Raw genomic sequence first — 60,948 nt, forward strand, 5'->3', positions numbered from 1 at the left:
TTGACTGGAACAAGTAAAATGACTTCTGTAATAATTCCAATATTAATTTGTGAACAACTTCTCAAAGTCCTTCTTAATAAGCCATTCACAGGATCCACACATTTTTCCACTTGCTTGAATATATTTTCAGCTCTCGGCTCATTGGCATGATCAAAGCTTTTTCATACATCATTAAATCGCAAGTGCTTCTATATGTCCTGAGAGCAATACAGCTTTACAACCATAATCTTCACATTCAGTTTATATTTCTCTCATGTCCTAAGGCTTTATTACAAGAGAATGTTATTTGATTCATTAGACACTGTTGATGTCATTGTAAGTCACAAAATACACACAGTTTGAAGCTCTTACAATTGAACTCATATCTTGAAATGTCTTTATTTTGCAATACTTTTAAATGTTTTGCTGTGTGTAGCATTTGGTCCTCCGGAGAGGCAGATTGGTCTTGGCTGCGCCGGCTGGTGGAGAGCACACGCACCTGGGCTGCGTTAGCTAATTATCCCAGGTGCTTAAAGGTGGGCTGCTCTCCACAGTTCGGGGCCGACACCAGGAGCTCACACCGAGAGCGCAGTAATGATTTTCATTTCGTTTCATTTTGGTTGGTTCAAAGCAGGAAGGATAAAGGAAAAGAAAGTATTCCTCACCTGGGATGCTGGAGGAGCTGGACCTGGCCGGGAAGGCGGGCCAGCTACAGGCGGCACACTGGAAAGTGGTCATTTTACTTTCTTTTGTCTTTGTTATTTTAGCTTGTTGGTTTTGCCTGGAACCCGTGAGGGGGAAGGATGAAGATGGTGTTAACTTTCCATTAAAAAAAATTATAATAGAGGGCTGAAAGGCAATGCCAATTTTGCCAATGATTTGAAATTATTTTCTAAATTAATGTGCATAGAAGAAAGTTATTTGCCATGAGCTATTTGTTTCATTTTTGCCCCTGTTATTTTCATAATATCCTCAGGAAAAAATTTAGAGTAGACATATGTTCTAGTGTCTGACATAATGTACATTGTAATGCAACTGGCTACTGCTGACAGATGCATTTACATATAGAGTGTAATTACTTCAAACCACTTGGTGGATGCTGGAAACCAGTAAGAAGTATAATCACCTAGTGGTGCCCACAGAATTTTGCTGGCTCTGAAAAGACAGACACTTAAAAAACACACTGGGTGTGTAGATTTGGTTCCGTGAATCTCCTTGCCTGAACACCACCCTGGACCGAGACTTCTCAGCCTGTAGAGTAGCATGAGTTAAGGAAAAACAAGGATCTTGTCCCGTATTTTAGGTGCCTACTGGAGGAGCAGGGTTTAGAGTCTGAGATTAAATTTAGAAAACAACTTAACATTTGTACTGGGCTTTACAACATCTTTTTAAGGAAAAAAGAAAAGGCATTTATGGCTTGTGACATCAAAGTGGAAGAGGACTTTGATATTTTAAAGAGAGGTCTGTCATTTGTAGTGTAATCCACAGGAATATGGGCATTTGCAGGCAGTGTGCTGTAGTTCAGTGGGAATCTGTTTCAAACACAGATGGAACTAAACCAAAACCTGTCTGTCTCATGGCTCCTGACTGATACAACAGGAAATACAGCAGCACTATACAGCTTTTGTATTTTGCTGAGCAGCAGATTAAAAGATCATCACTGCATCATCATGGATCAATGTATCAAACATTGATACAGCACAGACATGAAGAGAGTTTAGTTTCTTGTTTATAATGCACTGTGAAGTCCAGCTGATTGTTTGTTGCTGTTTTAGACAAAAATGTCTCGATATGTTCCACAAATAACATGGCCGTCAGCCCATAAAAACAGCTAAATCTGTAAAATAAATAAATACATAAATAAGAAGGATTATGATTAAAGAACTACTTCAGCTGAAACTGTGCCCTTTCCTGAAATTGAAAAAAGCTGGGAGGGTGGGAATGAGATGTTCTCTACAAGATGCCAGCCCCAGAACGTTAATGGCAGGCTTAGAGTTCAATAAAAAGGACATTTAAGAAACTGCAGAGTTCTGGAACAAAGTTTTATGGACAGAGCAAACAAGTATTAACTTGTACCAAAGTGACAGAAAGAGAAAAGTGGAGAAAGAAAGAAACTGTATGATCCAAAGCACCTTGAATCTGTAAAACATGGCGATGGTAGTGTTATGGCTTGGATATGTATGGCTGTCACTGGAACTGGCTCAGTTCTCTTTATTGATGTTTTGACTGCTGCCAACAGCAGCAGGATGAATTCTGATGAATACAGTAAACATCTTATCTATTCAGTCCAGCAAATTGCATCTAAACCCATTGCATATTGTTTCAACTTGCAGTGGGACAATGACCTCAAACATACTGCTAAAGCAACCAAGGAGTTTTTTAGGCCCAAAAGGTGAAATAAACTGGCCAAGTCAATCACCTGACCTGAATCCATCTGAACCTGCGTTTCACTTGCTGAAGTCAAGACTGAAGGCAAAATGTCCCTGGAACAAACAAGAATGAAAGATGGCTGTAGTACAGACCTGCCTGAGCATCACCAGGGAAGCTACCTAGCGCCTGGTGATGCCTGTGGGTCGTAGACTTCACACAGTTATTGGGCCTCATTCACACATTCTTAATTTTTTCTTGCTTTTGTTCTTAATAGAGGTTCCTATGAAAAACCAATGTGAGATTCATGAAACATGCACAGACCTTTTGTGAATCCCAGATTTTGAAATCAAAAGCTAGTGAAAAATTTGAGGTTATTCCGATAAGTTAGTTAATGTAGTTAAAATCAATAGCATATTATCAGACCTGGGTCAAATGCATATTTGTTTTGCATTCAAATACTTTGCTAAGCTTTGCTGATCTTGTCTGTGTATCGGAACCAATTAAATACTCTCAAAAAGTGTCATTGGTAGGCTCAATTACACCAGTCAAGATCAACAGAGCACAGAAAAAGTATTTGAATCCAAAACAAATACATATTTGACCCAGGTCTACATATTATATTAATCATATATTTCCCAAAGTGGGAAAACAACTTAAAGAAATCACCCAGTATGGATGTAAATACCCTCAAATTTAAGCTGAAAATCTACACTTTAACCTTGTATTCATTGTTTCATTTCAAATCCAATGTGTTGGAGTACAGAGCCAAAGCAATAAAAATTGTGTCACTGTCCAAATACTTACGGACTGCACTGTACGTCTGTGTATATATTCAATGAAACAAATTTCCATGTAAGAATCGTGAGCAGTAATTCAGGACCCACGTGCATCCCATGTGGCCCGTCACTTTGAACGTAAATATAAGCTCTTTACACCTTGAAGGGGATTCCCAGCTCACCCAGCAGGACACTGCCACATTGTCCCAGATATTTCATATGTCACATTTTCAGACAGTTTTCATACTACTTATATCACATTTCACATTTCCAAAAAAAAAAAAAACAGATTTCACTGGAATACTCAACTTTAACAACTCATTAGTTAACAAAGAATTAAAAGTCAGTGCTGCTGAGATAACAGTTTGCACGGACAATGACCAGTGAAAAATTCAGAACCTGGGTCGTGTCAATAACACTTGCTAACAGTGGATCTGTTAAAAGTCTGCTGGGGCTTTTGCTTGATTGAAGCCAGAGAGTCAGTCCCTTGTGGTATGTGAGCTTACTGAATGTCTTCTTGTATGACTTGCACAACCAGTGCTGGTCCTGAACGCAGATGTGGACTAGCTGTTGGTTGAATGCGGGAATTACAACTGCATCAACGCCAAATTGCAGTCAGTGAAGTGGCACCTGCATTATTGATTAGTACCTCCATAAAGCGTTCCCGCTGTGGAGTCATCCAATGATTTGCAGGCATGACCATATGGCAAGACCTCCAGCATCGTTCAGAAATGTACAACAGGTGCAAAATGACAGAATAAAAGCATCCAGATTCATGTCAGGCCCATGTTGATTTTTTTTCTCACTAATGGTAATCTGGTTTAAGAATCACACATCTGTGTATATCAGGATACCGTCTGAAGAGTCCACATGCTTTGGTAAAGATAGCATTGTGTTCAGAATGGGTATGTTTCCCACCTCTGAATGTTTAAATGTACATTGGATTCTCCCCCCACCCAAATAAACTCCCTTGGTATTGGATCAGAGTATTTACTAACAATGAGCATCACAAATATCATGTATGTCACACTGTAACAAGGTGGCCTGAGCATCACAAATATCATGTATGTCACACTGTAACAAGGTGGCCTGATATTACAATTAAAAACTTTCTAATACTTTGAAAGTAAGATCTTAAAGCAAGTCTCCATTGTGATTTCTAAACATACTCTCAACTGGAAGTCACAAAGAATTGGGCATATGCCCAGAAGATTTTCTTTGAGATTTGGATGCACAGACTTCTGCTCCAGCTGATTTCTTGAATTTATTGTTCAAGTAGAACCTGCTGAGATGGACAAAGGTGGGAGAGTCCATCGTAAATATAATGAAGACATCTTTCACTTTAATCATGAAGGGGGCTACATCTGCTGTTCAACAGCATTTAAAATGAGATCAGTCTTAAAACTTCCTCCTTTGAATCAATCATTCAGCACGCAGATGTGTTCTTTCTGGTCTCTGTTGAGAGAACAGACTAATTCAAAAAGAAATGCCATCAAACGGCTCCATGTGTTTCCCCACAGTGATGGATAAAGGCAGGGTTCCATATGTCATGTGCAATGCTGAGGAACCATCCAAGCCTGCATATGTCAGGTGGAGATTCAAGAATCCTCTTTCCCAAAAATATCCCACAGAAATCTGCGGCAACAATTCCATTATTTTATAAATGTAAAAATGTCCTACTGGGATGGGCTTAGTCACTATGCACACAGGTGCTTTCATTTAAAGTGGAACTAGCAAAGATGAAAATCTGATGACATATGCTTTACCAAGCAGCTTCTCACTACAATATGCAAGCAATATGCAATTTGTTTTGTAGTTTTAAAGGCTTGAAATTTACTTGTCATCAACCTTGGTACATAAATTTCCACCATGTTCACTGGGAAACAAAAAATTCTGCCACTTGTTCTGCATGAGGAAATCTATAATTTGACAAAACACTTATGCATTTGAGATTATTAGGTTTTTCGTAGATGCTGATTTACTAAACCAGGACTAATGAAGGGGCAGAAAGGCATATCTGGCTTAGTCACAGGCCTCAGCTGCAAAACGAGAGTTCATATTTCAGACCCGGCTCGAAAGGACAGTCAGACTGTTAATCTGAGATTCATTGGCCAAAAGGGCAATTGGTTTGCACCAGAGTTTAAGGCCAGGAAGATGGGTGCAGGCTTCAAAGGGAAATTTCTGTACTTATGATTTAGCTGTTCTTAACATTTATATTTTTTTTAAAACTCCCATGTCTTTGCTCCTTCATCTATATATACACTTCTACTTTTCTTTTGATCCACACTGCTGCTCTGTGTGCTGTTCCTCAGTGCTGCTCTGATCACTCCTGGTTCTGTATTTCGCCACAATACACAGAGGAAGTTCAGCAGCAGGAGGCAGTGATAAGGAGATGTTCTCTTCTCCTCCTCAGTGCTGGAGTGAAGTCTGACATGTTGGCAGGATGCAAAGCCAGTTGGGGGTACTCGTGTGGGAGGAGTGTTCGGCTGGTACCGGGTTATTTTTCCTCTGGTTTCAAACTGGTTCTTATCAAATCTGAGAGTTTCATCAGAGTGGGAGAATAGGGGAGTTTTGCAACATTTGAGAAGAACATTCCTGCTTTCAGATTTGCTTTTATTTGATTTAAAGTGTTATATTTAAGTGAGTGTTTGTGTGCATGTCTGTCAGTTTTACCAACCTTCTTAATGAAAAATTGTTCTTCACAGCAAATTGAATAAAAGGTGTTTTTTTAACAGATGTCATTTAAGATGTCAGTACAATGAAAACAAAATGAACAGCCTAATATATGTATAAATGAAAAACTTGACTTTATTTTATGGTCTAGGTCAACTAGTGTGAAGTTAAAATTTCTCCAACAGAGTGCCGAAAAATGTGTATTGTACATTGCAGGTTACCATCATCTGAACAAAAAGAGACAACTCTAAAAGAGAAACTAAGGACTACAGGCCCTGCTGATTGCAGTGTTTGTTTTATTTGATAATATATTGTCTTCACTATCAGTTTCTCAATATAGTGCCCTCCAAAATTATTCACACCATTTCGTAAATATGAACAAAAAGGCTATATATAATTAACAATACAGGTTACAAGCTCACAGTACACCAATACCATAGGTTTGGCATGGGCAGGCATCTTACGTTGAAAATGACTCATACCTATAGTGAAATATGGTGGATTGTTTTTTTTTCTTATATTTTCATATTTTATAATCATTTTTGTTATCAAACGCTGTCCCCTTAACCAGGAAGAGAAAGGAGACATTACATACAATTCAATATGTCTGTGCTTGTAAACTAGTAGCATTGTCTGCTGCCATATTTCATACTGTGATCATGTTACAGGGATTATGATGAAGATAGTGGTGGTGGATCTTTCATGTTATGTGGTTGTTTCAAACTACAGGCTCTGGGGCTCGTGGTAATGGAATGGAATCATGAACTCCAGAAAGTACCACAACACGTAGGCCGAAAACCTGGTATCCTCCCAACAGGAAGCTCAAACTTGGCTGCAAATTAATCTTTCAGAGAGCCAGTGATCCTATGGTTACTTACTAAAGTCAGTGATCAGTGATCCTATGCTTTCTCACAAAAGTCACCACAAAATGCCATCACAGTCTTCAGACTTGAACTTGCTCATAAATTTGTAGTTTGATTTAAGAAGGCAGTACACAAATGCAGTATTTTTATGATCATGAAAGATTCCTTATGTAGGAAGAGGGAAAGATACCTCCAGATATATTCATGGGTTGCATAAAACACTGTAGAAGATGACTCAGTAGTGTTATCTTTGTTAAGGGAGGGTATACACAGTACTTAAAACTGAATAATTGCGACATATCTTTCTGGAAAAAATACTGCTTGTGAAGCAAAGTCTTCGCAGTAATCTTCTTCATAATTACATTAGTATAAAGTATAATTTAATTTATATATTTTTCAAAATATGCTACTGCTTACTATGTGCACTGTTACTGTTTTGCAGCCTGTTTTCATAATCTTTATCAAGGAATGTTCATTTTGGAGGGCACTGTTTTTTGTGAGAAAGCAGTCCACAATGTTACTGCATTCACATGTACTGGCAATCATTGTGGCTTAACATTTAACATATGCAACATATACCAGTCATAAACTAAGAGGTATGTGATGTGTGTATATCTTCTTTTTGAAGTACCCCAACAGGGTGGAATGTCACTGATGGTGACCATGCAACCAGCCTTGTTGGAAAAAAAAGCAGGACAGAACATTGGACCAGAACACCCCACCCCCATCCCAGCACAAACACACACATATACACAAATCAACGAGTATGTAAAATTTTCACCTCAGATTTATCATGCGCACTGTTTTTGGAGCATCCTACACCACATAATGTTCATAATAATTGCATTACTTTTATTTCGAAGGCATCAGTCAAACCCTGTGATTTTGCTAAATTTGCATTGTTGTCTATACAATACAGAACCATTGCCCTGGCCAGCCAGGCAGTGCAGGAGGGCTGCAGAGGGCCAGTTAAACTGGGGAGGAAATGGTTTGGATTTCAAATGAGTGAGAGTTTGTTTGTATTCCCACGCTGTGTGTATTTTTGCCATTTCCACTTGTGAAGTGTTCCTCTGTGTAGAAATGGCGAGAGCTCAGACGGCAGCCCTGGTGCCCTGTGTTCTGTGTCTGGTTGGGTTCTCGAACACAAAACCCAGTACAATGCATCTGCCCTGCCAAACTAAGGGGTACATGTCTGAAAACAACAAATGGCTGTCAAATCTATATTTAGCTATTTATTTCAGTAATGAAACTCTTATTAACAGACATAGAGATGACAGACGGATTCATTCATTCATTCATTCATTCTCTCTCCCTCTCTTTCTCTATCTCTCCCTCTTTCTCTGTCTCTCTCTCTCTCTCTCACACACACACACACACACACAAATATGCAAATCCAGACTCACACATGCACACAAACATTTGCAGATGAGCTCATTCACACACACACAAACACACGCACACACACATATACACAGTTCAGCAGAGCACAGCAGACAAAAAACACCAAATTGCAACCAACAGCTACTGTACCTCTTTAAAACAGGAGCAGCTAGACATGCGTGCGAATGGTGTTTTGTGGTATACAATTTTTCATGTATTTATGTCTTCTTATCAAAGCATGCTGAGAGAAAGCAGCCTCCTGAAATTGAGGAATTAACCCAGAAGTTCCAAGTGCACATCGGCAGTGCCTTTGAATGCCAGTCCCCCACTGTATAATTTAGGCTGAGTTATATGTGCTCTTCTCCTCAGGGCCAGTATTTATCCAAGGGCATTCCTGACCTGTCAGTGCCACTGTTGGTATTCCTGAAGATGAGACCAGGCAGATACACAGCCTTATCAGAAAAATCTCTAGCTCCCTGACTCTGTAACGCATCATCATAAAACACTGCAGAACACGAGATGCTCCTGCGTAGCACACCCTGTGCTGAATAACCGTGATCAGAACTAACCGCAAGCCTGAAGGCTAGAAAGCGGAGTGATGTCATCGAGTCCAGCTGACCTTGTATGAAGATGAAGTGCGATACATTGTATCATTAATCATCGACAAACAGGCTGATTACTGCATGTATGGCAGGAGTGGGGACTCTCCCCTGTCAGGTGAGAAGGTGCAGAGGCAGTAGGGGTGTGTGTGTGGGGGGTGGGGGGGAGGGTTCACCACAGATCATAGCTACACCATCATACTGCCCTGGACAATTCCTATGATGGGAGAAAAGGGATGTTGGAAGGGTCAAAGGTCAATAACTATGTAGTCATTCAGAATGACCTGCGAGAACAGGAAAATAAAACATATTTATTGCAACTATGCAATATAAACAATGTATAAATATGAAAAAATGTATGATAATATATTCATATTCATACATACAGTGTATATATATATATATATATATATATATATATATATGATAAGCATCTGAGCTTAATTTGTCCAAAAAAAGGGTAAAAATATAGCCATATTCACAAAGAAATCAGCTTAAAGGACTGATGGAACACGGCCTATTTCATTTGATTCCATTCAATAAAGGTTTACGGGGTATAACCTGATTGAATAATCAACAATGTATATACAGTTAAGTATATGTGTGTGTGTTTGTTTGTGTGCATGTAGGTGTGCGTGCGTGATTGTACAATATGTGCCGCTGTGTGCTGTGTTTGCACATGAGTATGTACGTGTGTGTGTGTGTCTGCCTGGCAACACCATGCACTCTGCTCTTGTGAAAGCTCTCTCTGGAGGAGGCATCAGTGGGGGCTCAGTGATAACAAAGATGCAACACAGCCCCTTCCTCCCCATCCACTGCTCCTGACCTGCTCCAATTAACTGCATTTATATACACCAACTCTTAGCCCCTTCACACACACTCCCTCCCAGGGTCAGATTGCAGCCTCCCCCACCCAATTGACTCACCTGATCTCTGCTGATTAAACTGCCCTGCAAACAAATTAGGTGGAGAGAGGTCAGGCTTACCCTAGTCTGTCCAGGCCAGGCCTGTAGAAGAGCAAATTGAGGGTCAGGCATTTGGGCTAGGTGGCCTTCGGAGACATTCAATTTCAATTATTCCTGAGGAACCAAAGAACTACTGTTAACTCCCCAATTCTGAGAACCCCCCCCCCTTTCCCCCATCACACACATACATGTATCTTGACTCATTCCCAGTTCCTAAACATCACAACCCATTGCCTTGACAACTTTTCCCACACATTAAACGCAGGAGCCTTCCTCTCCCTGAAGTACTGTACTGCTGATAATCTGCAGAGGTTTGTGTCAGATGAGCAGTTTGTTTAACGGTTTGTTTTCCACTCAGACTCTGTGAACCTGCTGAGCCTGCTCCTGAAATGTGCGCCCCCGCCTCTCTGTTTAACCTCTGTATGTTGGCGGTAGACAGGAATAAAGTCACAGGAAACATGTGATCTATCAACAACCACAGAAATGACAGTTTATACACAAAGTAATGGGGATCAGCAACACAAGAGAGGTGGCAGTTTGAGGGGGAGAGCAAGCCACTACCTTGGGATTTCAGCAGGAAATGTCTTAATATACTATAGCTGAATTATAAATCAGCCTTGCCTATGGCCTGGGTGCTGTAAACAGCATGCTCATTTTAGCCTTAATCTCCAGATTGGCTCATGTGTCCGTGATTACAGTTTTACGAATATGTGGTCTCTTGTCCTTTGCTGATGTCCATTCAGAGCATTTCTGTCCAGTTGGGAAGGTAGGACAGAGTCTTTGTTTCAGAAGGTCAAATTCCCATCCATGGAATAACTAAGCATTCACAGGACAATTGGCCATCTATGGGTAAATTGAACATGTAAGAGTGAACACCAACCTCTTCAGTCTCCCCAAAACTTTTTGTTACACCTTTACTGGCTGTAAGTGTTAACTATAACCTGTAGTTACTACTGTTATAATACTATTTAAATGCACTTATGTGCTTCATTTTGTAAGCCATTCGGGATAAGAACATCTAAGGATATCATCTAATGCTATGGCCCTTATTTCATGATTTTGACTTGGGTGAAATAGAAGTTAACTGCAATGGGGTGAAATAAGTAGATTAAATAGATTTTCAAGTACCTCATACTTCAATCTCATTAGGCTACTATTCTCCATTGGGTTTCCTGCTCAGTTCTGCTGCCAACCTCTGGCTCCTCCATTGTGGCTCCTGCCCACTTGTGCTACCCTTTGTAAGAGCTTCCTAATTAGAAGCAGCCTTCTTTGGGAGCTCACGGCTTCACTACCGCTGTGCTTGTTATTGGGTTCAGCCATTAAAGCCTTTTCCTGGGCTCTCTTAGAACTTAACCTTGTTAACACTCACATAGCACACCGGAGTGCTACAGAAGAGTAATCAGGCAGGTATAATCCAGTAACTTGCGACTTTAGAAAAGGAGGTTAGTTGTTTCCCCTGATCACTCTTTATACCGTCTTCCATTCACTCTATCCTTCACACCACCCCAGTCTTCTTTCAATTAGCTGCATGTTCAACTGCGAAAGGGTAGAAGAATGTTTAAATTGCACTGGTTCAGAAGTACATGGCCCCATAAGACATCCTCATTGTGGTCCACTGCTTAGCACTGTTTCCTCACTACTGTTCGCAAGCCAACACTGTGTCCTTTCTGCTCTTCACAGCTCAACACTGTATCCTCAGTAATAGCCACAGCCTACCATGGCTACTCTCCATAGCCAGGCAGTGCATTCTCGCTGAGGTCCACTGCAAGCACTGTATTTTGTAATAGCCCAGGATTGTGCAAGCACTGTATTTTGTTATAGGCCAGGGTTGTTTCCTCATTGCAGTCCACAGCCTAGCTTCCCATTTAGGCCTCTAGTTCTTCACTGTTAGCCAGCTAGAGAAATGTCCCCTCAGTGAGATAGACCCAGTCATATTTCAGGAGGTGAATTTATGCTCTGGCAGTTGTATTACCCTAGTGATTAGGTGTCATTTCATATTGGAAAATGACCTCGCTGTTCCTCAAAAAAGAGACCACTAATAAATAAACTTTTTCAATTGCCATTCGAAAAACAGGCTAGTACATCTCTGCTTGAAATGGGCATTTTCAAAATGTGTGTTGTATGGCTGTCACTGATGTAACTGAATGAATAAACCTGCAACCCTTTGAACAAAAAGACGAAAACAAATCATCTATATCTTGATCCCTTTTGGAAAAATTGTCACATTGTTGTGCCCCATCATCTAGCTAGGAAGCAAGTTAGCTAGATATCCCAGTCAGCTTGCTAGCAACTCTGGGTAGCCTGACCTCTCAGCAACATATTGTCATAGTAAAAAATCCTGAACATAACAGTGTTGCTATGTGAGGATATTTCATTGTTCACATTCTCAGTGGTGGAATGTCCATGCACCAAATTGATGGCATTGAATCATATTACTGTGTGCCATGCCAAAGAAAGCCATATTTCTTCTGTGGACATCAATCATAGAGACTCAAGTTAGCAACATAAATTATCCACAGCCCATCACTGTGCCCTCACTTCTGTCCACAGACTAACTTTACCCTCATATGTCTCATATGGAGTGAGAGAGAATATTGCTCCGCCTAGCACTTTTCTCATAGCTGGGCTGCATAATCACAACAGGATTTCTTTTCCCAGTCAAATTAAAGGTGATGAAATTGCCCTTTTTTATCTATATATTATAAATTAAAAGTGTGTTTTAATCCTAAGAGCATATTTCAGCTATTGCTATCTTTCCCAGCTGCATTATCTCTGCCATTCAAAGTAAGTTTGGCTGGAGGTGGCTTAATTTGGCTCGTGACTATTATTGCGGAATATCTTTAGGACAGGAGCTGGATGGGAGAAATGTGAAGGACATCCTCTGGGTCAGGCTGTCTGCCTCTGCCAGAGCTGACAAGGGGGACAACCGACACGCATGGTCACCCCCCTCCCACGGCTCACGTCAATCCTCCCCCCACTCCCCCCCACCACCTCTCATGTGAAAGAGCCGGATCGGCAAAAAGAATCCTTCTCTGTGTCCTGGGATTAGGATCAGGTGTGTGTTCAGGAGAAGGAAGAAGAAAGAAATTCAGGGCGGAGTCTTTATCTGCTGTAGCTCTAAAAGCCTGCAGACTTGGGGGAGTGGGGGTTGGGGGGCAGAGGGATGGATTAAGTATGCATTCCCTGTGGTGGGAATGTTCCGGAAAGCCCCGCTGTGTAGAACCAAGTAGAGGCGCTCTTATTTTTGGGGCACAGCAGACCCTTCCCAGACTCCTGCCCAGCACGTCAAGCGGGTCCTTTGTCTGCACAGGATGGGGGGGCAGGGGTAGGCGGATTACTGGGGGGCAACACAGCCAAGGCATTGCCCCACTGAATAGGTCAATCGGTCTGGAGTAAGTAATAATGTATCATAGCAATGTCCCATATCTGTCTCATTTACACAGACCTCCACCAAACACACACACACACACACACACACGTGCAAGTAAACATGCCATGAAGATTTTGGCTGGACAGTTACTTGCTTTAGAGAACAATGGTGTTTATAGAGATGTATATGACTTCTGTGTGTGTGTTGTGTTTTATGAACTTTCATCCCCCTTCACATACCATAAAGAACATATGTCAATAAACACAAAGGCAATGTAAGCAGGGCCAGCCATAGAACTGACCGCATCAGTGAAGAGAATATGACACATCTTTAGTGACATAAACAAAGGACACAGAAAGACAGGCTCGTGATTTGATATTAATTTTGGGCTGATATAGTATCTGTCGCAGGTGTGGTGTAGGCCCGGTTCTGTGCTGACACCCTAGCAGGGGGGAACAGCGCCCATCACCACTTCTCATCCCCGACAATGGGCCTCTCAGGCAGGCTCTGAAAGGGGGAGGTTGTGTGGTGCATGGCAGGGGGTGGGGGGCTGTCATGAAAAGTCAAGTCATTCATCTTTCCCCTCAAACACTGACCTTGCCCTGACCTGAACAGGTATCCAGTTTACCTGGCCACAACAAGGTTAGGGTGTGGGAGTGGAGGAATTGTGGGATTCTAATTTGTTATATTTCGGTGTGTTTCTGGGCTCATGTGATCCTTGCAAATTCAGGTTTTCCTTGTATTAAGAGATTTCAGATCACAGCACTCCTTCTTCCCTTCAATGGCTAAATATGGTACTATTTCAGAAGAGATATGACAGCTCCTGCCAGTCTCATAAAATAAAACTACTCAGTCCTGGAATGGAGGGCCTTGGTCCTGGAGGGCCACAGTTTGTACGAGGCTTCACAACCTTGGTCCTGGAGGGCCACAGTTTGTACAAGGCTACACTGATCCTGGAGGGCCACGAAGACTGAAGGATTTTTTTGCCTTGGTCCTAGATGGATGCAGTGGTGGAAAGGCTGTAAGTGCCTGTAGGCTGTCATTCCAACCAATGACATGATTTAAACAATGATTTGACAGCAGGATCAGTTTCGTTTCCATCCTTGGATCTGAAAACATTAAGCCACTATTTTGTATTTTCCTATTTTAAAGCAGCCATATTTATAAGCCGAGTCTCACAATCTTGGCACTGATAGGTTGATGTTTGACCATAGGGGCACAGGGGTGAAATCAAACTGACAGAATAAAATTTTTGGAGGCTGGGACCAATATGCTATGAGTAATAAGGAGCAGGAAAAGTTCAGTAATTCTGAACACACCATAGTTCCAGGTATCATAGCCTACTGGGCAAAATTCATTGCACTGAAACGAAAATGTCAAGTACAAATATGATGAAAATAATAATTTAAAACAAACACATTTATTCTTTTCAAAAGGAACATTTGGTGATTTCTTTTTTTTTTGTGGTTTTAATGATGGAGAATTCCCACATACACCTGTCCCTCCCAGGTCTTCAAAGGCTGCAGGTGACAGGGCCTTTGTACTCTCAGCTTCTCACATTACCCTTTCAACTCCCAGAAGCCTCCAACATCAAAGGGACACTTTAAATGGCCTGTCACTACTAACTTCCGCATGCTGGCAGCCTACAGAAAACTATGGGCCCAACATCCAGACTGCAGTCATATATGTACATTCAAACACTTAAAAGCCTCCACTGCATTCACCCCAATGAGTGGGCATGAAATGCTATGGATCATGGCTTACCAATGCTATTGAAAAGGGGCTTATGTTTGAGATAGACAGAGAGAGAGAGTGAGAAAGAAAGAGAGAGATGTGACAATGAATCCATCTTTCAGCGCTATGTCTGTTAATGAGAGTTTTATTACTGAAATCAATAGCTAGATATAGTGTGTGTGAGATGAAACGTATAATAAAATGTTTCACACACACAAAAAAAACTTTTGAACATTTGTGGGCAAAGACACACACACACACACAATCATGTATAAATGTTATTTTCCAACTGAATAATTGCCTACAGAAGGAATACAGCAAAAAAAAAAAAAAAAAAATTAAACTGGTAAAATTGTGGAAGAATCATATTTGAAACAACAGAAATTGGTTCTCCCTGGATAGATGAGTTCATGAGTTCTCAGAGGAGATAGTTAGGAAATAGGCCTTTACTGCAGGTGTTATGAAGATGAGCTCTACTCTCTTACACATGTGTCTGAACTGTCACTGTTCAAGGATAGTTTGCGAACTGTTTCAAAGATTTACAGGTTGTAAGTAATAAAAAGTTAGACAACTTTGTAATTTGTTGCAGCTGAAAAAGGAATGGGAAAAGCTCCCCCGATGTTGCCGAATCTCAGACTCTTCACTTTACTCCTTAAGAAAATATTAAAACACATAAATATGCTTCAAGCGGTGAACATGACACAGCAGCATCGGCACTCTCCAGCCAAAAGTCTGATAAGTGACCGCATTGACCTCTGACATCACACGCTGTAAATCTAAACTACAACGCGACAGTGAGAATGTAACAGTATGGTTACATAGGAGAGAAGGTATCTCCCACCCTTTCCATGTCCAAGTGTTCAGAACAAGAGCTATCCAAAAACCTACCACAAAAAATAAAAGAGGGCCAGCTACTCAGAAAACAGAACAATCATGGGCAACAGTGTGAACACTGATCGGGGCAACAGTGCAGAGCAGTGGTCAGGGCAACAGTGTTTTGTTTCGCTTTCTGAGTAGCAAGGAGTTAAAAACATTAAAAAGCTGGGCAAAATAGAAATGCTGAATCCAGGAATGGTTATTAAAAGTATTGAATTTATGTAATAAAAACATAGTTTATCATGTTGATATGACACATAAAATGGAATTAAAAGGGAAAGCTGGACTGCAGGAAAAACTTAACGAGAGAAGTCATTAGTCATAGCATCATGTGAGATATCTCAGATATGCTGTAACATTATTGCAAATCACCACTAACATTTACAGATGTAATAATAACCACTCCTTGCATAATAAATCACATTCCGTCTTAAATTTCCAGTGATTCAGAGTTGTGGTGGTATCATTCTTAGTTAAAGGCAGGAAAATTAACAGTACAAGCCTTATCAAACAGCTTGAGCAGGCTATATAAACACTATGAAACCTGAGGAGAGATTCAAGAGGACTTTTTCATTCACATAAGGAATTTCTGATTACAGAGGAGGTTTGCAATATTAATGAATAATTTACTGAAATGTATTATGTTATAAAAAATATGAATCATTGTTCTACAGAAAATAAAAAATGAGCCCCCTGCAGTTATTGAAACGATTATTATGGAGGTCAACTATTATGTCGGTGATGCACAAATAATTTGTTCAGTGGGTTGATTAATTGATTGATTTATTAATTTATTATGTAGCAAAGTTAACCCTATTGCACTGACTGATCTATGAGCCCTCTGGGTTTTTAGAGATCTTCAGAGAGTGTTAGTGGTTCAGCTACACTTCCCTTCTTAACTGTAAAAGACAGAGATTGTGAAAGGTGCCATATAAAACCAATCTGTCATCATCATCGGAGTGATGTCATCAAACTGTGCTTGTTCCTTTATGATCATTGTCACTCATGGATAATTAATGTGTATGACTGGTGAGCTGTTCCAGTCACCGGAGGGCCAGATCACACCATCACAGGAATGTGGTTCAGGGGAGAAGTCTGCGTTCCTCTCCCAGGTCGGTTGTGGGGGCCGGTAAGAGCAAATATAATTTTATAGAAACAACTTAGCCAAGTTGGAGGACTGATGCAAAAAAAAGGTTAATGTTTACCAGCCTGGCCTCAAAGTCAGGCAAGGGACATTTTCAAGATCCAAAAAAAATAAATAAATAAACAAAGTATCATGTTTGAAAGCTGTATTTTCTATTCTGTCCAGTATGATTTCCCAACTACTTGTGCGGCAGCCAGATCACCAAAGTACATTGTGTCTGCTTCATCCTTAATTTGTTTCAGTTTTGTACGGCTTTTTAAGGGAAAGGGAAGGGGAAAGGAAAGAGCATAAAAAAGCTTTTAATGGTTTACACATATCCATCATAAGGGTTAGCTTTGAGTTTGACTCCTTGACATTTTAAAAGGCGGAATTTGATTTCCAAAAAAATAATAATTCATGTTTCTCTTTTTTCCATGTCCAGTGTGAGGCCCCGGGCCAGGGCTCTGAAATTCAGGTCTATGCCTGGGGCTGCTAACCCTTTTCTGCACATGCCCACGGAAAATAAAGAGCGGGAGGAGAAGTGTGAAAAGTGGTCAAGGCATACTCGCTACTTGTAATCTGAAATGCTCGATTTGCTCGAGCAACTCACTGTGATTCATTAGTGTCATCATTTCAAAAATAAATTGCGTAATACTATTTTACAAACTTTTAATGTGTGGCCAATTTACTTTCTTTAGAAGAGAGCTGTTGACCACGAGATTGGCTTACTCATGTGTTGGATACTACTAAGACTTTACATTTTTAAGATGAATTTACCAGACATGTTCAGGCCTGAGATGGCAGTGTGTCCAACCACATGTTGTAGATTTTATAGCAACAGTGTGGAGCAATGAACCAGACAAAAATGTGGAGCAGTGGTCAGAGCAACAGCCTGGAACAGTTGTCAGAGTAACAGTGTAGAGTAGTGGTAAGAGCAGCAGTTTGACAGGTCAGTGCAGTGGTCCTAACCCACTTCAACCCCTCTAATAATCCACCAGAGGGTCCTGGACCACAGTTTGGAAATGACTGACATTGCTGTTTCTCCGTGGTGGTTTCAGCTCAACATGACAAAACATGAGGCTAGGCAAGGTTCAGGTTACACCCAAAGCAGGTGCACAGGGACAGGTCTCTTATTATACTCCTACCCGGGCTCCAGGGGCATCATTCCAGTGGGTAAACACCCCTAACACTCCAAGAAGTCATAGAGATGTCATAGGGGGAAAGTATTTATTTTATTAATTCTAATTGTTGTAGTACAACAAAAAGTTTCCTTTTTGTCCAGCTCCATCAAAATACAATGACTCCCACCCACCCATAGAAGCACTGGCATGAAATAAAATGCAGGATTTGCCAGTCCTTTCATTTTCTTCCATGTTGCATTACACAAGCCACTGTTTTTTTGGAAACAAGTATTTGTGATGAATGAATAAAGCACACACAATATTTCAGCACTGGGCTTGACTGCTTTTGGGGAGAATATTGAAAGAAAATAATTTTCCCCCCTAAAAAACATTCACATCTGGACACCTAAAGCAAACAAAGGCGAGGCTGAGTTTTCTCTGACATCAGATACAGCATTCACCTCATAGATATTCTTTCCAGAGACAGTAGAAACTAAGTGGGTGCAACAGATATTCAGCCACTGAGGGAGGAGTATTTAAATGCCACATTATATACACAAATGATGAAATGTGTGGCCACCAGTGATAAGGTACCCAGCAAGCAGATAACATTCTCATATTTCTCCATAAAAAGACCAGCTGTACATCCCTGCTAGGGAATCCACATTGTGACTATCTCAAGCTAGAACAATTTTAGCCATGATTCAGCCCAGATAATAACTGTGGGTATAATTATTGAGGTCTATGCGCAATGAAATGGAACTCTGGCTTTAGAGGTCAGATCCTGTAGTGTATCAGATACTTGTATATTAACGTAATTTCTCTTGCAGGCTTCTACAAACATCTCGTCAGAACATATTCACCAGACTTGCACAGAATGTCCGATTTTATGGGGAAGAGCTTATAAGATTGACTGCCTACACAGTCAAAATGAAAACCTTTAATGACCATTTATCTATACAGTAGACAAAGTGGCATACTGACAGATACATGAAAATACTCAACTGCAAAATGAGCTGAGAAACAATGTTTTTCATTGGTGGAACAAACAACTGCAAGGGAACAAGGGAAATGTCTTACAGAAAAAATGAAAATGTTGGACAATGGTCCTGCATAACTAGTTCCATGTTGAACCAATTCCCCTGATGTAGACAGGCTTTCTCATCATGGCAGGCCCCATTATAAAAATTGAAATTAATCACAGCGTTGTAAGATGTCATAGTTTGTGTACTGGAATTGGGTGAGATAGGCAAGAGATGGCTAACTATCCACCTAGAACTGTAACTGATATGTATTCAATTTGATTGAATTGATCAGTTTTAAAATGAGATATTGTTGGAAATAATTGACTCCTACACCACCAGTGATTTTATTTACCTTGTCTTTTCCATGTCTGTTTGTGGCAAAGTTGCTAGTCAGGTAACATGCTTGCTATAGCCATAAATGTGATTGAAAATGCCTGATCTGCACAAGGGTCAGAGGACTCCCTGACAGAGGAGAGTACAGTTGTGCAATATCATATTCTTAGGCTATATTTCATATTTTACACTTTCATTATTCTAATGCATTTTCAGCTAAAACAAAAATAATGCTAGATAGTTATCCACCTACCATGCTCCCACCCTCCCCATTGCCCACTCCGCACACCCCCACCATACATAGACGTAGTGATGGATATGATTTTTACCATGTCATATTTTACCTGTGTTTAGGTGCCCAAATATTTTGGCAGCTGTTTAGCTACCAGGTAGCTGCACCAACAATACAACAGTGAGTGAGAGCCGAGGAAGTCAAAAAACATGGCTCTTTCTACAGTCCACTGTTTGTTTGGGAGCACCATGTGGCTTGGAAACTGTCACCGCATCCTGGGGTGGTGACATACTTTGACTCACCGATTTCAAAATTTGTGTGGTATGTCAACTTCAACGCCCACTATTCCCACAGGAAAATCATGACCAACTAACGCTGGACAACAAATCTACTTGCAGTAGATTCACTTACAGTTTTGATGTAAATATTATCTATATAAGAAATTGTTACATTTACATATATCATCAAGAAATATGCTCTTCAAGTTTTAAAAACACAAAACCTGGAATTTAGATCAAGCCCTCCCGATGTCATCCCGATGAGGAAAAATGCAAAATGCGTTCCCCAGACATCATGACAAAACAAAATACAAACTAAATCTGGAATTACTGATTTCACCTTTCCCTTAAAAATTTCTAGGATTAGAAATGAGAAAAACTAGGACTCTGTTAGTATGTGGTACCAGCAGAATTTGTCCTGGAGACCCTGGGGGGTTGGGTAAATTCTCAATGCAGTTTTATACTTGAAGTGAGAAAACTGGTGAAGTGATCCAATATTACGCTTTTGGACTACTGTGTGGAAACACTTTTACATTATATTACTTCACCTAATGCGTTAACTTCTGTTATTGCTGCAGAAAACTGTGCCTTGAACTGGTATGAAATTAGGCAATGAATATGATCAAGTTCTACAGCTAGACACAAATATATCAACTAATAAGGCAAAAGCATTTAGTTTACACATTAGATAGGAAGTCTTCTGGCCAGGTCACATACCACTCCCCAGGTATGACCACTTTTCTGCGAGGATGAGGTCACATGGATGTACTAGGGCTCATTCATTGTCTCACTCTTAGGATCATCGGTCAGATCCAAGTAAAGATTGCCTCAGGTTGGGAGTATAGGTAGTGATGGTATAACTATCTGCAATCTCCTAGTAAACGTTCGTCACTAATTTCATTTTAGAAATGTTGCGATCCCATCAAGTAGTACTATCCTCGTGAAGGAGGCTATATTTTTAGCCTTTTTTCAGGAGATAAAATTTTTAAGACAAAGATTTTTTACTTTTTAAGACAAGCCATCTCTAAGCCATAATTATTATTATATCCTAATAATATTATATCCTAATTTTGGGCATACAATATAGCTCATTACCTGTGCTGCCAGTCCTTTTGGGTGCACACACGCTATATAACAATATATTACTAAATATTATACATGCTAAATGTTCAGTACATATTACATCATATTAGTAAGATTTATTTGAAGACTTTGTAGCTAGTGACACTTCTTCATCCAGAAGTCCCTATCAGGAGACCACCAGGCCACATGAGTGAGATTTATTACAGAATAATATATTTATAAAAAAAGGGAAAGTTGACTATGCCAGTCGGCTCATAGGAGAAACATTTTTATGCCACCCAGGACTGGCCAGCTGTAATCAAATTGAGAGGTTGTATGGCAGAGAAACAATTCCCAGACACTGCTGTGTAGGCGCATGAGTGGGGTGTAATCAATAATGATGCTTTCCATCTTATCTGCAGCAGTATTTCTAAAAAAGCTGCATCTAGCTTGAGGATTTTGTCCCAGATTATATATAAACTTTTCTTCAGATAGTATTTTTGTAGTTATTATTCATCAAAATTATTGTCTTTTCCTTCACTCCCCCTAAATAAAAACTAAATAAAATCAATACCCTGGCAACAAAAACAAAGCCAGGGTATTTATTTTATGGTTATATTCTGCACTAGCAGAATATAACCATAAAAATGTGCTTATAACAAAATAAACATAAACAGAGTTGCAAGGTTTGGGGTTTGGATGGCTTTGGATGAAAGGTTACACAGAATTACAGCACGAAAACTGCGAATTCTGTGAGGTGAGGAGGTTCATTTCCATTAAATTGCTCAATGATGGAAGAAGCTGGGCATCCAAAGACACAGAGATGTACAAGCTTACCACTTCACAGGCAAAACCAGTTCAAAACAATTAAATCCTTTCGTGCTGTTGAAGCACAAATGTGATTGGCCAACAGATGCAGCAACATCACACTTCAAACCTGGAACTGAATTACCCTGCCCCATCATCCACACATGTCCAGAGAACCCATAGACAGCAATCCCAAACTCAATTGCATTAAAATACCTGCTGTCAGCAGATGCTCTTCTTCGGAGGGACTTACAAATTGTTGCATAGAAATAGGAAAAAAGCAACTGTAATTACAGAAAAAGAAACTTAACATACATATGTAGTATTAAATGAAGTGCCCCAACTGTACTTGAAAGGGTCTCGTGGAATCTCTTACAAGACCTAGGCAGTTCAGCCAGAAGATATTCACCAGTTATGAAGAATACAGCAGAGTTCCTCCAATCAGATGCTCAAGGCCTTTTTGGGAGGTCTGTGGATTCGCTGTGTGGGCAAGCTGCTGCTTCACCTCACCATCCAGGGGCTGGAGGCTCGCAGGTTTTATGGCGCAAAGGGGTTGCTTAGCAGCATTGTTTAATAACAGTAAAATAAAAAAAGACGGAAAATAAACATATATTCTGGCAGCGTCTTCAAGCCTAGTTGTAAAAAGAAACTGCCCATTACACTTGATTTTTTTAAAGCCATTTAAAATTTCATAAAGTAGCTGTTTTTTTTCATTCTGACTTCCAGACATTATTCTTTTTCCATCTCAGCAGCAGATTAGAGGCAAGGTGCCAAATCAGACTGTACATTTAACTGCTCTTCAATCGCAACCATATCCTCAGCCACACATGGAAGGCCTAGCTGTCATTGCAGCCTATGGTGCCATCTGGACCACACTGTAGTGGCCAAGCCCAGCCTTCGAGTCAGGAAGCAACGAGAACAAACCAGATAACCATAAAGAACACATGACTCCATTCAACAGGCTATTAATCAGCAAACAAAAAGTACCATATAAAAGTATTCATAAGTTCACCATAAGGTACTGACTGCATGCCATAGACTGTATATTTGATCTTGGGCTTGACCCCAGAGCAGTTAGAATGAACAAAAGGCAGGTGTCTAACCACACAAAAATAGTGTGGCTGCAAGTTAGTGAAAGAAACAACAGCCTGACCAGTACGAATGACCACAAAGTGACCACAAGGCATTGAGTCTGTGGTTCTGCATTAGGTGGCTCTCAGTCCAAAGCAATAGCAGATTCAGAGGTGCAGGTGATTCAGAGGCGAGTGTATGCTCATCTGTGCTCTCCCTCCTGAATTTATGGAGAAACACTGTGACAATGAAATACCATCAAATTCCATTGCACATCCAAAATAAATGAGAGAAATGTTGTGGAGGGTACAGTCAACATGCCTCCTGCCTGAAGATTTCAAACATGTCACCCTGGTTGGTGGAAAATTCAGGCCTAGAGTGAGCCAGTACAATGTAAGGGGTGGTTTACCACACCTTTGAGTCTCGGATGGTCCCCAAGCTTTGCTAAATGGCACACATTCACCTGGACTGATTTTCACTCCCCAGTAGGGGTGATGGGGTTTTGCAGGTCGGAGGGAGGGGAAAGTAAATGATATCTTGGCACTTGTGCGTATTTCCTGGCCCCTAGAGAAACTACTTTAACGACTGTGCTGAGGCTGACCCCCATGGCACCTGCATTCCAGCAAGCAAAGGCAGCCTCAAGAGCTTGTGTCAGCAGGAGGGCTCCTCCATAAGACCCTTCCAACATGCACTCGGGCATGTCGTCCCAAAACTGAAACCCAGCAACCCCTGCTGCAAGGACACACGGGGGCATTTCAGCACCCAGAGGTGAGGGTAGAACTCCCTGAACTTCACCCTCTGCTCTGAAAGTTTACCATGTTTTTTTTAGAAAGTTTTAAGTGCATTACCTTGGGGGTAATGAAAGATCCAGTTATAAACATAAGGGTAAGCAGAGAGGGCTGGGTGATTAGGAGAAATTCCCCACCAATTATTTAACACATTTAGTGTTGTTCCTGTTTTTGTTAAATTTGATTTTATAAAACGTTGTCTTAAATAGATGTATTTTATTCATTTAAAAGTTTATTTAAGGATGGGGGGTGATTGCAGGTAACAGACACCAGACACTCTCCCCCTCCCAAACCCCCCAACCTCAGGTACACAATCTCATCATAAAATTTTTTTTCACTCATTGGCAAAGGATGCGAGAGCCTACCTGCATCCACCAAAAGTCTGAGCTGAGGTGCTAGGCATTAAACCGGGATGGTCCTACAAACAGGGTAGGAACAGGCAAACTGGGTCGATCAAGGCCAGCAACAACCAAAAAACATTACCAGAGACCAAAATCAGAATTTTTCTATGGGATAAGAAACAGCAAGAGTAGCCCGAACTCTTGTTTCTAAGAAGTTTCCTGAATGTTGATCCTTTTTGTTTCACGAACAAACAGAACCAAAAAGGTATCCATTTCAGAAAGCCTCAGTGTCTCATTCCCTGTATATCTAATGGGCGGGAAATAGGATGGAGTAACTGCTATCGTGAGTGCCCACTTGGCATCTCAGCGTCATTAAGAAAGGGTGGAGTGAGTGCATCCGACACATTACCAAACTCATTTTTACATTGCCCTGACCTGATTGAAATTCACCCGCATTTTGTACCTCTTTGATTTCATACCTCTGCCTTGACTTCAGTCAACAGAGGTGTTGCAACCAGCACTCTTTTCCAAAAATTAAATATGACTTCCCTCCTATTTCCACCCACACTCACACAAAATGGCACATAATACAAAGGCAACACACATGCTTTCATCTCACAGTGCAGCTGAAGCTCTCTGTCCTCTTAACCATAATCATTCTCAGACTGAGACAGCGGTGCGATGGTTGCATAAAGATTGTATAATGGTTGTGTAATGACAATATAGGGGGGCCACATGAGGTTACTGAGTATAGGCCAAAAGAGGACTGAGTTTGGGACTGGCCGGTCACTCACCCTTTCCATGTCCAGCCTGTGTATATCCAGCAGCATGGTGCATACAACACTCTTCCGTTTAATTTTTTTTAAACGAAGAAAAAAGACGGAACATTGAGATCATGCAGTGTGGGAAGTTACTCAAGGCTGTCATCTAGTGGTATCTTGTTTAAGGGGAATTCTTTTTCTCTGTTGCAGTTAGAGGGACCTCTGCTGCCAGGGCAGATAGGCTGTACTTCAGGATGACAGCCATGTTATAATGAAGTGAGAGACTGGGTATGATGAATGGCAAGGTCAGGGGGAGAGAATTGAGGAGACAGGAGGCAAATGTGAAGACTCAGCAGGTGACTGTGAGACGTGGAGCCAAGTTCAGCAGCTGAGTCCCTTCAGTTGGAGGTTCTTTCCCATATTATAGCCGATCCATAAACCTGTCACCACGCATAGCCTATCCGTTTCAGAGACTGGCAGCTCCAATTCGTCAGCCGACCCCAAGACAGTCGACATTAACATCTGTTTCCTTTCAACCTGTGCAGAAAAACCTACCCAAACTTTTTAAAAAAGATTTAATTGGCTATGTGCTCGACAAGTATCTTATGATCTGTCCCCCACCCTGAGATGTCATTTACAATTGTAAACATTCTGGTGGTTTTTCAGTACAGCTGTATATATGTAATCTGTAATCTGTGTCAGAAAAGTAATTGGTCAAATACTGTATCGATTGTGTTTTTTGTTGACTTTTGTGTTAACATTTCTCCCTGGGAGCACAACTGAACAAGAACTGAGTGTTAATTAGGAGTTAATTAGGAAATAATAGAAATCATAAAAAATCCTGGCATGAAAAATAAGGACTCAGGATCAGTCTACACAGATATAATTACCCTCCTGTTTGGGGATCTGGAGGAAAGGCCAGAGCAGAGGTTTAGTCTCCAAGACCTGGTTTCAGTTTCAATGGCTGTGAGAGTGATGAAGCATTGCACTGATTTGTGGCATGAAAATTAGTGTTTTTACACCACATTCCGACACTTTGAAACAAATGGTCTCAGCTTACCGGCACCATTATGGTGATTTACAGGATGGCCCTTGGGTTAGGTGTGTGTGGACATATGTCTTTAGGAACGTTGGCAGGTGTGCCCTTCTCATACTGACAGGTGCACCACACCTGTCCCATTGATGTACCTCAGTCAGAACATGTGCTCACTAACACACACGCACACACACACACACACACGCAAACACTTTCTTGAGCAGACAGGAGGCCCCTTGGAAATGAATTAATACCATCCCACTCAAGCCATCCATCACAACTAAATGCTTCTGCAGGTGTGCCAACATCGGCTAAGGATCTGGCCCTTCAGAATTAATTGCTTGTTCAGGGGCAGGAATCCCTTATAATTTGTAAGTGTTGGGCTGGCTCAGTAAGGAGGTTGGTGGTGTTATTAGACACATACAGCGATCCGTGAATGACATGGGTAATCATTGCTTGACCCCTGGTGACTCAGCACTTTATCTGTCGTTTTCACACAGATGAAGCAATCAGAGCTCAGTGTTCCACGACAGCAGACCCATTCTAATGACAACCCCCCATGCCCTGCCATACTTTTCAAATGGCAGCACCAGCAGAATAGACCACATTTAGGACTCCACCCCAAACAAAGAACTCTTAAAAAAGGACAACTTTATCACGTAATATGCGAAGTATTAAACAATACTTTTGATTTACAAAATACATTTAACCAGTGGTCCTCAATCCTGGTCCTGGAGAGCCAGAGGGCTAGATGATATTTGTTGTTCCTCAGCACTATGGTCATGATTAACATGCTGCACTGCTTCAAAAATACCAGGCAAAGTTTTTAAATGACTTTGCCACTATATTTTGTCTGCAAAGTACTGTACTGCTATGCAGAGCTGTAGATAGCCTAAATAGGCTGTGGAGACAGCTATGGTTGCAGCTGTGGCTACCAACTTTGACCATTGGCTGAATTTAATTCAACTCCTGGAAAAAAAGCAGACACCATTGCTTTATCCCCTCCCAGGTGGTTTGAAAATCGAATACCAAACAAAAAGTGAAACCGCTCTTACTGCCATACCATGCACACAGCAAGGGAGAAGCCTGTTCCTTGCTCACCCTCACCAGCACAGCACTATGCTACTGTACAGATGAATGAGGGAAAGAACATTGACCCAATGTAAATTTGCAAATTTGAAACAAATTTCAATAGAAAGTCCCTTTCCGAATGTTACATCGATGGCAAGTGCATTCATCCCCATGATTGGTTCATGACAAAAGGTCTTATTTCTATGTGGCAATATTGCCTTGCCAGAAAAAAAAACATACTGTTATGTGTAACTTTCCATGCAGAATACTATTCCTCTCTCAACATGTATGGCTTTGCTGATCAAAAGTGGGCCTTTATGCATTCCCCCCGATATCTCAGGCAGCTTTAAATCCTGGCTGAGAGGGCAAACTGACATTAAATTAAAAATCACTAAAATGGCAGAGCCAGTGTTTGTTCACAGACATTATGCCTCCTTCCATGGCACACTTCTGTCCATCACAATCTGTTGACACATGCGTACAAGTGCATCATGTCACCTGAAGCTTACCTTGGCTGAAACTGAGGTTCTGTACCTCAGCCAAGTCCTGCCATCCTGCTTGACCTTTCATTTGTTCTAGACAGCACAGTGTTAAACTCTGCTTATCTGCTAGTAACCTTGCAAAGGCACTTTACAACAAACTACTTACTTTCAGAGAACATTGTGGCAAAATCCACCTACTCATTACCGCCTACTCAACCCAGCTCTTGGCCCAGGTGGTGGTCATTTTCTATCTGGACTACTGCAAATCCCTCCACACTGGTCTCCCTACCTCCGCCATCACACAGGCAAATCATTCAGAACACGGTTTCTCACCTGATCTACAACTTCCCCAGGGTCAGCCATGTCACCTCCCATTTTCATCTCCCTCCACTGCCTACTGATACCAGCTCACATCAAAATTCAAAACCTTGGTGCTAGCCTATTGAACATCTAAACAGGTCATCAGATACTACACACCAGTAATACCTCTCCTTTCTGCAACCTCAGGCACCTGGCTCCTCCTCTGCTGGGTAGCTGCACATCCTAGATGCGTCACCTATGTCTGTTCTAGGCCCCAGTGGCAGAATGAGCTTCCCACTGGAGTCAAGACAGCAGTTAGTGTAAATTAAATAATGAGGCCAGTTAGTCAATGGAATTACAGTATTTGGACTGTGCCAAATGCTATAAGTGATTTCAGTATTACTTCTCTGGAAATTCTGAGTGATTTTTTTAGTGTGATAGATTTATATTCTGTGATTGGTTCAGCCTGAACAGGATGTCTCCATGCATGGTACATAAAGTACATTTCTTTGGTTAGGATTGATTACGGGCTTTTAATTGAAAAAGACAAACCTGTGGACCCATTGGCTCTTCAGGCCAAAGGGTCCACAGTTAATAATCAGCAATAATAGTGCCATAGCATAGTGTGCATCCTTGTTATGATTTTGGAACGTGTATATTATATTCTGAAGGACAGGAAGTACTGTAGCACTGTTATTCATAATGTTCCCCAGTGCTTCCCATTGCAAAATACATTCTGTTCTGTTCACTTGGGCCTGGTGCCTCATTCACAGCCTGCTCCACCAGTCAGCCAAGCTGTGTGTCAGCACACTCTCCATTAGAAGGTTCAGATTTCTGCAGCATTGCAACATCATGCATGTCCAGATGCATCCCCCTCACTTTGGCCTCAGAGTTGCATTGGTGCCAAATGAATCGCAGACCTTACTAAAACATTGCAACAAAAGGTGGAATGTTTGCTGAGAAACTTTATGTAAATGAATCCCTATTTGTGGAATGCTGCCAAACTGCTGATTGACTTCTAGATGTACTGGAGAATGATTGCCAGCTTCGGACAATTTTTTTCTGTAATTGGACACGTCTTTAAGAGGAACACAGACTCCTCTGCTGAAAGTGACACAATTTCTCTAGGCCAGAACGGTCAAAACAAAACAATTTCCCAATTTATATAAAAAAAAACAAACAAACAAAACAAAACACATTATTTCAACAGTCTGGACAGTATTATAGCACACACACCAGGTCCATTGGAATAACTGAAATTATTGTTTAATCTCCATTGTGGTACCACATGAGCAAACCGGTATCATAGGAAAAAATGGATTGGAAAAAACTGGTCCATTTTTCTACTGGGTTTGTTTGTTTACACAGGATAAGGACTCTGGGCACATGAAGGAGCAAAATTCCTCTAGTGGTAGAGGACACGGTGGGAACCCAAAAAGATGTGTTGCAAGCAACCCCATCACATATCTTGTGCCATTTTTTGGAGGGGCACAGAGGGAGGCATGGATGAAACAGCGCCCACGCAATAAACACACAGTCATACTGTACACAGGAGGCCGAGATGCTAGCTTTGTGAGATGACAAATTATTCTCCTGTATGTAAACTGTGGTTGGCAAAAAAAAATAAAGCTGCTGACTAACACTGGGGCATAGTGGGGTGGAAAGGTGGGAGACCATGTTTTGTCTTCCTCTGGCTGTTTGTGTCTGTCCTTAGCCTAAACATCTCTCTTTTGTCTGATTAACAAGCAGCCTAATTTAAACCACATCTGCAGCTAAAAAATATCCTGCTACTCAGCCTTAAAATAGATAACCCACCCACAGACACACATCTTGTTTTGTGCCTGGTTTTGTCAATTCATTTTATAGATGTTTTTTTTCTGTTTCTGGCCAGAAAAACAACATACCTCGTTTACAGATCCAATGTATACATATAGGTATTATTTGTTAAAGGAAGAGCTCTGAACTCTTGACCTTTCGTAGGTTTCACAAACCTGAATTCAAATTCAAAAAGGGAAAAAACTTTCACACTTATCTAATAAGGCAACATTTCTTATGACCAAAAGGTTACTTTGGTCTCGGCTTTGTTAGCAATGAAACGACAACCTGACCTTGTTAAAACACGAAGTACATATAGACTTACTCTGACTCGTTCTTGGTCGAAACGACATAACATACGAGTTTGCGTTGAAAGTTTGCCTAATACCACTACGGTCTGTCAAATAAAGGCTATGGTCTGGCATAGACCTTAGACACTTGCTGTTTTACTTGCACCGTGGGACAGGATAATTCCATTCACTCATGGTCGAGCAAGACAAACATCGAGCCGTTTTTGCTGCGACACTGATTTACAGCTCATCTCCTTTTGGCAGTGCCGTATTATTAGTGAAAACACTTGGAGCACGAATCTGGCCATCTCGCCCAGCGGAGCTCCGTGCGAAGCGGAGCTCCCACGGCAGCACGCAATGTTGTTCCAGCCGGTGGGCAGCGCCAGCACCCGGAGGTCAAGCTGACCCACGAGCTGAACCTTCAGGCTCTCAGATTTGCTCCTACGACTGCTGTGGAGCTGTTGTTCAACTGTTACACAGAAAGGTAATTTGCTGTGTAACATTCTTTTAATTATGCCTCATATATTTACTTTTTGAATCAAGGAACTTTCTCCATGAAGAACTCACCCGTTTCAAACACATCTGCCATATTCAACAATTCATTCTTACTAATCTCAATCCTGGCCAACTTTCATTATTCATTTTTTAAAAATGTGATTAACATATTTCAAATTATTACAGTTGCTTGTTATAATAATACCATTTATGAAGCACCTACTGGGATATACATGCAATGTATACTGAAATAGGGACAAGCCCCCGCCATTCGTATTTAAAATGGCTGTTTAAACAACCATTTTAAATAGAGACATTCAAAAATGATTAGTCAGTTGCCTCCCAGTATCACAAAACCCTTCACATGGAGCATGAAGCACCACTCCACTGTAAAATATGAAACTTTCTTCTGTCCTGAAAAAGGGTTTCTGAAGGTTCCAGCTCCTATGAGTGGAGCTGGCTATATATATTCTCCTTCACCAGCGGTCTGTTTGTTTGTGGATTGTTTTCTTTTTTATAAACACACTCAGCAGGCCTCTTTTTCCCTTCTTTTCAAGCCATTTCCTCTTCCCAGGGATAAGTGTAAACAGTCCTTTCACTCTTATACAGACTGACTCCTGAATAACTGCAGAGGGCACAAACCCCTCCCATCCCCCAATTCATCTCTCAATATCGAGTATACCTCAATATTCTAATTCAGACAAACAATTTGAATGCATCCAAAATGCTGAAAGTTTGAGTGACTGTATTTGAATAACTGCCAGTGCAGAGCTGATAGATTCATTCTTTCATGTGATTTATTTCTAAACAGTCACAAGAGGAAGGGCACATCAAATAAAAAAGAACTGTACATGTGCTCTATATACATTTATAAATGTTCCCTTGTAATGATGCGGTAAAATTCAAACAAACAGTCCATTTAAAATGGAGGTGCAGGTGAAGCTGATTACAGCATAAGCATTCCCTCCTCCACCTCAGTCAAATGTCCAACTGCCACTCAGGCATCCAGCAGCCTGGTCAATTCTCCTCCTTAGTCTGTGTTTTGCCCTCATCTTTCCCGCTCCTCTTGGTGATCCCACTGAAGTACTTTTCCCTGAAGGCGTTGTGGCCCTGGTAGGGACTGTAGCGGGAGTCCTGGAGCAGCAGATGTTCATCCAAGTCCTGCAGAAGTGAGCGATAACCGATCAGAAACAACCAACTGCCAATCAAGAAACAACCACCTATCAGAGCTGTGGTGTTAGAGACAGCGGTAGGATGGAAGATGGTTTTAATGTGCTTTTCTGGATTTCGATTTAATTAACAGTGTGGAGCAGTGGGCAGAGAAGCATTGAGAAAGAGTTGCCAGGGACTAAGTGGAAGCAATTTAAAAGAAGCCAAACAAATAGAACATAACAATTACAACAGTTCGCAACGGTCCTTTCGATTAGGGAAGGCACATAAAAGAACAAAATAATAAAGTTTATTTATTTATTTTTCCCCAGGTACTAGAACAAGTGCACTATTGAATAAATTCTTCTTGGATACCTTCCCTTTAAGAGCTTACAGCCTTGTGTCACAAATGTTTGTGAAGTGGTTAATTCAGTGTTTCCCTTTCTGACTGAGAAACCAAATCATTATGTGCTGCCTGAGAGCCCGGGGTGTTCTACCCATGTGGGTTAGGGTTAGGGTTCCCAGCACCTGCATCTTTTTCCCACCAGCTTGGCACACACACACACACACATGCACACGTAGGCACGCCCACACACAAGTATGTACACGTGTGCACAAGCATACACTCACATTTAGGCACTTGCAGATGTGTACACACACTCATACATACACACAAGAACACACTGAAAGTGTGCACACTACTGAAAGACACACTCGGCCCACGGTGCACACGGGGGCACTGTCTGAACCAGGATCAAATGATGAAAACAGAGGGGAGCAGGGGGAGGACAGGGAAGAGAGAAAGAGGCTATGTGGCCAGAGAGTGCAGAATGAGAGCACAGAAAAACAGCAGATGTCAAAGCTGGCGAGTGTGTCCCTTGTACCTGATACAGTTCAGACTGATACAATTATTATGGGGCCAAGAACCAAATGTGCACTGGCACCCTATTGTTATTGTTCAGTTATTTTTCTCCTTGTTTGTTCTTCCCACCACTTTGGGAAAATGTCTATAAAATCCAGTTTATCAAAAACTTATTTTTGGCAAGGTCCTAGATTCTTGGCTGGTTAATCGCCTGTATGCAGTCTATCCCCAGTCTGAGTTTGTCTCATAATGCCATTGCCATTTTTCAATCGGCATAACAACCATACCAAACCCTGTTTACAGCATGTACATGCAAGATGTGAATGTGATCTGATGAAAAACACATTTTCAACGTACAAAAATGACTCACCAAGTTACTCACACATACAAAGCACCGTCTGTAAATCATTAATTCAAGCTATCAAAATCTAGGTCTGCCATTAAAAGTACTGAGATCAAAAGAACGCCAAGTTACAAGAAACAATATTGCTATCTTACCTTACACAAACTAAACAAGCTGTATTCCAAAGCAATGCTACCCAATGCTGCCTAAATTGTTTAAAGTAACTTGGCCCTATATATGTACCTTGTATATACATCCATTGTGTGTGTGTATCTGATGTTTTTATTGGCTGATGTACGTAAATGTCCAACGGGGACACACATTCTTTGTGGACCTGGAGCATTTGTGATGACGTAATCAGGCAGGAAAAAGAAAAAGAAGGAAAAAAGCAAAATCCCATAAGTTTAGGGCTATATAGTGTGGATGTGTGAAGTTGTTTGTGAATTCTGTCTGTTGAAATTGGGTCAGAAGTTACATAAATTAATGTTTTTAAGGGCTGAGAGTCTGTGGTCATTGAGGTTATTTTTGTAGGGAACCCTGAAAAGTGCCAAACTCTCGATGCTGTACAGGTATGGGGCATGCCTGCCATCCCAATACACAAAACCACTGAATCTGAAAAGTGGTATGAATGTACTTTCTGACATATCCAAGCATGTTTTCAGATTTAAATATTAGCTCTTATGAGAAGAGTCATCTCTGCCACGCCTCTGCCAGTAAAGATAAGAAGCAGGCTTATATTCCCAAATTTTCTAGGTTTAGCCTATATGTACTGACTAGAGCCCGACTGATGCCAGATTTTTGGGTCCGATGCCGATCCCGATTTTGGAGAGTCCTAGCCCACCGATTACCGATGTTTTCACCGCTATTTTGTCAAAAAGTGCAACATTTTCAAATCAATTTGAAAAACTTATATTTTATTAAAGTTTCTATATTTAAGAACATTGAACTTATAAGCAAACAAATAAAAATAAAAATAAACACACAAAAATGTAAAAATATATATATTTAATTTAATATCATCTAACACCATCTTTAAGTGTGTGAAATCAAAATAACTCCACACCTTGCTTTTACTCCTTTCTTTTCCAGCCATCTATAAAAAAGTTATTTTAAAAAATCAGTTTTCCAGTTTCAAACATGTATTTTTATGAATATTATTATTGTTGTTGTTGTTGTTATTAATTCGTTATTATTATTTCTTAGTATCTATTCTCAGTAAATTAATTATATTTTCTTATTTTCTTATTCCTACTACATGATCTCAAAGAGTAAGACTTTATCTAGCGAGCTTCCCTGTCCATAAGAATTCGGTGGTGAAAATAACTACAATGCGCTCTGACGCGTGACTAGATGACACACACTGGCTCACAATAACGCATTAACTATTGACACAGCCTCATTATTTCTCATTATATAATCTCAGTAAGTTAAATAAATTATATTTTCTTATTTTATTTCTACTACATGATCTCAAAGAGTAAGACATTATCTAGCGGAGCTAATGAGTGAATCAAGTGTAACGTTAGATGAAATTAAATTGACTGGATGAAATGCGTGAAAAAAACTAAAATGCGCTTTCCTGCAGGTTACCCGAGACAAAGCTAGATAACATGGCTTAAAATGACCCACGTTAGAAGTGTTTTATCGGCGTTTTTACTGTCTGGTTAGCTTGCTACGATGACGCGTGACTAGATGACATTGCAATAACGCGTTGGCTATTGAAACAGCATCATATAGTAGCTAATATCATTATCTCAGATAAAAAACAAATGTGTGATGCATTCAATCACCACTTTACTTTGGCTGGTTATTTATTTGAGAATACAGTGATGTCCTCTGGAAATGTAGATCCTACACTGCTTATGTGCTCACTGCCACTTCATAAAGGCTTGCTAGTCAGCTAGCTTGCTAAAGTGAACCAAATATGTTAGCTAGATTGCTCGCTTGATAATGAGGATTGATAAACATAGTGGTTGTATAAACGCATTTAATTAAAAACTTTCACTAAATATACATACCTTTATTGCGGCAATCGAATCTGTGCAGATAAGTCTTGCAGTGGAGAATATTGGATGAGGCACGAGTGACAAACGTCTTATTACAGAAGTAGCGCGTCAGCTGCTGCAGTTCACACTTGTATTAGAGCTCCCTCTACTGGATAATTCTAGTAAATAGCAATTACAACGTTCGAACAGACAAGTACAGATAAATAATCAATGTTTTTTTTTGTTTATTATACTTATTTAAACATCGGGACACATCGGCTGCATAACTGCCGATCCCGATGTAGTCAAAAAAGTCAAATAATGGCCGATATATCGGCCAAACCGATATATCGGTCGGGCTCTAGTATTGACATGTACAATGGAAATTAGGGTTGTTCTCTGACTTTTCTAAAGGGGAGCACACGTTCTATGACTTAACACAAAAACTTTCCATTACTGTACCCCAGGATAGGAGGTTCTGAAACACTCTACTCAGGAATGGAAAATAAATGTGCAGATGATGGATGTGTTAAATCTATGCTTAGCGTATGTGTCCCAGGTTTAGAAAGCAGAGCTGGAGACAGATGCCAATCAAGACAGACTAGCAGGTTGTGTGTGTATGTGTATGTGTGTGTGTGTGTGTTATGGGACCAATTTGGGGCTTTGAAGTGAAGTGGTTGTCAGATTCAAAGATGGATTATTTTCCATACAAAGTGTGATTAAGTCATTAAAGTGTAATATAAAAAAGTGAGTCAGGCACAGCCAGATGGTGAGGTTTAGTGAGGCCTATCAGTGCGCTCTGTGACCTGCGGATATACAAAACGTGTCCAAGTGCATGCAGGCGCACACACACGCACTCCCTCAAGCATGATACACAAAGGCATATAATGGCATTAACTTGTGCACACACATCTTACACCACATGCATATTACATAAACCGTACAGCATGCATGCACATTCTTTCTTAATACACAAAATATCTCACGCCACATACCATTGTATGTATTGCAGTGTATGGATATACTCTCTCCAGTACATATACACAAAACCTCTCAGGAAAAACACTGACCCACATACACTCACCTCCATCTCCCTGGTCTTCTCCATGGTGATGAGGCGGCGTGAGGTGTGGCTGGAGAGGGTCTGTTCGCAGTTACTGACGAGACTGAGACAGGGGTGCAGGGGAACCATCTCATCTCGGTACCTGCATCACACACCCCCCCCCCCCAGGGTTAGGGAGTGTCTCACACTGCAGTGGCGTAACCCACACTTATCATTTGGGGGTGTCCTCCCTCCCAATACCATTCAGTGGTATAACCCACACATTAATTCAGAGATGCAACCATGTTACGTCTGTATGTTTTCCCCCCTTGATTCCCTCCCCTAGTGTATCAATGCCTCTAATGTGGTTGTTGGTTGTTTTTTCTGGGTGCATGTTTTGAATCTGTACTCAGCGTCAGCAACAGAGTGAAGTCAATTGTTTTGCTTTGATAGTAAGGTTTAGAATAGTATAGAACAGCAGCCTGTGGAATACTTTTTTTTTTTTTTTTTTGCCTTTTTGGCTACTTTCATTTGTGGGGAAGCCAGTTAGAAAACCTATTCTTCAAAGGAGAACTTTAAGCTGTTTTTTTTTTTCTTGTCTTTTTTCCTTTCCTCTTTTTACCTGTGGTCTACAGTGTCCTCATTTACTTTGGTATAATCTTGTTTAAATAGTTTGGCTGCTGATGTCATTTTTGCCAGTATAAACTTTTATAATCCTAATTAAATTACTGTGTCGCCTATCATTGACAGTGTTTTTCGGTGCTTTTTGTGGCAATATCTTAGTATTAGACATTCTAACTCCTGGTTATTGTAATGGTTATTGGGTTTTCGAGTTGTAACAATCCCATATTAGAAAATACGCCTGAATACCCTGCCTTATTTCTAACAGTTTCTGCTAATGTTTCCCTGGCAATGGGGATTGACACTACTATGTTAGAGCATTTTCTCATAACTCATAAAAATGGTCTAGCAGGGCTTTTACAGTTGTTATTGTAACTTGTGTTACTACATAATTCTAAAATTTGCACATATATTTACCATGACCAGATACGCTAACAATGCATACAATAAATACATGCATCTAAGGAGTAGTCCTGCACCACAGGCCCAGTTTCTGAGATTAGAGGGATCACTTTCTGGAGTTTTTACATGATTTCAATTTTTGTGTCTTTTCTAATGGACTGTTTTTGTGCAGTAAGGGATATTTTATATTTTTACAGAAATTCATGATGACAGATTTATAGTGGCTGGTATAGAGACACTATGGGAATTGTGGTCTAAAGCAAGAAAATGCAATTCAAGTAACTCCAAAGTGGCTTGTACAGTGACTTCATGTTTCCAGAGGATGCTCCTACGAACAGGTAAATTTTATAGCATTTATTCACAATTATGAACATATATATCTTGCTTTTATAGGGTACCAGTATTTCCTTGCTTTAGACCACAAACCCCCTAATACATGTCATCGTAAAGCTGGATGCTCATCAGAAGCATCTCTAAAATGTCCTTCAATGTACGCCAAACGGTTGGCAAATAAACAAATATACACCAACACTGAAATAGTCTCAAAGAACAACGGAAAGTGAACTATCTGCATAATGTATTCCTGAAACATGAAAATGCATAAAGCAAAAGCATCACTCTCACTGTCCTTGCCATCAGAATAATCAGAAACTGAGCCTTCAGAAAGCATTCACCCTCCTTGAACGTTTTCAGATTTTGTCCTGTTACAGCTTAAGACTGTCATGCATTGTAATATTTTCCTCTTCACCAACACAATAAATTTAACGCATTTATGATGCAGGTTCAATGCTTTGTAGGCCTTTGGCAGCAATTGCAGGTCTGAGCTTTCTTGGGTATGACTCTATGAGCTTTGCACATTGAGATTTAGGAATTTATCCCCATTTTCCCATGCCAATTTGCTCTAACTCTGCCGACGGAGAACAATTTTCAGGTCATACCACAGATCAATTGGATTTAGGTTTGGGGTTTGGCTGGGCCATTCCAGAATACCGACTTTGTTTTTAAGTCATTTCTTTGTAGTTTTGCCATGTGCTTTGGATCATTGTCCTGCTGGAACATGAATCTTCACCCTAAATGGGGATCTTTTTGCCACATGAAATATGTTTTTCTCAAGAATGTGCCAGAATTTGGCTTCATCCATCTTGCCGTTAAGGCAACAAGCTTCCCAGTCCTTCCTGCTGAAAACTCCATAGCATGATACTGCCATCACCATGTTTGACGGTAGGGATGCTACTAGGGTAGCGACGGGCTGTGTTTTGTTTGCACCAAATATATTACCTTGCTTTCAGGCCCAAAAAGAGTTAGTTTCATCAGACTACAACACCTTTCAGAGCCTGTCACAAGGCTTCCGGCAAATTGGCCTTTCCCAGAAGTGGCTTCCATCTGGTCTCTCTCTCAAAAAGGCCAAATTGGTAACGTGCCGATCTGGCAGTTTCTTCCAGCTAGCCACTCCAGCTAGAGCTCTGCAACTCTGTCAGTGTTGTAGCTGGATAGTTTCTCTGACAACAATCTTTCTTGTCTAGTTGCTAAGTTTGGTAGCACAGCCTGACCTTGGTTTTGTGTGGGTGGTACAGTATTTTTATTTTTTATTTTATTTTTATTGAAATCAACATTTTTGGACCTCGTTAACATAAACTACATTTCCAGAAGTATGTGGACACCCCTTCTAATTAGTGGTCTCATCTATTTCAGCCACACAGGTGCTAACAGGTGCATAAAATCAAGCATGCAACCATGCAATTTAAATTTGACAAAAATTGGCAGTAGAATGGGTTGTACTGAAGAGCTCAGTGACTTCAATTCGGCACTTTTATATGATGCCATCTTTCCAACAAGTCAGTTTGTCAAATTTCTGCCCTGCTAGAGCTGCCCAGTATGTGCTGTTATTGTGAATTGGATATGTATAGGCGCAACAACAGCTCAGCCGCTAAGTGATAGGCCACACAAGCTCACAGAACAGGACCGGCAAGTGCTGAAGCGTGCAGCGCATAAAAATCATCTGTGGTCGGTTGCAGCACACACTACAGACTTACAAACGACCTCAAGAAACAACATGGGCACAAGAACTGTTCGTCAAGAGCTTCCATTGCTGAGCATCCATACACAAGCCTAAGATCACCATGCACAATGCCAAGCATCAGCTGAGGTGTTGTAAAGCACACCACCACTGCACTCTGGAGCAGTGGAAATGCATTCTCTGGAGTGATGAATCACGCTTCACTATCTGGCAGTCTGACAGATGAATCTGGGTTTGGCGGAATGCATAATGCCAACTGTAAAGTTTGGTGGAGGAGGAATAATGATCTGGGGAAGTTTTTCATGGTTTGGGTTAGGCCCCTTAGTTCCAGTGAAGGGAAATATTAATGTTACAGGAAAACCTTCCCAGAAGAGTAGAGGCTGTTACAGCAGCAAAGGGGGTCCAACTCCATATTAATGCCCATGGTTTTGGAATGAGATGTTCAACAAGTACATATGGGTTCAGGTGTCCACATACTTTTGGAAATGCAGTGTATTCAGTGTTATCTCTAAAGAAAAAAAAGAATAAGCCCGGCCCAATTTAGGTTGTTAATATAAAAGGGAAGTGAATGCTTGTCAATTAAGAAATGTTCAGGTTTTTATTTTTTAAATAATTCTGAATACATCTATATACTTTTATTTCATTTTGAGTGACTAGGAATAGGAATTTAATACATTTAATTAAAATACATTTTAATTTGACTTTTCACAACAACAAAAAAGAGAAATAATAAATAGGGAGGGGGGGTGTTTAAACATTCTGAAGGTACTGTATGAATCAATGAGCATTATTATTTACAAAAACAGGGGACAATACTGTGCAGTTAGGAAGAAACCCATGCTTGTTCAGTTTCTGTACTTGGGTTTATTATTGAAGTACTCTGTATTCTTAGTGGTGGTGCATGCGTATCTCGAGTTGAACCTTAGCATCGCTGTCCCCAACTTCCACACAGACTCAGTCAAGCTCCCTGTTTATCTCAGACATCACCATGCACACAGACTGTCTACTTGCAATACACTATGCTGCTTGTCAGCAATGTAACCAACCCTGGTCTCTAATTACTCCCCTTCCCCCAAATTTCCAATTATTTCTTATTAAGCCACCACCTTATACACAAAATGGGGTTTGAAAAAGAGGCAGACATTTCATTTTTAAGGAAATTACATTTGATTCAATAATAAACAAAGACTGGTCAGGCCAGATGGATGAAATTTGGGATAATGGATGGGCCTCGTCAATAAAGTTGTGTCTAGAGACCTGTGGACAAAAATGGGATACAGGCCTCTGTGATGAGGTTGGGATATGGGCCTGGTGGATGCGATAGGAGAATTAGGTCTGGTAAATGAAGATGGGGCATGCGACTGACAGATAAGATGGAAGACATGGGTCTAGTGGAGGAGGCAGGGGCAGGGGTCTGGTGGAGGAGTTCTGGATATGGGCCTGGTGGATGAGGTGGAGAATGGGGCATGTAGGAGCAGGAGTTGGCAGCTGCAGTAAAGCCTCATGTGTGCCCTGTGTGTCCGAACATTAGGACTCAGCTTGCTTTATTATTGGGGAAGAAACAATGTGGCTAACAGCTCCAGGCTGGGAGATAATGTGTGTCATTTTGCACAAGAAAATAAAGCCTCAACAGGAAAAGTCTAAATGTGTCAAAACTAAAGACAACAGGGCTGCTGGACGTGGGAAGACTTAAAGTTGGGTAGACCACAGGATTCGTTAAAATGCAGGGTAGCACAAGGTGGCAGAAGCCTCACAGCACTGGAAGACTTAAACCTGCCAGGAGTCCCAGTGAGCTCATCCTCCTGTTTAAATGTGTATTTTGGAATATCCTAGGCACAGGTTTTTGCTGATGGTAATGGAAGCCTTTGTCTACTGCACACCTCATCCCAAACCCACCAACACCACCATCCTATTTCTGTTTGTAAATAACTTGTTGCTACCCAGTCACAAGCCCGCACTTTATTCAGCAAACATTCTACATTCAAGACACTGGCACCCCCTTGTGGCACACCTGCAGAACAGCACTGCACTGCAAGAGCTTTGCGTGACTTCAGGATAAGCAGCTGAACTGTGGACCCAGGATCAGTTTAAGCTTCTATTTCAGAAGAAAGTGTGCCAGTAAAACATCACTACGGCACACCCCTAGAAACCAGGAAATACACCCAGAACCAAATCACCTCCAGAAGGCCAAGATAATATCTTGAAAGAAATATTCTGCCTAAATGGATGCTCCCATTGATCACGCCTGCTAACCTCCGCACATCTACAGAAACTCAGCAGTCTCAAGCCAACAGTATGTTCTTTTCCTTCAGAAAACTCATAGCTCAAAGACAAAAAGCAGATGTACAGATACAAGTGATATAGATATATGTGTCCATTGCATTTGCACTTTGACCATAACATTGTTTGGCTGTGCACTCTGTCCCGGCCTCTGTTGTAAGTTTTGTGTTTACATTAGTCTCAGCTGCGTGTGTGTCTCGTTCATCCGGTTTGTCATCACATTGCCATTTCCATCTCCAGTTACTCGGATTTGAAATTCACCAGTGGAGACTAGCTCTTTGAATTTGTGCTCAGTAATCACGTGGATTGTGATACTTTGTTGACTAGGCTGACCATATTTTGTTTGACTTCCAATTCTCGTCCCTTCTTGTTTGTTTGCTGATTAGATTTCTTGCTTGACCATTGAGACTTGTACTATTCAATTTCAATTTTCATCTAGCCCTTCCGGTTTGTTTGCAGACTGGATTTTGTGTTCGACCACTGACTTGTTCTATTCAACCTCAAGTCTCGTTTTGGCCGCAAAGTGACTATGGTTAATATTCCCAGCTGGATTAAATCCTTCCATCAAGACACTATTGTTATTTTTCCTTTATTATTTTTGAAGGTGACTGGGTGGAATTTTAAATCTCTATTGGGGGTACACCATTCAGACTCTAGGTCTCAGCCTGCAGATTAAGTGTCCCAAAACTCAGATTTTAAAGTCACCCTGCATCTGGCAAGCATTCAAAGACTAGCCAGGTTAGTTAGTTTTGGATAGAATAGATAGGGACCGGAGCTGCTCGTTTAGACGCACGCACACACACACACACACACACACACACACACACACGTACACACACACACCAGCACAAGGCTGGGTGGTCAGTGCAGGAATTCAGGCCCCCCGCTATGGTCCTGTGCTGCATTAGTTGCATTCTGACACAGTCTGTCAGGACGGCATCTTATCTCCTGGACTCATACAATGGATCTGTCAGGCCCACGATGCGGTCGCCCATGGCCCGGCCAGGGAAACCAGGCTTCTGTCATCGCAACCGTGAACAAACAGGCCAGCCGAAACCCGACTCCAGGCCCTGAGATGGGGGACGAAAGCCCAAGTACCCAGCATAAAACAAACTAGCCCACCGCGACCTTCCATAAAAACGCACAAGAAGCCACTCCTCTAGTGCCGTGAGTCATACCACTTGGACAGCCAAGGCACTTTCTGTGGAAAATCTACAGATTCAGCTTTTTAAAGGCAGGGGAAATCCTATCCATGGCCATGGTGTGTCACGGGGGGTAATTGCTGTGCAGACTGAGCTGTAATTATGCTTAAAAGGGGCTGACATCTCCCCTCTGTGCAGTCACCTCTGCTGCCCTGTAATCTGTAGCAAGAGAGCCATCCGGTCACAGCTGACGGTGGTTCGGAGAAGCTATACAAACTAACCAGGACACCTGTGTGCTGCCTCCTGTTTTGACGATGCCTGTAAAAACATAGGTGTATATATAACCCGCGGTCACATGATCATGGTATTGCTGGGACCAGCCTCTGGAGAAGCTTGTAGTCCAGGAAGAACCATAAGAATTTCTGACAATGAGAACAGGCAATTGAGCAAATCTTGGCCTCATCATCCACCATAAACAACATTCACCTAAGGACATCAATTTTTGTATCAGACCTGGGTCAAATACATATTTGTTTTGGATTCAAATACCTTTCTATGCTTCACTGATCTTGTCTGGTGTATTAGAACCAATGAAATACTCTCAAAAAGTGCAAACCTCACCTCCTCGTCATATTGGCAGGCTCAATTGAGCCAGGCAAGATCAACAGAGCACAGAAAAGTATTTGAATCCAAAACAAATACGTATTTGACCCAGGTCTGGTGTGTGTATGTGTGTGTGTGTGTGTGTGTGTGTGTGTGTGCGTGTCTGTGAGAAAGTTGTATCTCAAGAGAAGAAGCCAATTTAAGGTAATGGGGGAAAAAGCACATCGCCCAATGATTTGTAACCTACATTGGAATCATATCATACATCTTGATTCAAATTATCATGCAAATAGTTCTCACAGTTTGATACTAATCCCTGAGCACTGGTACTGGACAGTATTCAGGAGATGCAAGAGACCTGCCCACATCTGGGAATTTACTACTCCCAAATAACTGAAAGTAGCTTCCAAACAAAATCACTTGTGTCTAGATTATGAAACCAAAACACAACAGTGTCCACATAGCCACACGCACCATATAAACACATATACTCACTCTGGCCTGTAGATTGGCAGCCAGTACACCAGCCTTCCACCCATCACCAGGTGACGGGCCGCAAAGTTTAACAGATCTCTGAAGATGTCACTTAGATGGTACTCCATGGAAACAGGGACGTGACTATCTCCACAGCTACAGGGGAGGGATAGAAACAGCAAAGACACATCTAAAGTCAGCCATAAAACCTGCCATTTGCAGACACTGTCACAGTGTGTGTGAACTTGTGTCAAAAGGTTGAGAAGACTGTTTCACTCTGAAATGATTCCACTGAGCTCACAGGTTTTCACAATATCATGCACATATTATTAGGTGGATATAGGCTGTAGGTATGTAAAAAAATAAGTATTCAGCTTGTGTCACACAATATTTGAGATGCTTTCAAAAACGCTGATTCTGGATCAGTTATTGGAGATGAAAGTACCCAAAGAATACACGGCAACAGAATCTCCTGTGTGTGTGTGTGTGTGTGTGTGTGTGTGCGTGCGTGTCCATGTGCCCACACTCACAAGTCATCTGAAGGTTTGATGATCTCCTTCTGGGACCCTGTTCTCCTTGTAGATTCACGAATACCATAAGGAGCTGTCACAAACAAACAAACAATCAATCAATCAATCAATCAATCAACTAACCAACCAACTAACTGAACTATTTTACTCACAACTTTTCAGTTAAAATCAGCTTTGGTTAATGAGAGTCAGATTCAAACAGGCCAAAAGTTATACAATTCACAAGTACAAGCCAGACAATATACCGGAACTTCAGCCTCAGTTTTTTATTTGTGTAGGGGTTAAGTCAGAGAAATTTAATTGGCAGGGAGAGAAGTGAGGGAACTTGAACTTGAATCACCAAAACAGGAATGTATTTTATATTAATGAAGGAAATTACGGTTGCTAAGAGAGAACGTACGGTCAGTGATGATGGCATCGAATAGCACCCCTTCCCTCCAAATGGTTTTGGAGGCGTCTGATACCAGGACGTCCAGGTAAAACCGTTCCAGCCCATACTGACGAAGGTTTGCTCGAATGTTCTCGTCTGGACCTCTCCATTTCTGGTTCTTCCTGCTTGCTTTTCCTGAGAAGGTGTACATTCCCAGTCAGAACCCCTCTAGTCTCAACATCTAAGTGAACACACCCAGTGTCAAATGTGTTATTAACATAGTCAACTGTCACGCTGGACAAATTAAACTAACCCAACAGCATACCGAGTGTTAAACAGAGTGCTGATTATGCTATGATTGTGCTAGAAAAGAGAATTAAAACACAGGATGAAACACAAACAACAAGTCTGAACTGGAGTTACACCAAAGTTAGCATAAAGACGTACAGAGCTGTGTCAACTCCTAGACAGAGTTGCTGCTGATTTAAACGAGTGGATTTTCAGAAACACCACGATTAAAAAAAAGATCATTTTAAACTAAATTTAAATGCCTGTTAACTTAAAACATTCCGCCCAGTGTCTTACCAATCCCGTGGATTGTGTTATAATCTATGTCTGTCCCGCAAACATATGCCCCGAAGTGCGAGCAGGCCACCAGGAGGCTACCTGCAAGGGAAACACCACCTGTGAGAGTCAGCAAGGATGGCTGTTGCCAGGTTACAGATGCTAGTTATGATGTAGCAATGGCCAAACTGATGCCTGATAATTGACACGGTTGCCATGTGATTGGCACTTAGCCAACTTCACTCACTCACACGCAGAAGCTGAAACACACATGCCGTGTGGGTTCAAAAGAATTCTTTCACACCAAATTTGGTGGTAAACCACATTTGGGCAACAGATCACACATTTCACTACAGCAGACTTTTTCATTATAATGCAATAAGAAGTTCTAATGCAAGATTTTCATGCAGAGAAGACAGAACACTAGAACCACAGCCAGGGACGGCTTATTGTGCATACTGTACAACTGACCAATGGCTGAAGTGCTACTCAGTATTAGTGATTATGCCAGAAATCATCCAAAATAATCAATTTACAAAACAAATACAAGGCAAAAAATAGTACAGTGCACGGTTTTAGTAAAACAAGGAACACAGACATCTCAAAATCATTCACGATCAGAAGTAGGGTTTTTGCCAGTCTTCTGGCAGTTCTTTGGGTTAATCTATCTAATCCTTCATCACAGAGGAACTCATTTTTAAAAGAACAACTGTTACGCCTCCCTACAACCGCAGCACTAGGCAAATGGCAAAATGCCCCTTGACTCCAAATGTACCAGTGTGTCTTCTACTAAATTCTTTGGGTCCTATTTAGGTGTCAGTGTGGTGTTTTTATGGTCATAGTGATGTTTATTTGATATTCAAATATATGTCGAATAGGGAAAAAAAAACATTTGAATTGTTAAAATTAATGTTTTAATATGTAATCACATGTACACACTAAAAAACTAACTTATTCCCTGTTTCAAAATATAACCTCGTGCTTCAGATGGACCCTGTCTTTGCACTTGTGCATAGAACAGCTCACTCACGCTCACACACGAGGTAACAACATGGCCAAAAGCTAGGAATTAGTGATGGGAGCTTTTGTTTTTAGTAGCCTTCTGGTGAACCCACAGAAATGTTCTGCAGGTGAGTCTCCGTTCATTCAAAACTTGTTTGTTTGGCTCACTCATACATTGGTTCACTAGTTGAAAGAATGTTTTTCCTGTGAGTCTGCTTTCTTTTTCCTGCTTGTGGACATAACCGGCACAGCAGGAAACACCCAAAATCATTTCACGACAATTCATTATTGAGGCTAATTTTACCTATCCATGCACATTTTGCAACAGATATTTGAACATATTTAAATCTCTGTTGTTTTTTGAAATACAATATCAAATTGTTGGTCCAATTGATAGCCCTAGTGAGGTTTAGCACAAGGATGGTTTTAAAACTCAAAGTCCTGTTAAGACAGTATCTCCCTGACCCACTCCTACCGTATGAATGGACCACTCACCTGTCCCAACAAAGGGGTCAAAGACCAGGTCGTGATCTCTGACCCTTGCATGATTGGCCATAATGAAGGACAGCCCTGCATCCATGCTGGTATTCCCGATGAAGTGCCTTTTCTTCACACTGTGGGAGCGGATTAGTTCCCGCTGGCCGTCTGCAATCTGGGAACAGGTGAAGGCAAATGCACTGAAGCACCAGATCTTTGTCAGAGCTGGCACCCGGTCCTCTTTCCCAGAGGAACTCAAGCTAAAAGCATTATAAATGGAAATAATATGCCTAACGATCAAATCAATCAACAGCAAGATGCTTCAGCACTCACCCATCTCCCAAAATACACACAGAAGGGTTCCTCTGGTATGTTATTTGGATCAGTGCCATAGTCTTCTAGTATACAGAAGATGTGATCTGGATTCTTCAAATTCACCTTCCCTTGGAAGGGCAGGTACTCCATGGCCTATGGCAGTTAAATTTTTAAATGCTGAAAAAAGCTTACAATAGTCCTAGAAACAAATACACAAGCAAGCCGTAATTTCAACCAAACTTCAAAACCTGAATTGTGTAACACGGCAAAGCAGGGCGAGAGTAACAGTTTCTCTCAAACATGCACTCACACACACTGTATGACTTCATCCACTCATTTGTAGACTGATCTAGTAAAATATCTCCTGGCATTACACTCACATCAATCTTCTTGATTCTGTCTGTGAACTCCAGGGTCTTGTTGAAAGTGCAAACATTTATTTTGTATGTTGAGTCTTGCTGCAGAAACGGAGCCTGTGGATAAATTATTTGAAAATACATTTAAAGTTAAAATGATGATGTGGTTTAAAAAAAACCCTGAGAGAGTTCTCTAACTCACCATATCCTCTGTAGGATATTGCTCCAGGGATGACTGCAGTTCAACGTGTGTCCTTCCACAACCCCACAGTTCAAACACAGATCTAAGGTGGAACAAAGGTGCAGTAAGCATCTTTTTGCTTTCATATCAGAGGATTTGGTCAAAAATATGTATTGCTACAATCCACAAATTATACTTGTGCATCAGTAATAACGGGTTCGGAATACAAACATAGCCCAGAAAGTGCACAGTATAACGTTGGATATTGTCTCACTTCGTTTTGATGCAGTTATTTTATTTTAAAGATACACTTACTTCGCGCACACCGTTCTGGTCATAATGCTCCGCACGTCCGCCTCCGACACATTTTTGAGTTGCCAAAACGGAGACTTGCGTGACGAGCAACGAGGGGAAAAACAGACTTGAGTAAATGAATTATATTGTTGCTCACGCTTGAAGGTATTTTACGCAGTAATTAATTTACCTTTTCATTGAAGTCTTCAGCAGGACAGAAATGTTTACCTCTGAGAGACAGCAGCGCTTTGATCTCCTGCGAGACATGATGACAACATTATAGTCCATCATCTGAATACTGCCTGGCGTTCTTTTAAACTTTTATTTAGTTAATTTATGTACAAGTAAGTTATCGAGTGTTTTTAAAAAAATTAAAGAAATTTGCATAAATTGGCAAGTTAAGTTATATTGTAAACGAACTCATTTTCGATGGTTCATGTTTTTCCTTCGCAGCTACGAAAATGTCTTAACTCTTATTTCTTATAATGCCATGCTAATTGGCTAACACCAACACTGCCTTGAGAAAGGGGGAAACTTTCTCTAAACAATAAAATAAACACATAAATAGGAAATCCACAAATATGGCACAGCTGGAATGTATAATTTTGAGAACAGCAATTTACATACCGGCAGTCTAAATTCAACATTATCTTGTGCTAGATGTAGTAAATACTGCCTGCACGCCCTGCTACAGTGTAGCGCCATGTTTACTGTCCTATATAAAATGTTTCCTACTAGAAGCGACGCTCTTGTGAACTAGGTTCCTACTTTGACAAGAAACTGTTCTCACTAACCAGGGCTATATTGAATAGGCTACATGCCTTTGTGGAAGTTTTAACTATTGTTTGCATGTCGATATTAAGAAAAGCTGTTATATGCACAGTGTATATTTGTAAAATTTATGAATTTGTATGAACAATATTATTATATAAATAAAATGTATGCTGTGCCTATCATGACACAATAGCTAGGCGCCCTTTAAAAGTTTATTGAGCTTTCCTTATAATAAGTAGTCAGAAAGCTATACATCGTATAACGTATCTTTGTTTGGACTGTGGACTTAGCCCAGGAATAGCGTTTGAAACGTTTTAAGCCGAAACACAAAGTATCAACTAAACTTATCTCAACACTAAGCCTCTTTAGGCTAATAAAGAGGTTGACTTGAAGCGCAAGTGTTCCCTCGTAATGATTGGACTGCAGTCAACCATTTTTGCGTCCTGAAGTTTGGATTGGTTATTTCAGTTGTCGATCAGAGTTATCTATGTCCGAGTCCGAAAGTATTCGCATCATCAGCACTGCTGTAATGTACAGAGGTAGATTGCTGTCACCACCGTAGACTATGTAATGTTACCAACAGTGGTGAAATCCTTGCATATGAAGAAAGAGATAAACGTTGTTCGGAATAAGTAAGGTAAGTTCCATATTATTTATTAGTAGGCACTGAAGGTTATTTGCACATACGTAAAAAAATCTCGGAGGCGATACAGCTAGTCCTTTTCACTGTTTATTTGTAGGTTAATATTTAAATAATTTCCCCACATATATCGGTCTAAAACCTAAGATGACAACTGTTACATAACTTGTGTGTTATAAAAAGCAGTTCGATTCTTCATATTACATAAGCCAAAATTCTATTCTGATACTTAAATTGTACGTTTAAGCCTATGTCCGCAGGACTGTTGCATTAATGCATGATTGCCAGCATAATCAGTTTCGTCCGCATATGTTGCCTTTTGGTTTATTTTTATCCACCACGGACTTAGACCACTTTTATGGTATGTATAGTAAGTATGTATATATGTAAGTATGCATAGCGTAAGGTATGTAATGTTAAGTGTAGACTAGCTATATAGTCTATAGATGGACACCAGTACAGTTTTGTACACACACACACACACACACACACACACACATACACACACACATATATATATCAAACTCTACTTTTTATATAGGGGCTAACTAGGCTACTCGATACAAATCATCAATGTAAACCTTGACTGTGATTATTACTTTAATCTATACTTTACCTTCCCCCCTCCCCCTCCCACACACAGACACACTCACAGAAAATGAAACTCTCCACGATTGATCATTAAGTCAAGTGTTCTTCCACTCGGCTTTTCTCGACCAGAGAGGATTACCATGGAGACCGAGGATTCACATGCTCAGTGTAACGTTACAAGAGAACCACACGTTATCTCAGTGAAGGGGTTAAAGGAGAACTGGCAGAAGTGGTCCAACGATCACCTGGAGTATCAGAAACACAATCCCTTCAGCAACGACAGGGCAATGACGGTGCAACTCCAGAGAGGACAGGAAGGTTATGGGAGGCCGCCCGAGGGCTCTAGAACTGAGGAAAGGGGAAAAGAAGCTCACTCGCACGTCGAAAGGGAAGTAGAGGAGCTGTGTCAGGTGATCAGAGACATCGGGGAGAGTCGTGAAGACGGACGGCCTGCCGTGGAATTCGGAACACTATTTGAGCACTACGTCACAATCTCTAACAAAGTTGTGGGGATATTGTTGCGTGCACGGAAGCAGGGTCTTGTCCACTTCGAGGGTGAGATGTTGTGGCAAGGGCGTGACGACCATGTCCTCATCAGGCTTCTTCAATGAATAAGAAACTAGAGGTGCCCTTGCGGCACAGTGGCATGAGATTACAAGATAGTATCATATGTTCCTCTGGCAAGTGGACTGTTAAACTTTTGTAAGGATATATTCCAGATGTCTGTAGTTTAATGGTTTTTGCCCAAATCATCTCCTAAGCCCCACAAAGCCCAAATAATCTATGCAATGAGTAAATCATCTCACAATGTATGGTTTGCAAAATGGAAAGGACAACAGTACATAAATGTGAAAACAGGCACCACGTGTCACAGAGGCAAGGCTATTTTACTGGTGCTCAATGTTTATACAGAAGCACTTTCCACAGTGACAAACTACCTTCTATGTACTGTTCATCCTAACTGAATATTCCAAAGGATCTGAAGCAATAACAGTGAAATAAAAATGTAAACTGTGTGTGTCGCTCTGAATAAGGGACTCTGTTCAGCAAATAAATACTGTCATGTAATGTGGTTAAGGGCTAAGACATCTTTGAAGTAATGGTTCTTCAAGGAATTAAATTAATTGCTGAAAAGGATTTGCACTGACAACAACACCTTCACATCACAAATGAACTGTGAATCAACCTATTTAACAAATTATATATATTTGTCATATTTATCACATTGCTGATGCTATCACTGATGATATTAAATAGTTATTCAACAAAGTTCAGGCTCTCATTTGGGGTGCATTAAGAAAACATACATGAAAAAATCTTCATTTATCCAAGCTTAAACGTTTCCCCCCGGAAATACCTTTGTTGCCCTCAGCTTGATAAAAACAAGACACAGCCTAATGATATTGTATAATTAATTATATTTCAGGAGCAGAAAATCACCTTCCTCTACATAAATACATGAACATGAAATCATTATACAACCATTTTCACATTAAATTAAAACCACTTTACATGAGGCAGTCATACATGTTAATCTTAATTCTTATATATGACAGTTAATACATCATTCCACAGTTTTCATGCAATTATGCAATTAAGAATGGAGGTTGCTAGCTTCTGCCCTGGATATATACAATTGAGACCAAAAGTTTACATACACCTAAGCTAAAGACATTCAAACTCAATTTTTCCCAACTCATTTCATGTTACCATACATTTCCTGTGTCAAGTAAATGAGGGTATCTATTTTGTTTCCATAAGAAGTAATTTCAAAATAATAGCTAAGAGACAGATTTATTTCAGCTTTTATGTACCATATCAGATTTTTTACCCTTTGTTAGTATTTGGTGGCGTTGCTTTTAATTGCTTAACTTGAACCCAACACTTGGGGTAGCCTTCCACAAGCTTTTAAAAATACTTTGCCAGACTTTTTGCCCATTCCTCCTGACAGAACTGGTGTAACTCAGTCAGGTTTGTGGGCCTCCTTACTCGGACACGCTTTTTCAGTTCAGTCCACAAATTTTCTACGGGATTCAGATCAGGGCTTTATGATGGCCCCTCCAATACTTTAACTTTGTTGTCTTTAAGCCATTTTGTTTCAACTTGGAAGGTATGCTTAGTATCATTGTTCTGCTGGAAGACCCAATTGCAGCCAAGTTTGAACTTTCTAGCTGATGTCTTGAGGTGCTGCTTCAATATTTCTAGATAATCCTCCTTCCTCATGATGCCATCTATTTTCTGAAGTGCACCAGTCCCTTTTCCAGCAAAACACCCCACAACATGATGCTGCCACCCCCATGCTTCACAGTTGGAATGGTGTATTTCGGATTAAATGCCTCACCCTTTTTTCTCCATACATGTGGAGCGCTGATCATTGTTACATTTTTATTTCATCTGACCAGAGAACACTCCTCCAAAAGGCTAGGGCTGCGTCCGAATAGTCTTTTTTGCTTAGGAAGGTTCCTAACTGAGTGAAATGACCCAGAAGTGTCTAAGTGGCAGCCATGATAAGAGCTGTTTGAATTCTCTAAATGCTAAGGAAAGGTGTTTCAATGCTTCCTTTCTTATCTCCTTTAGCATAGGGGACACTGGACCATCCTTTACGAAAAGAAAGGAGATAATGCCGTCCCACAATTCCTTGCAGCAGCAGCAACATTTAAAGCATCCTGGTGATCACATGCAAGCTCCATTCAGGCTTTTTTATGCCGTTGTTGGAGTAGGGGCTTCTTCTTTGCGCGACAGCCTTTCAGGCCAATGGCAGTATAGGATTCTCTTGATGTAGATACTTTGGTACCTGATGCCTCCAACTCCTTTGCCAGTCACAAAATTCTGCACTCTGTTAGCCAACCAATTTAAATGATGTCAAAGTTACTTGCTTGGCTATATGTTTTTATCAGAAATACAAAACTATAAAACACCACAGTCCCAATAGCATTCCTGTTTTAGATACCTGAAACACCTTTGTTAATTGAAAAATAAGAATAATTTTGGAAAAAAACTCAAAATAATAACACACACTAGTTTTGTATGTCTATTATTTCAAAAAAGCAAAACCAAAAAACATTTCAACCCTGTATACTAGGTGGGTAGAGATGTTACAAAGAGATTTGACATGATTAGCATCATGGCTAATTGGAATAGCAGAACATTGTTTACAACTTCATTTTACTTAATATCTGATGAAAATTCAAGTAGTGGGACTCAGTTCCAGGATTAGTAATCTCCTTGTGTCTGGTCCATACACATATTTAGTGGGTGTTATTAATGATGAATGTAGTGACTACACTGAACAAGTGTAATTAACATTTCTGGGCCAGGTGTATATTCAACAGGTGTCATTAGTAATTCTTGCATTGACCTGTGAAGTTCCAGCTGACCCTCCTGGCTCTGTCTTGGTGAATGGGTCTTGTCTCAGTTCGTCTCAACTTGTGAGTTCAGTTGCTGGATCAGCTGTTCAGCCTGGTGTACACAAATCCACAGGACACAAAAGGTCATCACAGAGTTGTTTCCATAGAAACGCTGCTCTACTGGGGCAATAGTTCAGTATTTGGATCAACTAGTGGCTGAGTAGTTCTTGCAATACAACTGAGTAATCAGTTGAGAACCACTGCCCTCTTGAGGAAGAAGGGGTCATTACATGTGTTATAGGCTTGCATCTTTGGTTACTGCCATTTTCACAAAGGAACATGTTTGGGTTCACATCTAGTTGTCCTCCACGCAAAGTTATTTTGACCACACCACACCCTCATGTGTTGCAGTCAGGTTCTGCAAGACCACTCAATATAACAGCACCAGCTGCACTCACTCCAGAGTACAGACTTTGCTCAGATTAATAAATGTCAGAGGCCTGACAAGGTTTGCACACTTATGACACCAATTCAAGGACTTTCAAATTGTTTCAATTTGGCTACATCATGAACGTTGCATTCTTATCAAAATTTAACATAAAAATGGCCCTGTATCCCTGAAAAGTGAACCATCCATTTAAGTAAACCATGAACAGACAAGCAAGTGAAACCAAAGGGTCTGAGGAAACATATAAGTAGATGACAGTGACTAATGAGCACTGTAAGCATGTGGGAGGTCCTTACTGTGATGAACCAATAGGAATCCAATCTATAAAAAATCCTGGACATGAGGCCCATCTGACTGGCAGGTGCCATTACATGCAGGTGCAGGTGCGTAACAGAGCAAAAGGGAGGCCGGTGGAACCCCAACCTGTGGAGACAAAAGTCCATCTGGAGCATCTACCTGTACCAGGGTCTACAAAAGACCAGGTGAAACCACCCACCTGTACCTGAGCCTTAATGACAGAAAAGGTGAAATCATCCATCTGTACTCAAGCCTAAGATAATGATCAGGTGATCATATCTGTTGCCATAAAACACATTTTGGTTTCAAAGGGGCATTTGTCAGTTTAATATATTTGTTACTCATGTTAAATCAAGGTTTAAAATGATCAATAAGGAATGATAACATAAATATATGGGTTAAGTTGTTTTTTAACAGGCAAACTGAATTATCCAGTTTTAGAAAGGGTTTTTACCTGATGTCATCAAGATCTGTAATGCCGTTTTTCTGCAGCATCGTCTTCCCCATCTCCACCATCTTCTCCACTGTTCAGAGACAGCCGCAGTAGTTAAATCTACTCAGAACATCATGCTATTCCCATAAATCACAATCAAGAGGTCAGGGCCCTGGATCAGATCGCTGCAGGTACAAAACCAAATGTTTTCACCATGGATATCCTTAAATTAGCTGCTAATGATATAGAAATGTAGCTAAATAAATGTGTGACAGTATGTGTAAAACATACTGTACAACTGTGAGCACTGACAAACCCACTGTATCAGGGATCATTTTTCTGCTACTGTCTAGCATTGATGACAGGGAGAAGGAATAAAACCTGTCACACACAAGGACCTTAGATACCAGTATTGGGTTTATTTTAATGCCATAACTGCTTGAGTACAGCATTGTGATCTGTAAAGTTTTGTGTATTGCAGTATGGATTGCTTTTTCCATCAATGATGCATGCATAAATTGTTTACCTAGGGGAACATGCTCCTTCCGAAGTGACTTGCAGTTTCCCACGTGTCTTGTGGGCACCACTAGATAGTGATGAGGTGCTCCAGGTTTAATGTCTCTGAAACAGGAGAGCTCCTCATCCTTCCCAGACACAAAAAGATGATAATAATAATAATAATTGAACACCTTTCACACAAGTCATTTATAGCCAAAAGTGCTTCATATAAAACATAAAACCATGGGACAGCAAATAATAAATAAATCAGGGCACAAGTCAACTAAATGTATTCGGTAATCAAATACTGCCACAACATTCGTAACAGCGCCTGATTCGAGTACCCGTCAAGCTTCACTGATAAGTTTATGACAAATTTTCATCCCTGGCTTATTAACAATGTCCCCCCAGAACCAGCCGCAACAGTCGTCCTAAACAGCGAGGTGTTGCAAAGGCGGGTCATGTTAATTTCAGAATTTACCCGCATTGTCTTGTAACACACTTACATTATGCAGCAGTTCGGTGTCAATCTCTTTGCTGACTATTTTACAGAATATACATTTTTTGTCGTACCCGTCGTTGTGGCACAGACTGTTTTGCGTTACAGAAACCTTAGACTCCGTATCATCGCTGGCTGCCATTTTTGTTATCTTCAATGCATGAAACGCCGAGATAGCAGTGATCATCGATTCAAAGGGAAAAGCAAACAATCATCGATCGAGCGCTATGAAGAAGTTAGGCTCTGTGGTGTATGCCAGCGGGAAAAACCACGAAGTTCAGTTTAGGTTTCTGGTCTATATTTGTGGCCGCGTAAGAATTTGATTGAATGTGTAATTATCTACATTTTCCTAATCATTACTTCCTTTGTAGGGCACCTATTGCGCAACAAAAGACGTTCATTTTTTGGATTATTTCATAGACACGCACCACACAATGCAGCCTTTGTTGTACTGTACAGTGGTTAACCTCTACTGTTGCCACGAGAGGGCACTCGTTCTTTGTACTGCAGTCACCAGACCAGATACTGTATATCTTTTAGATAGTTTAAATTTAAATTTAAATATTTTCAATAAAACCGTTTGTTTACATGATTTGCAAACGGTGGGCATGTTGAAAAACATAGACTGATAAATGATTTTATGGCCCCCTTCAGACAAAATCTAAATTTCCTTTCAAAATGATTATATCTGTATTTATTTGAGAGTTGTGCATACGATTTGGAGGAGTATTCAGTTTCCCCCATATTTTATGTTCTGTAGAGAAACGGCTCAATAGCTGGCACATGGTGCTGATCTGAAGCCACTACTCAGAACTCACAGGCCCAGTCCCAATTTACCTCCTAACCACTCCACCTTCACAGTAAACACCAAATAAGATGCTGTATATGCATCCAAATAATTATTATTGTAAATAAAAGTAAATCATTTATCCCCACACTTTCTCTATTTACTTTATACTTTTAAACAGAAATTGACATCAATAACAGTCATTGAACTTAAAATGTGATTGTAAATATGTTCAAATTTATTTATCAAAGTGAGTTTATCAGATTAAACTGTACATAAAGAAATAAAATCAGCCATGACTTTAAAGTCCTGTTTTCAAAACACAATTTAAATTCTATTCAAACTGTCATTAAGAAGGTCTCTTGCCAAAAATCAGAATTTCCTACAGACTTTCAGTCTCACACCCATAAGATTACAGTAAATATTGAGCTGGTTTAACTGGCCAGACAAAGGCAGGTTGTGGGGAAGTATTTCTGCATTCCCACACCAGGTCTAATTGCAAATTTCCTGGAACGTGAATGACTGAACAGCAACTAACCTGCACATCCACTTGTGCAGAAAGTGGAAGTTTGTGTTCCGTGACAGAAACCTGTAGTTAGAACCAATCGTTTTAATGGAGTTCATTTTTTTTTAGCATATTCAAACTATTAGGCAAAAAGAGTTGAATAGCAATTCAATTACAGTTGAATTGTTAGCAGATCAGTGATTTGCGATTTTAAAACATACACTTAAAAATCATTTTTAAAAAAATGTTTTATTTGCCGTGAGCTTAGCAAAACAACATTCTATGAAATAACAGATTGTTTCAGTGCATGAGTTCCATTGTCAAAAACAGCCATTGCATTAGTATACCATTTTCAATCACTTTTCACTCCCAACACATTGACAACTCTTACCTGTTGCCTTCCACCAGTATGAGATTGGCTCATCAGTGCTTTCCAGGCTAGCTGTGTGCTGGCAGGAGATCATCACAAGGAATACAATATGAGGACACTTCAGGACTGGGAGATAATTTGTCCTGCTGTCACGCAGTCAGAAATTGAAAGGCACCCACCATTCCTCTTTGATTGCGTACTTTATCTTTTTTTATCAGTTGTGAACTCTCCCATGCTCCAATAGTAGAGCATGGCAGAGATTTTCTCACAACATTCTTGGACCGTTCTAGTTCACTGAGCACAGAAAAATGGCGTCAGGCAATAAACAACTTTCTGTGTTGGGTGCAGCCTGTTAAACACACTCCCTGGGTTTTCATTTTAAACATTCATCGACACTGTCTAGTGAACATGACACTCAAATTAGATATACAGTATTGGTAGTTATTGTATTACATAGTTAAGCACCTGGTTTTCTTTTCAGAGAATTACCCTAGCTGCCCCTGAAGATACAGACATACAGACACACTCAGTAGTCGCTGCCTTGCGCTTGTTGGGCTTAGATCAGGATAAGAGAGGGAAAGAGGAGGACTACAGGATGACATCAGATCAACATGAATGTCAGTCAAAATGAATCCCACAAAACTTCCATAAATTGGTAAAAAAAATACAATTAAAAAACAGCACTGTGAGAAAACAGGCACTAGGACAACAAGCACACAGGCAGACAATACATAAAACAACCACAACCAAAGCATTTATGGCAGCACATTTCAATAAAAAACAAACAAAAACTCATTTAAAAATAATGCAAAGATTAACCGATGTGAAGAACAAAGAATGAAGCATTATTTCTGTATAACAAAATTTGGTCCTTGACAAAGACATGACATACACTGAATATACGTTACAACCTCCTTTGAAATATGAGTGACCCATTTGGGCCCACCTTCTTGTCTGCTAATTGAAATCCAGACAGTTGTTTCCAAAGGCTTATATAGTTCATGTAAACATTTCTTCCCATGTTAAATGAGATCTGCAGCACCAGGAATGAAGGCAGAACTGAGGAGTAGTTCATAAGGGAAATGGATGAGGGCCACAGATACCAGTCCTGGGGTATCAAACCCGATCTGTAAGCCTGATAAAAGTACTTCTCCTCAAAAACGCAAGTTAAACAAATCAATTTTAACAGAGATAACAGTGACTGAATAAAAAACTCATTCCTACAGCATAAAATTTAGGTTGGCCTGGTTCGCATTCTGAAGTGTAGTTTTTGAACATTACTGTTTCCTGCGCGCCATGTGTTAAGCGCTTTTGAATTTCCTTCTGACAGGGCCCCTGTGTTCAGTTTAGTGCTCTGGTGAAAAAAAAACCTGGCAAAACCAGGATGGTTCAGTGGAAGGCCCACACCTCCAGGTCCTGGATCATGAAGTCCCGCTTTGTGGAGAGTGGCTGGTTGTGGAAGGTGTCACAGGCTAAGCTGCAGCCACGGCTCAGGTCAGCATCCAGCCACAGGCCAAAGAGACCCCTGGAGACAAAATGGCGCATCCATTATTAATTGCCAGTACTGGCGTCGTCCAGACATTTGTTCCATTAAATTAAGATGGCGCTGTGTTGTCTCAGCGCAATGATGTTGCAAAAAAAAAAACCCACAATGGGATGAATGACATTGCTCATTACTAATGGGCAGTATTTTTGAAAGCTGAATAGACATGCATTGTGAGTTGACATGGATTGCACTCTTCAGCCCTTTAGGTCACAAACAGAGGTGTGGGAATTAAAAGGAGATAATTTCAGTCAGGTCTTAAAAAAGATAAATTTGCTTTCAGCACATATATCCCATGTCACTGATGAAGGTAGCATCCTGAAACATTTGACTCTGGCCTCATCCACTGAAAAAAATGCTGAGAGTGGATATTTTATGAATGTGGTTTGTATCCAGGCCCTAATATAAAAAAATACCCAACTGGGGTGATACAAACACACACCTGCTTGTACAGATATGATCATAACAGTTCCATGGCATTTTTCACTTTCTCTTCGGTTTCATTTGTTTTGCTATAAGCCCAGCAAGTAAGTACATGCATGGCAACTCCATGTGGTTACTTTTCTGATTGCAGAGATACAGGGGTGGCAACAGAAATGACAGAGAAATGTCTGAACACTTACCCTCCACCTCCCATCTGCAGGCAATCTCTGTGGCCTTTCACAAAGTACGAGTTTGCGCCACTCCAGTGGAACACCTGTGCAGATAAGAGTCCAACTCTTAGAAACCACACCAACACTGCAGCCACCAGGCTACTCCACCGAGCCACAGTAAACTGAATAAAGGAGAGTGGCGTGCTGTACCTTAAGCTCTGGGCTGAAGCTGTACAGAAATGTCTCCCCAGTCCCGTAGCAACGCTTACTCACTCTGAAGGGGTGGGAGGAGAAACCACCAAACACCTGTAAAAGGAGCAGGCATTGACCCAATGAGTCCCACACTCATGAGTTTGGGTCTTGCATATGTATAGCCATAGTATGTTTTCAGGTGCTTAATACAGGTGAAGGGCTTACCTGCTTGTCCATGTCCTTAATGACCAGAATCACAGGACTGTCTACTAGTGCCAAGTTCCTGTACAGTGTCTTCAGGCTTGTCCCATGCATTATTGTGCTGTACACCAGCCGCCATGGATACCCCTGCGTCCGTGCCGGGAGGTGACTGCCCAGCTGTGGAGACCGAATCATGGTCAGTTTGGAAACTTTATCTTCAGTGACAAAAGATCCTCTCTATCGCTGCAATATCTGAGATGTACAGGCAGGAGACCTCAAGAGAACACAGATTACCAGCTCTACTGTGGGTCTCATTTTCAACAATGTGGAACAATCTAAAAGATGAACCTAAGCAGACCAAATGTGCTGTTACTGTTATCTGATAGTCTTATGTTCTTAAATGTGGAATAATGTTAGTCATGTGTGACTGGTGAACTGATGTGATTAGAGTGAGGCTAAAGAGTATGAAGACTACCAGTTGGTCGGCTCTGTATTTTAAATACTGAAACATCTGTGTCTATAGCACTGAATCTGAAATGTCCTGAAATGTGCAATGTGATGCATCTTGTGTATATTCTTTAGTGATTGTAGCCAAAGACAATGCAAGTGGTGGTGGAGATTTTGTCCTGAATGAATGTTCTGAAGCTGTAATATAGTGCTGGAAAATCATGTTACAGAACCTCATCAGACAAGGAACACAGAAGCTGACTGATGTCTGTGGAAAGGCTATGGTGAGGGTAAGGTCAACTGAGGACAGATGTCAAGAGTCAGGGGTCAGGTCTCACCCTCTGGATGTGGCTGTCCTCCAGAAGCTCGCTGTGGTCCGTCAGGACTGGCAGGAGGTCTTCCGGCTCCTCATCCTCCGAGCTGCATACGCTCTGACACCGCTTTGTCTCAGTAACCGTGACAATCTGGGGGAGACAACCAGCGATCACATGACCAGATGAACCAGAACTGCCACCTGAACCCTCTCATACCCGATGCAATTGCCAGTTGGTACAGCCGGCACTGGTCCAGATTCAATCCAACACCGTGGGGCTCATCCGTGCATCACGGCATGGTGCCATCACGGCATGGTGCCTGAATGACTGACTGAATTTTGTGTAAATTATTAAATTATGTAATCATTATAAAGATCTAACTGGGGACAAGTATTGTAAATTTCCTTGGCTATAAACCTTAGACACAGCAAATACATTTTTAGCTTGTAGCAATGTAAAACTGCAAATAAATAACTAAATAAATAAAATAAATCCTTAATTGCAAGTAACATTCCTTTTCATGCTAATCTTCAGTCAGACAAAAATGTCATCACATTACTGTAACAGTCAAAGCCACCGTTGAAAAAATCTGAAAATCTGAAGATAACTGCAAGCAAGAAAACTCTCATAAATATTTACCTGAACCCAAGAAATAGAATTGAAACTAAGTTCACCAAATCTTTAAAAAGAAATTTTGAGTAGCCCACCTCTACATAGGGTTCAGCGCAGTGTTTGGCAAAGTACAGGATTCTGATGTTCACTGGCATTGCCTGCATGGCTCCAAAGTTCTTTATCATCTTTTGGCTAACAAGTGCTGCGGAGAGTGGCATCCCAGTATGTGTGGCATGTGTGTTTGTTCACTTTCTCTGCTTTCAGTTGATATATAGCTTCAACTTGATTGGCTGGCCAACCTGTACAGTTAGGTTTCATTTCATTGAAAATAAAAGGAAACAGCAGCAGAGGAACTGGGCGGGGTTACTGTCAATGGTAGTGGTGTGGGTGAAGGAAAGGGCTTATGACCATATAAGGGATGCCAAGGAAATAAACAGTTACTGGGCTCCTATCCAAACAGCAGATGGAATTGTACAATCAAAGAGATTTGATCTAGCTGGCAGCCAATATGGCTGTAAATTAATCTTACATCCGGTACGTACTCCTGTTCCAGGAAACACTTTAGAATCCACACAGGTTACCCACAGGTTGCATTTATTGAAACTGCCTGTAATAAAATGAAATGCGCAAATTTTTTATATAAAATTAAAATGATCATTATTACATTTCCTGCAGTTGTGAGAAAAACATATTTTCTGTGGAATTTTATGTATCTTCCACAGCCTTTCAGTATGGACTTATATTAATATTTCCCCTTTAGTATAGCACATATGCCGGGTGTAGCATGAAATTCTGGGACCAGTCCATGTGCAGTCTCTGCAGGCCCCCTTAA

The 60,948-nt window shown here is 40.8% G+C and overlaps 3 protein-coding genes across 3 annotated transcripts; all 3 read right to left on the reverse strand.

Moving 5' to 3' along the window:
* Positions 1 to 30,791: 30,791 nt before the first annotated feature.
* trmt11 (tRNA methyltransferase 11 homolog) lies at positions 30,792 to 47,762 on the reverse strand. The gene is made up of 13 exons (XM_035396052.1): positions 47,653 to 47,762; positions 47,216 to 47,281; positions 47,047 to 47,120; positions 46,753 to 46,834; positions 46,575 to 46,667; positions 46,213 to 46,347; positions 45,898 to 46,054; positions 44,422 to 44,502; positions 43,867 to 44,031; positions 43,467 to 43,539; positions 42,958 to 43,092; positions 35,440 to 35,560; positions 30,792 to 31,177 (listed from the first exon to the last, which is right to left on the reverse strand). Exons 1-13 carry the CDS (start codon positions 47,728 to 47,730, stop codon positions 31,034 to 31,036), a joined length of 1,404 nt encoding a protein of 467 aa, XP_035251943.1. The 5' UTR covers positions 47,731 to 47,762; the 3' UTR covers positions 30,792 to 31,033.
* A 4,286-nt stretch (positions 47,763 to 52,048) lies between these two features.
* Positions 52,049 to 54,740, reverse strand: hint3 (histidine triad nucleotide binding protein 3). The gene is made up of 5 exons (XM_035402697.1): positions 54,560 to 54,740; positions 54,082 to 54,199; positions 53,577 to 53,646; positions 53,122 to 53,248; positions 52,049 to 52,489 (listed from the first exon to the last, which is right to left on the reverse strand). The coding sequence occupies exons 1-5, from the start codon at positions 54,737 to 54,739 to the stop codon at positions 52,442 to 52,444; spliced, it is 543 nt and encodes a 180-aa protein (XP_035258588.1). The 5' UTR covers position 54,740; the 3' UTR covers positions 52,049 to 52,441.
* A 1,342-nt stretch (positions 54,741 to 56,082) lies between these two features.
* LOC118223645 (nuclear receptor coactivator 7) lies at positions 56,083 to 60,364 on the reverse strand. Its single transcript, XM_035410444.1, has 6 exons — positions 60,212 to 60,364; positions 59,529 to 59,654; positions 58,768 to 58,920; positions 58,561 to 58,656; positions 58,381 to 58,454; positions 56,083 to 57,739 (listed from the first exon to the last, which is right to left on the reverse strand). The coding sequence occupies exons 1-6, from the start codon at positions 60,332 to 60,334 to the stop codon at positions 57,604 to 57,606; spliced, it is 708 nt and encodes a 235-aa protein (XP_035266335.1). The 5' UTR covers positions 60,335 to 60,364; the 3' UTR covers positions 56,083 to 57,603.
* Positions 60,365 to 60,948: the final 584 nt, after the last annotated feature.

This window comes from Anguilla anguilla, chromosome 1 (assembly GCF_013347855.1).
Source record: "Anguilla anguilla isolate fAngAng1 chromosome 1, fAngAng1.pri, whole genome shotgun sequence".
Lineage (NCBI taxonomy): Eukaryota > Metazoa > Chordata > Actinopteri > Anguilliformes > Anguillidae > Anguilla > Anguilla anguilla.

What these genes read in the sequence shown, in the direction of transcription:
- trmt11 (XM_035396052.1), bottom strand. Translation starts at nt 47,730, where the DNA reads ATGGCGCTACACTGTAGCAGGGCGTGCAGGCAGTATTTACTACATCTA. An exon ending in TGACCCCTTTGTTGGGACAG is followed by an intron (nt 44,503 to 45,897) that starts GTGAGTGGTCCA and finishes TTTCCCTTGCAG; the next exon opens with GTAGCCTCCTGGTGGCCTGC. An exon ending in TAACACAATCCACGGGATTG is followed by an intron (nt 44,032 to 44,421) that starts GTAAGACACTGG and finishes ACACCTTCTCAG; the next exon opens with GAAAAGCAAGCAGGAAGAAC.
- hint3 (XM_035402697.1), bottom strand. Translation starts at nt 54,739, where the DNA reads ATGATCACTGCTATCTCGGCGTTTCATGCATTGAAGATAACAAAAATG. An exon ending in ACACCGAACTGCTGCATAAT is followed by an intron (nt 54,200 to 54,559) that starts GTAAGTGTGTTA and finishes GTGTCTGGGAAG; the next exon opens with GATGAGGAGCTCTCCTGTTT. An exon ending in ATTCCTATTGGTTCATCACA is followed by an intron (nt 52,490 to 53,121) that starts GTAAGGACCTCC and finishes TGTGTACACCAG; the next exon opens with GCTGAACAGCTGATCCAGCA.
- LOC118223645 (XM_035410444.1), bottom strand. Translation starts at nt 60,334, where the DNA reads ATGCCACTCTCCGCAGCACTTGTTAGCCAAAAGATGATAAAGAACTTT. An exon ending in GCTTCAGCCCAGAGCTTAAG is followed by an intron (nt 58,455 to 58,560) that starts GTACAGCACGCC and finishes TTATCTGCACAG; the next exon opens with GTGTTCCACTGGAGTGGCGC. An exon ending in CTGCAGATGGGAGGTGGAGG is followed by an intron (nt 57,740 to 58,380) that starts GTAAGTGTTCAG and finishes TTTTGTCTCCAG; the next exon opens with GGGTCTCTTTGGCCTGTGGC.